Raw genomic sequence first — 72,089 nt, forward strand, 5'->3', positions numbered from 1 at the left:
TAAACTCTTTGTATTGTAACAAACTTGGTGGTTAATTTAAAGGCTAGTGTTTCCCCCAGCAAATGTTTTCAGTTTTAATATGTTGATAATTTGGCATTGTCTGTGTCTACAAAACACCAGCTTCTTAAAAATTTGATTGTGAGGATATAGTACCTCTTTCAGACAACAGATAAACGTTTACTTACTGGGTTCCTTACATGATATTTAAACCTTGGTATTGTAGAAGTAATTCTGTAATGGTCACAACGTCAGACAGTTTGGTGTCAACAAACAGATCAGCAAATAATCTTTCATTTGCATTCCCTGAAACAGGTTGGTTAAATGAGGTTTGTTTTATTTTTTTTGTTTTATTTTGTTTTTGTTTTTGACTTGACTAACATCATGTAAGCCAGATATGTTAAGCAAGAGATTGGTGGTATATGAATCACTACATCAACAGAACTTACCTGATGATACAAAAGCCCCCTGTCTCCAAATGAAAAAGATATATTAGTTAGTTAATGAATACACACTAATAACTGTAATGAGTGACAAGGACACCACCACAAGCAAATGAAGAATGTTGCAACAACAGTGGATATACTGTATTAGTGTAGCAGTGAAGGGAATAAAATTCAAACAACAATAACTAGTACCTATGCTATATAATGAAATAGTGTATGTTCTAAATTTTTATGTCTGTACCTGTCCTTAATAAGGTTTAATCATTTATTTTTCATTTATGCTTAATTTGGCTTCACTGTGTGTGTGTCCAGAGGCTGAGGTGCAGGAAACTGCAAAAAAAAGTTATTATTAATTAGTACGTTCTCAGTGGTGCTGTCAAGGAAACTCACATGATTCCTCCCCCCTCTAATTGTAGTCATCTGTCAGGAAGGCAAAAATAGACATATGATATTTGAAAGAGGAATTTTCACATTTTAAGGGCGTACGGGAGCCCAACTCCTCTGAACTTTCAGTGAATATAACACGAACAACTGCTCAAACATGCAGCTGCAACTCAGAGCAGCAGCACCGTGTTATTACAACCAGCCATACATTCCTGTGATTTGACAGATGAGAATATCTGAGGGTTGAGACAAGTAGTTTCGTTAGGTTTGTGCTGTGGTGGAATTTTTGTATAAATATTGACTATTTTAATAGATACAGACTGAAATTTAGGCAAACACTATTGTTTATATCATGGTGGTCTAGGGGTCAAAGGCTTTAGTTAGGCTTTTGTGGAGAGGCATGTAAACCTCTCTATGAACATACACAGAGAAGAGTGTTATGGGTGCACGGGACGCAATGCACACACCTTCAAAATCACAACAGTGTGTTGAGATGTTTCGAGTTTCATGATTTTGTGCTGACCTATGCATCGAGCAGGCTAATTGGTTAATCCAACTCTGGTTCGAGGAGAAAAAGTCCTTAGGCGTCTTTTCTTGTAGTTTGTACTGGTGGTTGCATTGATACATGTTTGCCTGGTGGCTCCAGCAGTGTGTATTTACATAAAGCATTAACAGTGTGGATCATTAGATTAGTGACACTGTATCCCTCAGATTCCCTGAACAGCTTTGTGTCATAACGCTACATGCAGATTTGCAAACAGGGATGCATGATGTAAGAGAGCCTATATCAATTATGAACCATTTATTCCTGCTACAACAATACTTCCCACAGTTGATTTGGTTCTTTCTGCTTCATGTATAATTCAAAAGAGCCACATCTAGTCTCTCATAGCACTGTATTTTCTCAGCTCGTTTGACATGCAGACATATTGTGTATTGTACTCTTGTGTCATTTCTGTCCCTGACACATATAAGTTATCCTTTTTGAATTTTGGAGAAACGTGTGTCCTGTCATCAGACCCAGTCCAACACATTACACTTCATCACATTTATACACGTTATACTTTTTAATCTAGCTGATTCAGTTAAGTGACAGTTAAGTAAAGATAGCAAAGATATTTGATTTGATGCTCAGATATCTCTGAGGAAGTTTAATATTTTATGTTTAATATTTTATTATCAATATTTCAGATGTCTCTGAGCAAGTTTAATATTTTATTATCAACAAAATACTGCTTCAAAGTTGACTTTACAAGTCAGATGTGGAGAAAAGAATTTGGTAACAGAGAATTCATATGTTTTAACAATCAATGAAGCAGCAGTTTTACATTTTCGTCAAAATGTTTTAAGTAATTGCAATAATACTTTAAATAATTATTTTGTGCTTGTTAAATTTTGCTACAAGCAGTGCTTTTGTAGGGTTAATGTCAGGGCAAAATAGGTCAAAATACTAATTGCCTTCCAAAATGACCCATATCAGAGTTTTCTGATCTGAAGTCTGTATTGGCAGGACAGAATGTGTTCAGTCACTTCAAAAACTGTAACAAAAATGATTCACGTGACTGTCTTTCTGATCTGGCACCTTTATGGTTCAGCTTTGGTTTAGACAACTAAACGACTACTTGGTAAAGGTCAGGGAAGGATTGTGGTCATGGTTAAAAGAAAGAAATCTTAACTATTGGTAGGAGACAGGATACAAACACAGGTCTACAATGGCAACCAGGATTTTTCCTCTTCCAATAGCGGAGCAATGGACGCATTGTAATTTAATAAAAGGAAAAAAAAAAGTTTATTTATCGGTACTACGGCAGCATAATGAAATGAATTTGCATTCAATTTATTTGTGAGTCATAAAATTTTATGCCTCGTGAGGTATTGGTCAATTTATTACTGCTGTATTTCTATTGCTACATTGTGGTCATGTTAGGAAAGGATCACATACAGTCAGTATGGAGAGAACAAATAATTACATTGAACAATAACTATTTCAAAGTACATTGTGAAAATGAGCCTTTGATTCAATTCCCTATAGCGCTAATGGATGACACAGCTATGGAGGCTATGTGCATAGACATAGTTGCTATGATGTAATCAGCTAAAGCATAAGTATATAAGGCCAAATGATGTGTGTTTTTTGGAGAGGACAGTGACTTGTTGACTGTAATGCAGAATGTAACTTTGCTTTGTCTTTATGAATGAAGATGATGGTAGTTATGATAATTATTACAGGTTGCATTTAAGGGAATTGTTAAGGGAAGTAGTCTGATTTGGAACAGATAACACACTCTGACAGTTTCTGTAGTCCTTGATATTGTATGAAAATGGAAGAAAGTTGGAGTGAGTGGCTATATAGGGTAAAAATTCCTCAGTTGTAATTCAGCTGTTGGTGTGTGTTCATACTGCTAGAGGTCAGAGGAGCTGCCAAAATGATTTTCACTGCAAGGTTGTAAGGTCAGCGTTAAAGTTTGGAGAATGGGGCTAAGCCAGACCTCAAACTGAATATCAATGCTTCACATCTCTTTCTCAGTGGTTCTCAGATTTACATCAAAAAATCACATCCATCCTGCTTTCTCCTCCCAAAGGCAAAGAGAGCGTAGCAGCCGGTATGTTCTTTCTTGATGAACACAATGAACACAAGCAGTCCACTGCAGCACAGAGAAGTCCTCCCTCACAGGTAGAGATTATGCAGCTAACACGTTGCCTACTGGCTCTGAACCAAAAATTATATGTGATTTTAGTGGGGATCTTAGATGTTTTTGCCAAATAATTACGTGTTGTGTACACTTGACTTCCCAGAAAACGCTGTTTCAACACTGTTTAGAAAAATTTTTAAGCTTTATGACAGCCATTGTTTTCTGTTCATTCAATAACAATACGTCAATATATTGATGTAAAAAAATACAGACTTAAAATGCTTGAAATGTATGCTTGACACGGTTATTGGCCTACTTTGGTGAATTAAAATTAGCACCTCAAACAAAATAAAAAAGAACTAAGACTTATCTGTGCATAATTTTTAGTGGTCACATGACCTGAATTAACCAAGGATTGATGGTTTTACTTCATAAAAAGGGGCTAATTGTTTCGAGTTTCTCTTTCACAATGGCGAAGACAAGAGAGCTGTCTGAGAGCAAAGAAAGGCACAAAAGGGCGAGACTAATGTTTTGCCAAAATGTTCATAGAAAAAGAAACAGTCTCTCTGCGATAATATTCTATGGACAGATGAAACCAAAGTAGATCTCCTTGAGAATGCATTGCTTCAGTTTTTGTATTTGTGATGACATGAAGCCCATAAGGAAAAGAACATCCTACCTACCATGGCATTTTAGAGTGAAATGTGTTACTCAGTTTCAGAAAACTAGGTTTGAAGCGAAGGTCTTGGGTCTTTCAGCAGGACAGCGACCAAAAGCACACATCCAACAGCACAGAAAGAGTGGTTAAAAAGGAAAAAACACACTGTTTTAAACTGGCCAGCAATGAGTCCTGACCTAAAATTCACTGTAAACCTTTGGAGAGCCAAACTCTACCACTGCAAATAGGACTCCTGCAAACTTAAAAGAGCTTGAATGTATAGCAATGCAAGAGTGACAGAAACTACCAGCAGACAGGTGCAAGAACCTTTTAGATTGCTACAAGAAACATTTAGAGCCTGTGATTGTTGGCAAAGGTTCTGCAACCAAATATTAGTCTGGAGTACATTTTGTGTTTGTATTATTTCACTATTATGCAAGTATGTTTTTTTTAATTTTCTTTTGTTCTCTAACCTTGGACATTTTAATAAAATATTTTGATCATACAAAATTGTCTAATTTGCATTTATTTCTGAAGATATTTTAAATTTATAATCACACAGGAATGTAGTCTTAATGGCGATACCCAATATATATATCTGTATTTTATATGAAGTGGACTACATGTTTAGTTGTCAAGTCAAAGTCACGTGAGATGTCACAGGCACTTTTATTCAAACAGACTGTGATGAAAACAAAATGCAAAGACAGGGTTCCCTTCCCTGTTTGAAAATATACAGCTGCAAAACATGTAAATGAAAAATCATATAAAACTGTGGCTCCTGAGGTACAACGGGTTGTCAAGAGGTTGTTGGTTTGATCCCCAGCTCCTCCCGCCTCCTCCAGTGGGCCATCAGTATGTATGAGTGCGTGTGTGAATGTGTTGTGTGAATCTGTGTGTGAATGGGTGAATGTGGCATGTAGTGTAAAGCGCTTTGAGTGGTCAATAAGAATAGAAAAGTACTATATAAGTGCAGTCCTTCTACCATTTACCACAAATACCCTGTATTGAATAAAAATAGGCCTACCCAGGGTTTCCCGCAGGTTGAGAATTTACTGTTGTGGTGGGTGGCGCGGCATGTGACTGATGTGCATGCAGAGACTGTAGTAGTAAAACCCCAAGAAATATACTCTATTTGCCAAGGTATATTAAGAATGTTAAGAAAATGTACTCTTTGCTCCAAGGAGCATAAAAGTATAAAAGTATAAAAATATACTCTGTGTGTTACAGTATAGACCAGAATGTATTGGACATTGATTTTAACTTTTAACATTGATTTTAATGATAATCAGTCTCAATCATTGGGCTTGCAATGGGTAATAGAAGTATTGTGATTAATCTGAGTTAAGAAAATAATTGCTATAATACATAGTTAGAAATATTAAAGTTTTTAAAAAAAATGTGGCCTAAAACACCTTGGAGATGGTGGTGTCTTTCGGTACCCAGACTTACCCAGGCAGGCCGGGAGAGTTGGGGATTTTCCAAAGAGACTGACATCATTATTTCCAGGTGGATATGGAGGATGTAACCAAATATGGAAAGCATGATGGAGGAGCAATTTGGGGTATAAAAGATGATGTCTAGCTATGCTTTCTTCAGCTAGTTTCTGGAGCTAACTTGGGTTTATCTCTTGTGAAAGAATAAACTCTATTGCATTGAACTCTTATCATCTCCAGTGAGCTTTTGTGAACTTTTTGAGACTCAAGTAACTCATCACCTTCACTGAAGTTAAGTGTTGGAAGATATGTCCAGAGATACACTCTGACCCTGATCTGGGCATCTTTTCCTCCAACAAAACTCATGCATTTTAGAGGGGGAGAGTTTAACTCTGGTGATTCTCTGTAGCTACAATTTAAAGATGCCCCCTAAACGCCTCACATGCATGCTATCGTTGGATGCTAGCTAGGAGGCTGCACAAAGAGAAGCCTCTAGTCCCCACTCAGTTACTGAGTTACGCAACTCAGACAGGTGAATGGCCAAAAAATTAGTTACTTTGAAAAGAGTTAAGGCATTCTAATGTAAGATTTACCTAAGCTGAAGCTAAGTGATTTTATCTAACTGGGCGGGTCTTACTCTACCTGGGCGAGCCACCCAAGTAGAGCCTATGTATTGGAATGGCTTTTATCTCTGAAAATACCTGCATTTGTTCTGGATGAGAAGTGAGAAATTTGCTGTTCCAGCTTTGCAGTTCTGGGAGAGGAGAGGGAGAAAATTTCAGAATCAGTTAACATACAAATGTCTTGGGCTGGGTCCACTTAGTTACTATAAATAATAACATTCAAGAATGTTGGTATGCTGATAAATAAAGAGCAATATCAATCATTAATAAAAGCTCTATATGAAAGTCAAATATTTAAACTTTCCAGCAACTGATTTAAAACCACACCTAAAGGGCTTTGGTGTCAAGTCTTCATATGAAACACCAATCCTTCATACATTTAGGATAGAGTATTAGGGCAAACATTTTTCAGTACTAGATGCCTTGTGTTGAGCTCACATGCCACCTTCTCCCAGAGTGAAACTGACATCCCCAGCTGCACATTTGTAAGTCTACCTGAACATAAATTTACATGTACCAAACCGCATTCAAGTCATTTAGCCTGCATAATATGGACAGTTGTGTTTCTTTACTTTTGCAGTGTGACAATCGAGGTTCTTGGAGATGATTTATAAACTTTGTTCCCTCATAACGAATTTGTAGAGAACGTTCTCGCTCAGGAAAATCATTGGTGATATTGTGAAAATGTGCACATAGGAAGCACGGCAGAGATGTGAGTCAGGGTATAATTTAGCTGCATCCAGTGAACATACTGTATACTGGACGTGTTTCAGCCACGTTTTCAGGCATCCATCTCATGTACAGAATGGCTGACGGAACAGATATGCGGATCACTTCCGCTGTCTACTCTGGACACATACTGACTCCCTCCTTATGTGCACAAATAAAACTCAAGGCACCCTTTTAAATTTATTTTGTTTTTTTAAGACTTGTGCACGTGACAACAATGATCGTGTATTGGACATTGAAAGAGACTGTGGCTGCTGCTGTGCTGCAGATGTGCTGCTTTCACAATAGAGCAGGTGTAGACATTCTGTAGTGCAGGTTCACTGGAAGGCTTGTCTAGTCATATATTTATATATGTTATTGATTTTGATGAGAAAAGTAAATATACTATATATACACTTTTTTTTCCCACAAATCTTCCATGTTTCCTCAATATAGACACGGACCATTAGTGGTCCACAAACCCTCACTTGAGTGTGTTAGGGCTACTTTTTAAAAATAATGAAATGAAATTTTTTTTTTTGACAAAACAAGATCATAAAATCATATATCCAAGAGGAACCATACATAGTAAGGCCTGCACTTTGTAGGGAAATTAGCTTAATTTTGTGTGACTGAAAGTAAGTTAAGGAAAACAAAGGCAATGACTTTATACGTAGAACATTTATTGCTACACCCTACCAACAAAGAACGATACAACAATAACACAACAAAATGCTAACTACATATACAATGAACCTACAGTGAATGAACAGATGAATATAGAACCGGACTTGACAGATAAGTTTTGTAACAGTTGAGCAAACCAAAATCTGACAGCAGCTGGTAAAACAGGGGTAATTTTAGAATCACTTATGGATAGAGAAGCCAGTTGTAATTTCTGAATTCACAGAGTTAGCATAAAAGAAGATATACTACTTGCGTGTCTGTGGAACAGCAGATTCACCGTGGTGATGTCCAGAGTGGTGAAGAAGGGGATGATGAAGCAACAGAGGTGTTAAGGTGAAGGTTCTATTGAAGCTGATATTAGTGGAGTCACGCAGAGACAGAATGGGACACCTAATGCACAGGTAACAATCTTAAGGGTGTAGCATGAAAAGATTCACACATAAAACTGTCTCTGTGTTCCATTCAGAGCTATCCTACAATTTATAGTGGGGTTTCAAGGTTCGAGCTTTGTCTTAATTTTGAACGAACAGCAGGGCTACCCACATAGCATGTAAGCTGTCACAAGTGTTTTTTTCCGCTTTTTTTAGTGCTGAGCAAGCATTATTTTCACTGTTCCCAGTCTTTTTGCATAGCTACGCTAAACATTTTGTGGACATATAGAGATGAAACTCATATGACATTGAATCATTCTGAGGAAACTCTAGAGACTATGTGAAAATCCCATGAGATCAGCAGTTTCAGAAATGCTCAAAGCAGCCTGTCTGGCACCAACAACCATGCCATGGTCAAAGTCACTGAAATCATACTTTTTCCCTATTTTGATATTTGATGTGAACATTAACTGAAGCTTCTGACCTGTATATGTATGATCTTATGCATTGTACTGCTGCCACATTATTGACTGATTGGATGATTGCATGAACAAACATTATTCATGCACATGTACAGGTGTTCGGAAAGTATTCAGACCCCTTCACTTTTTCACATTTTGTTACGTTGCAAGGGTGGACAGGCGTTTTCAGGCTTTTCCAGAAATGTTCTCTTGGTTCAAGTCAGGGCTTTGGGAGGGCCACTCAAGGACATTCACAGAGTTGTCTTTAAGCCCCTCCACTCCATTGTCCTGTTAGAGAGTGAACCTTTGGCCTAGTCTGAGGTTGTGACTGCTTTGGACCAGGCTTTCATTGAGGATATCTCTGTACTAAGCTCCATTCAGCTTTCTCTAAAGCTTGATCTGTGTCCCTCTCCCTGCCATTGAAAAACAACCCTGCAGCAGGATACTGCAACCACCATGCTTCATGTTTTTGATGGTATTAGGCAATTGATAAGCCTTGCCTGGTTTCTTCCAGACATGATACTTGAGAACAAACAGTTCAATTTTGGTTTCATCAGACCAGATAAATTTGTTTCTCACAGTCTGAAAAGCCCACTTGGGGTTAGTTATTTTGCTATGCTTGCAGTTCCTTTGACCTTATGGCTTGGTTTTTGCTCTGATATGCATTTTCAGCTGAGAGATCTTATATATTGAGTGGTGCGTGCCTTTCCAAATCATGTCTGAATTTACAACAGGTTAACTCCAATCAAGGTATAGAAACATTTCAAAGATGATCAAAAGAAAAGGGAGGCAATTCAGCTAAATTTCAAGTGTCATAGTATGAATAGTTATGTCAATGTGACATTTCAGTTTTTCCCTTTTAATATATTTTCCAAACATTTCTAATATTCTATTTTCTGAATGCACTGTATGGTCTCACTGTTTGTAGTGCCAGTATAAGAAAACAATGGGGATAAGTCAAAGTCATTCATGACCTTTTAGATCCTTCAGATACAGTAAAAATGGGCATAGTGCAATAGAGACCATGCCTTTTAGAACATACAGTAATGTGTCTAATGTCTGATACCCTTCACCTGAGTCAATCCTGCTGTTTCCTGCAGCTAACATCTCTTGGCGGGAGTTTAGTGTACATCAGAGTCAGTGGGGAGGAAAAAGGAAACCACAGCTGCCTGTTTGCAAATCCAAGCAGATGATCATCATTTATCCCTACTCAGTAGTTAGTACCATTAATCCCTCTTGCTTCTCATCAGACTTGCTTATTTCACTACATTTGTTTCTGTATGGGTAAATATTTTAAAGTAAATATAAAGTAAATATTTTACTGAAAGTGATAGCCAATGATAACAATGTAGTATAAAAAGATAACCCAAAATTTGGTTTGAGGAGGAGGGTAAGAGAGAATGGAATTTGAAGATTACTGACAATGTAGCGTGATTCTTCAATGTAGCTTCATAGATACCATATGCTGTAAAAAATCATGTGATTGCCCCAATGTCCTTTACATGCTGTAAAAAAAATAAATAAATCAGTTATATAAACTGTCACAGAAATCAAATGCGTTTAGAAAGTGTTTTTGCCAGATGACCATGCAACAGCTGGTAGGGCAGCCCAGTCTTCCTATTATGTTCATATTCAAATTTGGACAATATTTTACATCGCACGGTTACAGGCCTATGTCAACTTTGTGCCAGTACAGAAAACAGTTTGTAATTTATGCACTTTATGCAGACAAAAAGTAAGGATTTTATTGCTTGAAGACCAATGGACACTATGGACTAAGATGCTGCTCTCCAATAAAAAAAAACATCATTGCATAACTGAAGTTTGCCAAAGACCACCTCGGCACTCCATAATGCTACTGGGAAAATGTTTTGTGGACTGATGAAACTAAGGTTGAATTGTTTGGGAAGTACACACAGCAATATGTATTGTGTAAAAAGGGCATTTCATAACAACATGAAAACATCATCCCAACAGTGAAGTACAATGGAGGGAGTGTCATAATTTGGGTCTACTCTGCTGCTTTAGGGTCTGGACAGCTTGCCATCATCAAGGGGAAGATGAATTCCCAAGTTTACCAAGGCATCTTAAATCATAATGTCACGCTGGCTGTCTGTCAAGCGAAATATCTGCCCTTTGGATGGGCCCCGTGAGAGCTCAGAAGTGCCTGGACCACTTGTTTGAGGTTATTGGTGCCAGGGCAGATTTAACCAGTTTTCTATAAATCTAGGAGTTCACTAAGCACTGTGGAATGTTTAATGGGTGTGTTCAATAAAGGAATGAAATATTATAATTGTGTGTTATTAGCTTAAGCACATTGTGTTCGTCTATACCTGCAACTTAGATGACGTTTAGATAATTTTATGACCAATTAATGCAGAAAACCAGGTAATTCCAAAAGATTCGGATACTTTTTTTTGTCGCTGTATACAGTGTCTTCAGTATGCACAGTGCATTTCTGTGCAAAAATTTTGAAAAAAAATTACATATTTTGTTGATTTTTGAAGTGAAGAGAAGAAAATACAATCCCAGCAGCAAACAGACATTAAAAAAAATGTCTTAAAATATTTATACAATTTTTATTTCATAAATATAAAAAAGTAGAAAAAGAAAGTATTTTTAATGAATAGAACATTTTGCTAACTGTGAAGCATGGATCAAAAAATTCAGTCAAGAAAGTGAAACTGAAAAGAGGGTAGCTTCTACAATAGGTCAATGATCCAAAGCAGTTTTGACTTTTAGAGCAGCAGCAATTTTTTGTGGCCAATTTTCTGTCACAATCTCTGATGATTTTAGCTAGTTGGCTGGCTACCTTTGCAGGAAGGTGATGCCCTAGTTCTTAATCCTGCCTGTTAAGTGGAAAATAGCCACAGATGAGCTAAACACCAGACCTACTGGAATCACAGAATATCTGGAAATGTGGGTGGTGATTCAAAGGTCTGAAACCTGGCTGAGTTTGTGTGGTTTTTGTATATGATCCTTACTAGCAAGTTTTACTAGTGACTTTATATGTTTTGGCTGTGATTGTTTAGCTTAGCATAGCTCCAAGACTAGAGGTATACCTAGGCTAGCAAATTCGTCGTCTCAAAAATAGCCCTCCAACAGCTACAACGTTATAATATAATGAAGCTTGTTAACAAAGGGTGATTGTGGTAGATGGGTTAGGGAAACACAGGAGATAGCTGTTCTTTTCCCCTGTGAAACCATTACTTTTATGCATAACTGTTACACAGCCCTAATCGCGTGTTTATAATGGTAACCTTGACAACAGAGGTCCTTAAGGAAGTACTTCTTTGAACTGTAACCTAACCAGGATCTTTTCCTAAACTTAACTGATTAGTTTTTGTGAGTAGTTTTTGTGAATAATTTTAAGTCTGTTTTATAAGCAAAAATGACAAATATTCGCTGGTTACAGCCTCTCAGATGTGAGGATTCGATGCACTTCTTTGTTGTATATGATAAAAACTAAATATGTTTGGGTTTCAGACTATTGGGCAACAAAACAAGACATTACACTCGGCTGTTTGACAGGCATTTGAACTATTTTTTGACATGTATGGCCAAAACAATTAATCGAGAAAATCATTTTCTGTTAGTTGCAGCCCTTATCACATGTTAAAGGATAATGCAAATCTTAGTCAGAGCAGTATGCTCCCTTTGAGTTATGGACCTTTTCTCCTGACAGTCCATCACTCATTAGATAGGAGTAGGGATCAAGGTCACTCTGCATCCGGAACCAGGCTGTCTTGGGTGGAGTTCTGCTGGAATTGGTGCAGGAGCTTCGCCACCATGAATGTCACACTGCTCAGAATCTTTAAAGCAACTGTCTAATCAGGAAGATTCCTAAGTCACTGAACTGAACCCAGAGTTTCTCAGTGTCAGCCATAATAAGAGAATATGGAATTTTTAAAAGCTAAAGGGGAGAGTTTCAGTGCCTCCTTTGTTTGTTATCACTCATTTTAAATGTCACTATAACTGACCTCACAGCTATGCTGCTGAAATTAATGTGTATTTTTCTTCATTCTATCAAACAATATATTAACATGTCATAAAATAATGATTTTATCTGCAGCGCAACAGTGTGGTAATGACTGCTGGTTAAGGTAGTATTTTTGAGCTATGATCAAATTTCACACTACTTCCAACATCTGACAACAGAAACAGAAATATACATAAATTAGAACAACTATATTATGCTACATCAAAAACAGTATTTGTGATGACAAGGGAGCAGGAAGAGACTAAATGGAGATTTGAATGAGACTGTTTCCCTTCCTCTTCTCTCAGTCTCTCTTTCACTATTTGCAAACACAAAAAACGTTTTTGTCTGTATATGTGTTACAACAAATGAAATGCGTTATTAAAAATGTATTTAAAGTGAATGTCATGTCAGCCGGTTCGACAAAAATAGACTTGGTGTGTTAAGATAGTGGAGTGGGGATAAGAGCAGATCTAACACATCGCTCACGGACCCGCTGGACACACACACACTTGTGAGAATGGCAGCAGATCATCTCTAGCAGCTGTGTCGGAGCATATTAAGAATGGAGATGCAGGGTTTTGTCAGACTGCACAGCACATTATTAAGGATTGGCAGATGGAACAGAGATCCCAAACACGTTACTTTAACTTAAGGAACAGAATAATTTCAAAGTGATCATTATCACACTGATCATCTACCTATAGTAATAGGGAAAGAAAAAAAAAAACTGGTGGTCTTACACAGCACTAGAATGTCAACCCATCAAACTGGACCAATATTTCTTAAAGAGAGCATCTAATCCAATAAATATTTAATTACACTCCTCCACACTCCTCCATACTTTCAGGGCAACAGGTGCTCCAACCTACACAAATTACTGTCAGTGCTTTCCAAAATGCCCCAAAATTATTTTGCAGCCTTATGCCAGTGTGGTTCAAATTTATTTTTTATCAATCTATACTCAATACAGTGAATTCAGAAAACAGAATTTTTTGAAATTTTTGCAAGTTTGTTAAAAAGGAAACACTGAAATATCCCATTGACACAAGTATTCAGACCCTTTGCTATGACACTGGAAATGTAGCTCAGTAGCCTCCTATTTCTCTTGGTGATCTTTGATATGTTTCTACACCTTGATTGGAGTCCACCTGTGGTAAATTCAATTGATTGGACATGATTTGGAAAAACACACACCTGTCTATATAAGGTCCCACAGTTGAAAATGCATATCAGAGCAAAAACCAAGCCATGAGGTCGAAAGAACTACTTGCAGAACTCATAGACTAGACTGTGTCGAGGCACAGATCTGGGGAAGCCTACAAAAAATTGTGTTGCATTGAAGGTTCCCAAGAGCACAGTGGCCTCCATAATTCTTACATGGAAGAAGTTTAGAACAACCAGGACTCTTCCTAGAGCTGGCCACTTGGCCAAACTGAAACTGAAACTTTCAAAAGGATAACTATCATTGCAGCAGTCTACCAATCTGGGCTTTATGGCAGAGTGGCCAGACAGAAGTCTCTCCTCAGTGAACAAGTGAAGATTCCCTGGTCTGATGAAACCAAGATTGAACTGTTTGGCCTCAATTCTAAGTGTCATTTCTGAAAGAAACCATGCACTGCTCATCACCTGCCCAATAACATCCCAACAGTGAGGCATGGTGGTGGCGGCATCATACTGTGGGGGTGATTTTCAGCGGCAGGGTCAGGGAGACTGATCAGGGTTGAGGGGAAGGCTGAATGGAGCAAAGTACAGATATATCCCTAATGAGAACCTGGTCCAGGGTGCTCAGAACCTCAGACTGGGCTGTAGGTTAACCTTCCAACAGAACTTAAGCACACAGTCAAGACAACGCAGGAGTTGCTTAGGGACAACCCTGTGAATGTCCTTGGGTGGCCCAGCCAGATCCCTGACTTGAACCCAATCGGACATCTCTCTAGAGACCTGAAGATGGCTGTCCACGGTTCCCATCTAACCTAACAGAGCTTAAGAGGATCTGCAGAGAAGAATGGCAGAAAATAGTGAAATCCCGGTATGCGAAGCTTGTCATGTCATACCCAAAAAGACCTGAGGCTGTAATTGCTGCCAAAGGTGCTTTAACTAAGGACTAAGTAAAAAATTTGCAAAAATTTCTAAAATTCTGTCTTCATTTCGATATTATGGGTTACTGCGTATAGACTGATGAGGGGAAAAATGAATTGAAATGTGTTTAGCATAAGGCTGCAACATAACAAAATGTGAAAAAAGTGAAGGGATCTGAGTACTTTCTGTTTGCAGTGTATATATAACCATTACAGAAATTATTCATATAAGTGTCTTCTGATCTGCCACCTCTATGGTTAAGGTTTGGCTATTTGGTTAAGGCTAGGGAGTCACCATGGTCATGGTTAAAGAACTAGTGTTGACTGTTGTTAGTGGATGGGATCCAAACTGAGATCTTTGGTGTGAAAGTCTCACACTTTTAGCCAACCTCCAACCTATGACTTTTTATAACTATTTAACAACTTAATTCCACCTTTGATATTTAGAGATGGCAGCAATTATTCTCGAATTTGTAGCTGTAAACATACAAATATATAGTAAGTCCTTACAAGCAATGCTGTCATTTTTTCTGGTCAGGACAGTCTCATTTAATATGTTCTCAATAATCAACACTTGACTAATAGAATGCTAAATTTGTAACTACCAGTTTTCCTTGTACAGATTTTTAACTCCTGATGTTAACTCTGAAGCCCATGGGAGCCTATACTTTCCCAGATATCATGTTGTCTTTAGAGCGTTGTTACTCCTCAGTGCTTTTAAATAGAGACATGTTAATAAACTTTGAAAAAGATATGGATAATTTCACCTTTTGCCTGGCGCATTGCTTATTTCATTTGTATGGAATTCTGGATGTCTGTATTCGATACTCCTATTGGCTCCAATGGGTGCCGTCACAGCTAATCGGACTGTCAGATGCTTTACTGTGAGTTCTTTGTATAGAAACAGGAGTCAACCTGGATTATTCTGAGCTCAAAGCAAATAGGTGTTAGTCTAAATTTATTTCAGTGACTGAAAAAACATAGAAAGATAAGGTAAGTAAGATATATAGTGCAGCTGGGGCTTTGGAGCTTATTTTTCAAGAAGATGTTAAGGACAAGCTATCGAGACAGACCAACAGTATCTATAATGATAATATTGTGTGTGTTTTCCCTGTAAGCAATACTGAAAACGTTATAGCATGGTAAAGTAAATGTGTTGGAGGTAAACAGATTATTATTGTAGAATAATGTATGTTGGAAGTAAATGGTATGTGAAATAAACCCTACTGTAAACAAACTGTAAACTGTGGTTAGTTATTTCTATCAAGAGAAAGTGCAAGAAAAATACCCCATTCTAGAGCTGTTTTGAAGGAAATAAGTAATAATTCAAGTTATGTTTTTTATGGACTAATATCCCCTATTATACTGTACAGAAGTCTTTATTGAGTGACATATATATAATTTGCTGAGGTTGTGCTGATACTGGGATAGATTCTCGGTGTAAAACGTGATGATACTGTAAGAAAATTACAACTCTATAAGTCAAAACACAAAGGTATGCTTAAAAAAAAATGGAAATATCTTAATATGGGTCTGGGAAGGTTACGTTTTTACAAACTTGTCTTCTCAGAGCACTTGGACTGAGTTGGTAATTGTTGTAGGCATGTAAAGCCAGGAGACTGAATGTGGTAATGAGCTATAATTAAACTTGACTTGACTTGAATTCAAGGGCACATGTAAGTATCGTGTTCCAGTCAGTCATATGGAAATGCTTTTAGATGCCTTTGTGCCAAGAGGACTCTTGAATAGAACATAATGTAGCTGTAACATAATATTATTGAGCAGCAACTAGCAGATCTCCTAATGTTATTTATTTTCTTCAAGCCAAAGAAAAAAAAGAACAATGCTTTCATTCTGATTCATAACATTAGTCCCATAAATAAATACAATTCAATAATGAATTACTGCCACTGAAGCCATTATCTTTAGATCCCACGTACCCACTGTCATTTCTTTACTTAAGTATGTTATGTGCTCTGTCCTTAAACTAGATTCAGGCTCCTGAAATAAGAGCAGAAGTTGATTTTTGCAGATTTTAATAGGAGATCAAGTCAGTTTGAACATGTTTTGATTACTATATGTCATTGACATTATAACAAAAACAAAACACTTCAAACCTGTAACCTTTCACATGTTGTGGAGCTTCTGACTATATCACATGGTCTTCATCATCAGATACACTTTGCTCAGCTGTCATGGAATTGTAGATAATTAAATTAATCTCTTAAGTATTGTAGATTGTAAACTCTGAGAATGTTTATGACTTCTTGTCCATGTTAGCTTAAAAATTAAGCCTGACAATTCATTCTTGGCCTTCAAATGGAAAAAAAAAACAAATAAAAAAACAAAACAAAAAACAGGGATGTCAAGGCATGCTCCTTAGACCACTTATCAAGCAATCGAAATGTAAATTGTTCAGACTCTTTGCAAGCCATAAGGTTGCTCCTTCTCAAACATTTATAGTACCTGTAGAACCCCATTTAAAAATAAATAAGTAAATTAATTTAAGGATGGAAGCATCTAAATGTGCTTTTTAACCTTAAGTTCAACACTTAAAAGCCCTAGCATATACAATCCTAGTTGAAATTATGGGAACCCCTGAGTTTTTAGTATAGAATTTAGAATATCTTAAGAAATAAATGCCAATGAACCAATTTTGTATAATCAGAATATTTAACAAAATGTCCAAAGTTACTGAACAACAATAACGAAAAAAAATGCTTTCATAAAAATACAATACAAACATAAAATTTGAACTTGACAAAATTATTGGCTCCCTTTTGATGAATTAAAATTAGTTCCTCAAACAAAATTAAAAACAAATAAGAATCACCTTTGATTAATTTGCAGTGTTCACATGACCTGAATTGATTAAGGAATGGTGGTTTTACTACTTAAGAAGGGGCTGATTGTTTCCAGTTTCTTTTTCGCAATGGCCGAGACAAGAGAGCTTTCAGAAATCCCTGTTTCAACAGTTTGTAATGTTATCAAAGAAGTTTCACAGTCATAAAACTATTAAGATGCTTCCAGGACGTGGCGCTAAGAAGAAATTCAATGAGAGAAGTCTGTGAAGGTTGATGCGGATTGTGGAAAAAACACCACGCAAGACATCTAAAGAGCTTCAAGCTGATCTGGAGCAATCTGGAGTGGTTGTTTCAGCCCATACCATACATGCACACTAAACCAAGTAGGGACCCCTGGGTGAAGGCCATGGAGAAAGGCACAAAATTGTTTGCAAATACTTTCATAGATAAGCCACAGTCTTTCTGGTATAATATTCTATCAACAGATGAAACAAAGTAGAGCTTTTTGGGAATACAGTTACAGTTACACCAGTTTGTTCATAAGCGACGAAATGAAGCCCAAAAGGAAAAGAACACCCTACATACAGTAAAACAATGTGGAGGTTCTATCATTCTGTGGGGCTGCTTTGCTGCCTGTGGTACTGGGGGTATTGAATGTATCAAAGGACTTGATGAAATCAGAAGATTACCAAGGAATTTTAGAGAGAATGTGTTACCCAGTGTCAAAGACCAAGGTTTGAGGCAAAGGTCTTTGAGCAAGACAACGACCCACAGCACACATCCAGTGGCACAAAAGAATGGTTGAAAAGGAAAAGACAGACTTTTTTAAAGTGGCCAGTAATGAGTCCTGACCTAAATTCCACTGAAAAACTCTGCCAGACTCCTGCAAACAAGAATTTGAACGTAAAGCAGCGGAAAAGTGGCAGAAACTTCCAGAAGACAGGTGCAAGAAGCTTCTAGATGGCTACAAGGAACGTTTTGAGGTTGTCATTGTTGGCAAAGGTTCTGCAAATATTAGTGAAGAATTCCAATAATTATGCCTGGTGTACATTTTGTTTGTATTATTTCACGTTATATCTAGTTTTGTTTCTTTATTTTCTTCTGTTCTGTAACGTTGGACATTTCATTAAATGTTTTGATTATACAAAATTGGTTAATTTGCATTTATTTCCGAAGATATTCTAAAGTCTGTACTTAAAATTCAGGGGTGCCAATTTCAACCAGGACTGTAAACCCCACGAACATGGCCAGTGGTTATTAGTCAGATATACTTGTCTACATAATAATCAGATTAAACATAAAAATGCTTACAATCTTAGTTAATCTCAGCCGTGTTCCATACATTCACCCCATTAACTGAAAAATGTATATTATAATCTCCTGATTTGGTTGTTTTTAAAAGTTACACATTCCCTTCAATTTACTTACTTTTTTAACTTTTGGCTATCTTTAAACCATTCTGGATTCTGAAGGGTCATACTTTTGTTTTTTTTGTACTTTTTACATGATTGTATTTTTTTTAGACTGACCAAGTCTTAGTAAGTCCTCTAATTTTATCAACTTTGAATATGCTGGCTCTTTCTATCATGCTGTTTACATAATTCTTATAATTGAATAAATATTCTCTTTATGTTTGTTAATGTTTATTGAATGTGTCTTTGAGTATTCAAAGTTTGAGTATAAATAATGGAATTATATGAAAATATATATGTATTTGTTCTTTCTGTAATTTGACAGGGAGAAGTAGGCCTAACAGTCTTGTTCTTGGCCTTACCCTGAAAAGATCTCAGTAGGGCAAATTTGCTTGGCTCTGTACAGTGTTTCTGAGACTTGTATGATGGTGTCTCCCCTGAGATGAACTCAATTGAAGACTGACTGTGGACAAAAGAAAAAACAAAAAATTTGAAGACTGAGCTGATGTTATATGTGCTTCAGACTATATTTTCTACCTCGCTCTTCTTATTGCCTCTCTCTATCTTGAGAGAGAGTCTTCTTTTTTCCCTGGGTGTCCTCCTTCCGTCACTCTAATCAGCCCTTTTAATTACTCTCTCTCACAACCAACCAATGCCTCCCTATCACCCCTGGGAGTCTCTGCCTGGAAAAGGAGGGTAATGGAAAAGGAATGCAGGGGCTGATGGCAGGCAAGGAGCTCATCAGGGAAGCTATCCTGAGACTGGGTGGTCTGGTAATATCAGGCCTTTGCCAGTGCATCAGCAGCACTGCCAGTTCACCTCCCTGCCTGCTGGGCAGCTGTTGTCACGATAAATGGGGTTTTCCTGTCCCAATCCAATTCAGCACTGTCCTCAAACAGCATTACACAGAGCCAGGAAAAATAGGCTAAATAGGCACTCAAAATGTCTGGTTTCATATTCAATAAGATGTGAAGTTTAGTCAGTTATTTACTGTACAAAATGATTTAACTTTTTAAAGTCTTGTTTTTCCTCTTAAATTTATTATTTAGATTTCCATCTTGGTTAATTTGAGTGATACTTTGGTTACTTAAGGTATCAGCAAGTACATTGTAATTGTGATTGTCAAAGATAAAGGAAGAGCAGCTAGTGAATCTGTTGCAAAGAGTGGTTATCTACGGTAACTCAGATAACCACTCTTTACAACTGTGATGAGCAGAAAATTATTTCAGAGGGAACAAAATGTGACAAATTGAGGAGAATGGGCTACAACAGCATGTTGGGTTCCACTCAAGTCAGCCAAGAACAGAAACCTAAGGATGAAGTGGGCAGAGGCTCACCAAAACCGGACAGTGGAAGACTGGAAAAACATCTGATGAATTTTGATTTCTGCTGAGGCACACAGATGGTTTCAACAACATGAAACCGTGGACCCAACCTGCCTTGAGTCATCAGTCCAGGCTGCTGATGGTGGTGTAGGGAAAAGTTTTCTTGGCACACTTTGGGCTCCTTAATACATGATTTTAATGCCACAGTCTTTACCGTCATAATTTACTGTCTGCTTGCACAGACAATAATAGAGGAGGAACAATAACTATATATTTGGTCAAAATTGAGTTACGACTTCTAGAATGTCAGGGTGGCTAGACGTCTTGTCTATTCCTGAGTTGGCCACCCAGGCTGACATCCTGTCTATTCCTGCGTTGAGGGTCCCGGTTGACATCCTTTCTATTCCTGTGTTGGAGGTCCCTGCCGATGTCTCGCCTGTTCCTGAGCCCATTCCTGAATCGGCCAATGCCAAGCCTGTTCCTGGTTCCCAGTTGGAGGTCCGGCCAACCTTGCGCTCGCAGGGAAATATTGTTGACTCCCTTCTACAGAAAGGGGCTAAGATTTGTTCAACAGTCGCTAGATTTGTCACTAGGTGTTCTTATGAAAAAAAAACTCGCTAAAGGGGCTGAAAGGTCGATAAATCTAGCAAGTCACTAAGTTGGCAACACTGCCTGTAAACGTTCCCCTGATGACATATTGGAAACTGAGGGTGAAGGCACGGTGTACATCATATATATATATATATATATATATATATATATATATATATATATATATATATAGCCCTGGAGACTGCCAAGCAAAGGCTCACAGCTCTGGCTACCCGCCTGAAGAGATACACAGGAGAAGCAGAAGCCAGGAGAATAAACAGGATGTTCTCCACCGAACCATCCAAAGTGTACTCTCAGTGGCAAGGTAATAACATGAGAACATATCCTCCCAGGGCTGAGACTGTACAATACTGGAAGAGCATATGGGAGAAGGATGCATCAAATAACACCAATGCTCAGTGGCTAATGGATCTAAGAGCAGACCACAGCAATCTCCCAGAACAAGATCCAGTAACCATTACAATGGCAGGCATCCAAGAACGAGTGTCACGTATGAAGAGCTGGACAGCAACAGGCCCGGACATGATCCACAACTACTGGCTAAAGAAACTGACTGCACTCCATGAACGCCTGGCACAAATGAACCAGCTGCTGTTGGTTGGGACGCAGCCAGAGTGGTTAACCCAAGGGCGGACAGTCCCGATCATGAATGACCCCCAGAAGGGCACAATCCCATCCAACTACCAGCCAATAACCTGCCTCTGTACAACATGGAAGCTCCTGTCAGGCATCATAGCAGCTAAGATGAATTGGCACATGGCCCAATACATGAGCAGGGCACAGAAAGGAATTGGTAGTAATACCAGGGGTGCTAAGCACCAGCTACTGGTTGATAGAGCAGTCAACCAAGATTGCAAGTCGAGGCAGACCAACTTGTGCACCGTCTGGATAGACTACAAGAAGGCCTATGACTCAATGCCACACACATGGATAATGGGATTCTTAGAAATTTACAACATCAACAGGACACTAAGACCCTTCATCAAGAACTCAATGGGGCTGTAGAAAACAACTCTGGTGGCCAACTCAAAGCCAATTGCACAAGTTACCATCAAGAGCGGCATATACCAAGGTGATGCACTATCCCCGCTGCTGTTTCTGCACAGGCCTGAACCCCCTCAGCCAGATCATCTCAAAGAGTGGCTACGGGTACCGGTTCCGAAGCGGAACAACCATCAGTCACCTCCTCTACACATCAAGCTGTATGCCAGAAATGATTGAGACATCGACTTACTGATCCACTTCACCAGGATCTACAGCAACAACATCGGAATGTCATTCGGACTAGATAAGTGTGGTCGGATGGTATCGAAGAGAGGGAAGATGATCAGAACGGAGGGGGTTTAACTACCAGAGGGCAGCATTGCAGATGTTCAGGACAGCTACAAATACCTTGGGATCCCGCAGGTAAATGGGAACCTTGAGTAGGCTGCAAAGAAGTCAGCCACAGCCAAATAACTACACAGAGTAAGGCAGGTCCTGAAAAGTCAGCTGAATGGGAAGCAAGATATCAGATATACCCCGTTGGTATAATAAGCTGGCCAAAGAAGGAGATAGAGGCCACTGATATCAAGACAAGAAAGCTCCTCACAATGCATGGAGGGTTTCACCCCAAGGCCAGTACCCTGAGACTGTACACTAAGCGGAACGAGGCAGGCCGAGGACTGGTGAGCATCAGAGCCACTGTCCAGGAGAAACCAACCAACATCCAGGAATACATCAGGAAGATGGCCCCCAAAGATGAACTGCTAAGTGAATACCTCAGGCAGCAGAAACGTGATGATGCAGAGGAGGAGGAGGAATCATTATGGAGGGACAAGCCCCTACACGGCATGTACCACCAATAGATAGAAGAAGTGGCTGCTATCAATAAATCCTACCAGTGGCTGGAAAACGCTGGACTGAAGGACAGCACAGAAGCACTAATCATGGCAGCACAAGAACAGTACAAGATCAATAGAGGGGGGGGTCTAAAACACCAGACAGGACCCCAGGTGCAGGCTTTGCAAAGATGCCCCTGAGACAGTTCAGCACATAGTAGCAGGGTGTAAGATGCAGGCAGGAACAGCGTACATGGAACGCCATAACCAAGTGGCAGTACAGGAACATTTGCACTGAGTATGGGTTGGAGGTCCCAAGGTCACAATGTAAGACACCTCCTAAGGTTGCTGAGAATGACCAAGCCAAGATCCTGTGGGACTTCCGGATCCAGAATGACAAACTGGTGATGGCTAACCAACCGGACATCGTGTTGATCGACAAACAACAGAAGAAGGCAGTAGTGATAGACGTAGTGATCCCAAGCGAAAGCGACATCAAGAAGAAGGAACAAATACCAAGGGCTGAAAGAGGAGCTAGAAAAGATGTGGGGAGTAAAGGCAACAGTGGTGCCATTGGTAATTGGAGCACTGGGGGCCGTGAGCCACAAACTGCGAGAATGGCTCCCGCAGATTCCAGGTACAACATCTGAGGTCTCTGTCCAGATGAGCGCAGTCCTAAGAACAGCTAAGATACTGCGCAGACCCCCAAACTCCCAGGCCTCTGGTAGAGGACCCGAGCTTGAGGAAGACACACCACCACCACCCATGGGAGGGGGCTGAGAGGGAGATTTTTTTTTTTGGTATATTTATGTATATATGTGTGTATATGTATATATGACAAAAAACAAGAGATCCTCAAGGTCTACTTATTAGCTTATTTTCCTTAGCTTCCAGCTGCATCTCATTCAGCTGGATATCATCAGTGGATGGAATTTGTTCACTTGTCATGAATATGTTAGTAAGATGACCTTGACTTAAGAATTTTTTCTGGTCAAATTTTAGGTTCCCTGTGTTGTCAGGGAGGCCAATCTTTCCAGTCACACTTGAGCTCCTCCCCATAGTCTTTTTAAATGTAGTAATAAAATACATGGTATTTTAAACATAGTCATGCCCTAACTGTTGCTTGTTTAACTGATATTTCTGCAAAAATAAATACATTACTCAAGGCACCTGAAAAATATTTCCTTCGAACAGTATGAGCCTTGTAAAGAATCTTTTGAGATACCAAGTCATTAAAAAAAACAAAACACTCTTGCCTTTCTTCACACTCTGATCTTTTCACATGCTCAGCCTAATCTTGAGGGTAATGATATAGCTCTTGTTGAATTTTTGTTGTTGAATCATCTTCTTAGGAGTGCTGTTTTCGTATGCAGTCCTAGTGGACTACTCCCTGCTCCCCTCTTCCCTGCCTCCCCCCTTCACCCACTGCACAGCAGTATCCAGTCAACAGCTGTTTGATTAGAGCTGGCCTCCTCAGTGTCTTTGTGCTGCTATCCAACTTCCAACTTTGTGTTGGCTGGTAATGCGACACATCTGTCAGTTAGTTTTTGTTTTTTTTTCACAGTTACATCAGGGCCACTAACCCTCAGGATCTGAGAGCTGCTTTCTCTTTATTATTTCATTCATGTTGCTGTTTAGCCGAAAGGCAGAACAAGGCTCTTCAAAACCAGCCCAGTATATCCCACTATTTTGTCAGCACTTAATTGCATTGGTACATTTAGAGTGTTTCATGCAAGAAGCTGAAGAGATGTAATTACTGTTCATTTGAGGAGCTGCAAGATGATAACTGCTGTTAATGTATTAATTTACTTCAGAGGAAACGAACCAACATTAGCAATTTTACCACAACTTATTTCAGGCATCAGTATGACCATTAAAATTGCCAGCATCATCAAGACCAAACTGTCATCATCTTCATCATCATCTTCATCATCGTCTTTATCATCATCATCGTCACCACCGTTTCCATTTAAATGCAACTTAGCTGCTGGAGACACTGCAATGCTTTAGATTACTATCTAATATATACAATAATATAACATTCTGCATAATGAGAAATTTTAAATAGGTACATTTTGCTCTCCATATTTCTGTGTCTTTTTTGAAGTTTGAGTAGAGTACTTGTAATGGAGTAATTTTACACTTTGGTATTATTACGTTTAATGAAGTAAAGGATCTGAATACTTCTTTAACTACCAGTAATCTCATTAGGCCAAACCTGTACACTGTGCTGTCTGTCAGCTGTTTTACTTTAGACTGGGTAACTTTTTTATTGTACAGTTTTTGCTCTTTGAAACATTTGGGTAAAAGACTTGATTAAATGAGCCCTTAGTTATTGCAATTGATTGAATGTTAGAACAACTGAAAAAGTAAATTATAGTGTACACTGGAAGCAGCCAGAGCTACATTTAAAGATTTTCGTTTAAAAGCTACAGGATAATATATGGTTTAATAACATTTCTTATTTTGATTGCTCCACATACCAGGAAGGTAGGGGCATTCTATGAGATGCTAATGAAATTATGACCATGTAAATAACACAGATGACCTCCATGGCCTACACAATAACAAATCCATGTGGATAAGTTTGCTGTGGCAAAACATTCACTATAGCCTACTGGTAATAGTGGAAATGTACAGCTATAAACTGTATGTTTGACGCAGATGCAACCCAAACTACTCATTGTTTCACTGTGTGCATTTGAGGCAGAGAGAGGAATGCCTTTACTGTATATAGCAATGCTAACCAGCTGTGTAAAGTTTTATGTCCAACACTGCCGCTCTGTAGCATTAAATGTGTGTCAACAAACATTGTTTCATTGTGAAATCTCAAATAATTTGGAAAATGCAGAACTGCCATACCACCATCTTTTTGAACAGCCCAGTTTGTTTTGTGTCCCGTTCTGCCTGAAAAGTGTGCTGCATTACTTGTAATATTTATGGCAAACACCTTACCAATTGTACAGACTATTCCTGTAATAGTCTTTGCATTGTTCCACACAACACTGATGTCAGCAAGTTGCCAATCTCTTAACCTCCACTGGCTAACTAATGGCTTATGGTTTTTGAACGCAGAAATTCAGTTTTTGAATACTTTTCTAGGAGTTGATGGCAAGAACAGTTACAAAGTTACAAATTTACAGCTTTGACTTGCAGTGGACTTTAAGTACGAGGACTACAGTAGATCAGATTTCAAAGATTAGTTTCTCCTCTCTGGTTGAAGGTTTGAGACGCTTCAATGTTTAGTTTGTCATAATAATAACAAAAAAACCTGTACAAGGCTAATGTTTATAATACAACTGCCCACTAAGGTGTTCACATGGAATTCCAATTGAAGCCTTCCATTGTAGAAGAGAAAGCTTTTGTGTCAGAAACCACTCCTCTGAAGTCTAAAGAGCATTCTATAGACATTCAGCACATGCCTTGATTTTTAAAGCCATTGTTTGGTAATGGTTGTATTATCTGTTTCAATTGTTAATTCAGAGCATTAATGAAATGGAAAAGTTTTACATCTGCCGTTCGGGAATTGTTATCCTATCACGCAATCCAGAAACCTTGACAAATGCATGGCAGGTAATTTCTGCACTCAGAGTGCCATCATGTTAAATGGATCTCTAAAGACTGGGCTTTTACCAGCTGCTTGTCATCACAAAGACTTTTCCACCACTTCAAGGCCCTGGATATAAAAAGGGAAAAAAAACATTGAAATTTTCCAAGTCATTATGTAAAATGGGGATACATCTTAAAGGTGTTAAAGTGTACTTATTGAAATCACCATTTTTAAAGTTAAAAGGAAAATTGCTCTCCTTGAGCTGGAGTTAAATTGCTGGGTAAAGCATTCATGGCAGCTGCACTTAATTCCAAATATGAAGCTTCTTCCAGCAACAACAGAAATCCATGTATTCTTTATCATGGCTGCAGAAAGCCCAACAGACTGACACCTGCTGCACTCTCACACACATGCTTTGGGTTTTTTTTAAATCCCGGTTCAAGATTCACAAGAGAAAGTTTTTTTCTGCTGTAATGATAAATGTGTTCACATTGTTGTTCATTTGTTCAGAAATCCCAAAGTTCAACCTCTTTGATGCAGAGGCATGCACATTTCTAGGGTGGCTGGGAGGAAGAGGGTGGTTTCAACCCTGTCTCTTAAAAATTACTTGGATGAAACAGAGTCAAGACGGGTAGTATTTTGACAGTTACACATGTTTGTTCTTAAGGCACTGAGTTTCAATACATTTAAATTAAAATAAAACTAGAAGATTTCTGGAGAAATTTTGATTGTGCCTGCTGCTTGGTACATATCGATGATTAGATGTCAGACACTGGGTATTTGCTCAAGTGGATGGCAGACAGATGCTTGATGTGACGGTACCTGAAGAACTGTGGATGATGGTATTTGTGGCAATCACAGTCCAACTACCACCTCAGGCAGTGGTATGGATGGTGTTATGACCAGTACAGGTACTGATGGCAGTAGCTGTATCATAGACACAAACACACACACACACACACACTCTGTCATGTTTGAATCACTACAGAGGACATTATATAGACTTTCATTCATGTCGTGGAGACTAATCTTAACCCTGACCATTGTCACAGCAGGTATCAAGGCCTTGTTAATATCATCAGTAACGTGTGTGGATCTGTCTTAAAGCTGCTGTTTCATATGTCCTGCTAGGAGAGGACAACATGGCTGACAGTAAAAAATGGCTGAGAGTTAATCAGACTAATTAGCAAATCAGAGTCATCTTAGTCAACTTCTGCCCACCAATTGCTGAGTCACTGGTTGCTCTGGTGACCCCACCAGAGCAACCAGGGGGAGGGGGGGGGGGATACACTGTTTCCCCAGGAAGATGGCCTCATAGCTCAAAAAGTACAAATCCTGTCGAAAATATTTTTTCACTACAAGTCATTCAAGGCTTCAGTAAAGAACCTGATGTATTATACAGTATGTGTACCTACTGTTTACATTATAGGAGCTGTCACAGTTTTAAACTGCAATCCTCTGTTTTTGACAAGAACTTCAGAGCTCAGTTTAACATGGCATTCTATGGGAGTTTTGGTCAGCACTCTCTGCGCTTGGAGGTGATTTCTTCAAAAACTGTAAGTGATGTCACATTGAGAGTGACACTGGGTAAAAGAAAACAAATTTTCTCGACATTTTGATATACCAAATGTCCATGAATGTTGGAAATTGTGTGAATTAAAAGAGATTTGAAAGAGGGTTTTGGGGAAAATTTTCAGGGATGGAAGTTAGAGGGTGGATGATATCATGTTCTCAAGCTCTGAACATTCTGCCCCATACACACTCATTATAAAATTGAAAAAAACTATATTATTTAAAAATAAAAATAAAAACATTTTAAAAAGCATAAAACTAAAACTGCGTTTTGGTAAAAACTGTAATAGCTATCAAAATACAGATTTAACCCAAAAAGTATGAAGTCTTGTGACCTGTTTAGAGATTCAACCATGTTAAAATATGATGAAACAATGTGGCCTAAAAGAGAAGCGGATTTGATCATTTTCATGGTGACTTCCCCTTCATTTTCTATGGGTAATTTTTAACAGTTTTTTTCAGTCGACTAAGAAAAGTCATAGCGCACCATTCCCTTTCAAACCACACGTTTTGATGTATGTTCACACGGCAAGCACACAATAATGGATATCTCTAATCTTTAACTACAGCAGGTTTACTTAAATAAAGAAAGAACTGTGTGGGATGTATAGCCCAACTTTTAGAGGATCAAAAGTAATTGGACAAATACACATGAAGTAAAACAAAATCATCGTATTTAATATTTTGTGAAAAATCCTTTGCAGTCAATGACTGCCTGAAGTCTCTGACTTCTGTTAGCAAAGACCATTTGTGATCGGATCTCACCTCCTCGATGTATATACAAATAAACACTTACATAACTTTCCATTTGCAAAGACCAAATGCGTTGATGTTTTTAACTGGTGGGAGGCAGCAATGCACTTCCCATGCATAGTCTTACGAATATAAAAGAAGAACAACAAATCAAAAACAATACAGAGAGGGTCTATTCCTTGGGTTTTCCAGGCAAAACAAATCACCTAAGAGTGATTATGAGTGAGAGTGAAATACAGCTGTTTACTATATTTGATAAACACCAATGGGAAACGGTGTTTATAAACTGAAGCTCATAAAAATGTAACTGTTACGGGCATGAACATGCATTCATATGCGCATGCACGAAATTAAACTTGGGCTTTCCAGCAGCAACCTCTGTTGGGACCATACCAGACAATATACGGGCGTGATGGCACTCCTCATAGGCTCACATAATTTTGAAACTACAAAGATTACCTAGTTTCTCAGTCAAGGTTTAGTTACAACTCTGAATTAATTCAGGATATGAATCACTGGATGATTATTTATTAAATATTGAATTTTAAATTTTGATTACCTGGGCATACTGGGCAATATGGATGCACATCTCTCAGTAAATATTCAACATCAAGTATTCAGCCAAGCCATAGTATAAATAGTATATTTCTATTTGAAAATGTATGAAAGGAAACCTGGTGGAGCCAGTCTGAATGGGCTTGATGCAGCTGATAAAATTAATAATAGTATTGTTATCTATAATATACAGTTGCTATGCTTAAGTAAAGTTAAATAGAGGAGATGCTGGGTCATCGGCCAGTACTAATTACCAGGTAGCACAGCCAAAGCTCAGTGTTATGTTTTATTATTTTCGACATTTTATATTTTTTTCAATTTCTTATATGTTAATATTAATTTATCTTACGATTCTATAGAAAATATTCTACTCAGTAAATATTTTTTGTTTATACCTCATTCTTTTACGTATAGGTCTACTTATTCTTAGACCTCCAGATGTAGGAAACTGTTTTAAAGGAGGAAGGACAGTAGGGGGAGCACTGGGGTGTCAGGTGTGACTGTGTGGCAAAGGCAAATAATCTACATGGCTCACAGGTCAGCTTTAGCTTAGGGTCCCAGGGACTTCAGGACCAGCTATGAACTGAATTGAAGCACATGCTATGAAACTCGATAGGTATTTGTAAGGATGGAGCCCCTCAACCCCGACCTCACTCAATGCACTCTCTTGAGCTTTGTTACCTCCTGGCCTATCTGGATTGTTGTATTGATACAGTGGTCCATAGATGTTAAAGCAAACTAAGACAGTTTAGTTTTGTAATCTCAAATTCAATGTATAGTACATGTAAGTTAAATGTGTTTTGCTGATGTTTTACAGCTCAAAGCTAGCACAAAATCTTCACCCTGACTATCATGACGATAGGCCCCCTGGATAGATTGACATTCGAAATCAGTCTCCTGGGTGAAAGTCCTAGATTTGAACCATCTATCTACCACAACCTACTCATTAAATGGACTGTCTCATCAGATTTCCTAATGCCTACCTGCCCGAAAGCCTTTACAGATTGAAAAACACTCTAGCCAAAAGAAAGACATGGCAGTAATGTTACATAAAGTAATTTGATAACACAAAATATTTTGTTTAGAATACATGGAGAAATTGAAAATCCCATAGAACAAAACATAATTGCTTATTGCTATTAGTTCTATTTAGACCGGGACAGGCTGAAGTTCACCAAACTTCAGCCTCTTGTGGCCAAAATGAGTATTACAAAAACAAACACCTGACGAAAAACTCAAGAATTTATTTGCCTCTCAGTTCTTGTTTTCACAGATGAAAATGAAAAGTTACAAAATGATCCAGGCACAAAAAAGTTTCTTCACCTCTCGCTCAGGGCTTGTTTTCACAGATGAAAAAAAAATAAAAAATAAAAAATAAAATTAAGTTGCTTCTCAGAGCTTCTGCAAGTATGGGTTTAACCCCTAAAAAAAAAAGAAAAAAAAAGACAAATCAAACTTAGCCTCAGTGGTGCAAAGTGCATTGACATTTTCTTAAGTCTCTGGAAACAGCTAACGTTAGGAAAAAAATATATATAAACAGACATTTTGAGGATTTTTATCTGCTTACATGAGACCGTACACAGCCAAACTCACCTTCAATGTTCCTTCAGGTGAGCATAATTTTATAATTAAGATGGAGTAATATTGGCTGCACACTGCTTCGAGCACTCCCCAATTTACTTAAATATTATATAGTGTTGTAACGCTAGGCACCCTATTCTGACAGCCATGGCGAAGGTTATCCTGACAAAAAAAGTAAATTGAAAAAAACACTTGCCTCTCAGGCCTTGTTTTCAAAAAATTATCCTGGCAAAAAAAAAAAAAAATCACTTGTCTCTCAGGGCTTCCATACATACTACAAATAATTCTAAAAATTTTGAAAAACAAGACTTAGAGTCTACAGCCAGCTAGCATCCCATTGATCCTGTACTTAGTTACAGCTGTGCTTTGAGTTAAGTGCTAACATCAGCATGCTTACATCCTTACAATGAAAATTGGCTAATATAATGTTTACCGTGGTCAGAATTATTCATTCTACAGGTATTTTGACACAAACCAAAATATTGAAAAAAGCAGAATTGTGATGATGGAGGAAGATGCAGAGTTGGGAGACCACCAAAAGAATTCATTAAAAAAAATTAATAATTTGAGGAACGTGAATGGCTTTTGTGCTTTGTGCTTGTCCATCTATAGTAGATGGATGTTAAAATATCTCACTGGATAAGTAAAAGATGTACTCAAGTGGTGGTTCTAGTTAAAAAGTCAGGGGATTTATTAAGAAAGTCTTCCTACTTTCCTAAGGAAGTCCTTAGGATTCATCCTCGCAATCTCTCCAATAGTTAAGATATTTCAACCTAAACCAAAGTGTTAAAAAAACCAACCAACAGAATGACGGACATTACCATTCCCAAGAGCCACGCAGCTGGCTTGACTTAAAATGTCAGTAGCGAACTGACATTTCTCATGTAGTTTCTCATGAACCTTCATTTCTGTAGTTTTATTTAAAATGTTGTGGCACAATCAGCCAAAAGACTAACTTGAGTATATCTGTATGTATAACCACATAACTTAACAAGCTGTGCTGCCTAGAGACAAGCTATTTGTTAAATTCCATTCACGTCATGCATGCTGCTTATGCTGGCTGATGCCAATTTATGCAAGACATTCTCATCTTTTAGTTTCTTTTCACCAATACTTTAAACCTTACATGGTAAGAGAAAGTTACACAGCATAAACCTAAACAAACTAGAATGTGAGCTACAAAAGCTAAATGACGATATGAGAAATGAATATCAATTGTCTTTTAATTCAAGTATATCCTAGAAACAGAATTGTAGAAATTTTGTGTTCTCCATTACTTTCTTCCAGTAATATTTAGCTACCAAGAAACAACAAGAAGCACACAAATATTGGCATGTCATAGTGGGCAATGGGATATAATCATTCAATGAATGATGTTGTATGAAGGTAGGGTGGATAGTGTATGAAAGGTCTTCCAGTAAAGCTAATTAGGAAAATGGAATATAGCACTCAAAGGAGAGATGCAATTTTTGCTTTCTGCACTGGATCTGATGAGACATTAGGTCCCAGTTCAACATGTGATTTCATTTGCCTTATGCATATTTAATGGTGATATGACTTTGAGATCCTGCTTGGTTACATGTGATACATTATTCAGCAGTGCTCTGTGGTGGCTCTATGGGACCCAGGAGCCAATTAGATCTATCAGAACTAAAACTAAAAGGCTTGTAACACAAGAGAATTTGGCTGTGAAATGCCTCCCAAAGACAACATCATATCTTAAGTAGTCAAGTTTAATTCTTCATACAATGTCATTAAAAACTCCTTCGACAATTACTTCAGCATCATGTACACCATTGTTTGCTGCAGAAAACTTGTGATGAATTCATGTACATTCTATAGTTATGTCACTTCAGCTTTGCATATAAGATCTTCAGTGTAATATGAATGTGTAATATTCTAATTATCCCATTTGATAGAGTGTTTTAACCCATTTATGCTCTGGTGCCTAAATTAACATGATTGCATCACTTGAAAAATTAAAGATGCAACCTCATGGCTGAGCTTTACTTGCAACATGAAAGTATTCAGTTTCACCCAGACACTAAGAGAGGTATTAGTTATTCAGATAAACAAAAAGCTACTTAAAATTTCCCTGCATGTCTAAGTCCATTATATTTGGTGAATAACACAGTTTGATTAAATTTCTGATTTTTGCCTTGACTAACCCTGCTTTAATTATGACAGCAGCCTGACATAAGAATTAGAATGGCATTTTTATGTATTTTGCCAGGTGATCAGAATTGAAAATATAGTCCCAGTCTTCTTGCATGTGTATTCATACGCTTCTGAAGTAAAGAAATATTTAAAAGCACAAGAAAACATGAACTTGTTTATTATTATTAAATATTATTAATATAATCACCGCCTCAAAGTGGTGCAGGGGTTTATGTGTCTCAGTGGTCTTTGGAGCTGTGTTGTCAGTGGCATCACCCCCTGGTAGAGTCTCCCAAGGCAAAATGGTCTCAGGGGAGAGGCCAGAGTAAAAGCAATTCATGATGACCACATGAAGGGCAAATTTCTGAGCTGTGTCACTTCACCCAGATCAGGGAAACTGGGGAACCCTCCTGGAGCCAGACCTTGGAAGGGAACTCGCCGATGAGTGTCTGATGACTGTGCCTTGGCCCATGAGGCCAAAACCCGAAGAAATTACATGGAGCCACCATCCCGTGGGCCCACCAGCTGCAGGGGCAGACATCAGGTTGGGGGGCATTGTGAGTTGGTTTGCAGCCCGGGTTGGGGGACTGAGTGTGCAAATCCCTGGTGTTGCAGACTAGCTCTAGGGATATGGAATGTGACCTTTCCGGGGGTGGAAGGAGTCAGAGTTGGTGTGGGAGGTGGAGCAGTACCAAATAGAACCAAATTCCTGGAGAGGAACTGGACTCTATTCTTTTCCAGTGTTGCCCAGGATGAGAGTTGCTGGGCAGGTGTGGGGACACTCCTGAGCCCTCGGCTGAGCACCACTGTGTAGGAGTTCTTACTGGACAGTGAGATGGTCGCCACTGCAAGTTGCTAAGAGGAAGGCTCTGACAGTTAGTGCTTTATGCACCGTGCAGCAGTACGGAATATCAGTTCTTTTTGGTGTGTGTGGGTGGGGTCTTGGAAAGGACACCACCTGGAGACTTTAGATAGTTCTTCTGGGGGACTTCAACGCTCATGTGGGCAATGATGGAGAAAGCTAGAGGGGGATGACCCGCAGTGAGGAAAGCCGTCAAGCTGAAGGAGGCGGCTTTTCGGGCCTGCGAGGCCTAAGGGCCTTCTGAAGCAGCAGACAGGTACTGGAAGGAAAGAAGGGCTGCAGTTGAGCGGTTTGGGAACGCAACAACCCGGGCTGTGGGAGGAGTTCAGGGAGGCCATGGAGACGGACTTTCAGTTGGCTTCAAGGAAGTTATGGCAAACCATCCTGCATCTCAGGAAAGCAGTGCTTGGCCCAGGCTGTTTTCAGTGGGGGAAGAGAACAGTTGCCTCGAATTGCTGATATTGTTGGGGGGTGGAAGGAGCACTTTGAGGGACTCCTGAACCCGAACCCTGACCATTGTTGAGCTGTCTTGGCTGACACCTCTTCAGTGTTGCATGGAGGCTGGGGACAGTGCCTGTGGAGTAGCAGAGCAGGGTGGTGGTTCCCATTTTTAAAAAGGGGAACCAGAGGGAGAAGACCTACAACAGGGTCCCTTGGGGGATCTTGTGGGGGGGTACTGCGGGAATATGGGGCTTCGGTGCCGTTGCTACAAGCCCTTTGGTCCCTATATAACCAGAGTGAGAGTTGTGTCCGTATTCTTGGCCGGAAGTAAAACATGTGCTGGCCTCCGCCAGGGTTGTCCCTTGTCACCAATCCTGTTTGTGATCTTCATGGACAGGATTTCAAGGCGCAGCCGGAGGGAGGAGAATGTCCACTTTGGGTTGCTCAGAATTGAATCTCTGCTATTTGCAGATGATGTGGTTCTGTTTGCTTCATTAGACCATGATCGTCAGCATATTAGGCTTTTGTTCACAAGTGCGGGTAGGATGGAGAGGGAAATTGACAGACAGATCAGTGCAGCATCAGCAGTAAAGTGGGCATTGTACTAAATCCTTGTAGTGAAGTGAACTGAGCCAAGCAGGCAAAGCTTTTGATTTACCAGTCGATCTACATTCTGACCCTCACTTATGGTCATGAGCTGTGGGTATTGACTGACAGGATGAGATCATGGATACAAGTGGCTGAAATGAGTTTCCTCCACAGGATATCTGGGCTCAGCCTCACAGATAGGGTAAGGAGTGCTGACTGTCACAGGGAGTGTGGAGTACAGCCATTGCTCCTTCACGCTAAAAGGAGCCAGTTGAGGTGGTTCAGGCATCTGATTAGGATGCCTCCTGGGCACGTTCCATTGGAGGTCTTCCGGGCATGTCCAACCTGTAGAAAATCCTGGGGTAGACCAAAACAGGCTGGAAATTCCTCGGGATCCCCCAGGGGGAGCTGAAAAAACATTGCTGGGGAAACGGATGGGCTGCCTTGTTTAACCTGCTGTCATCGTGACCCGACTTCAGATAAGTGGCAGAAAGTGGATGGATGGATTATTAAAATGAAGTTATCTGGAAGTTATTTTCCTTTATATCATCTTGTCCACTTCGGTAGCCCAGAACTGGGGCCTACATAATAATAAAATAAAAAAATTAATTTCCTTCACTTCACTTCACTTCCTTCACAGATATGGATAAAAACACCCTGGATTAAAGCTGAGAGTCAGCACTGTAACCTCACAGTCATCGTTTCATTTCAAATCCAGTGTGCAATTACATTAACACTTTGAATGTTTAGATGTTTTAACTGTTGCCTGATAACCTTGAAATCCTGTTTTTTTTTTTTCTTTAATTTAAAAGATTCTGTAATTGCATTTAATAAAATTTTATAAAAAAAACAAATTAAACTGAAAACACTATTTTTGCAAGTTTCATGCCAAAGAATGAATAAATAAGCAAACATCTTTTGTCTATCTGTCTGTTCTTAAAAATATGGAATGTATCAAACCATTAAAAGACCATATTGTTGCACCTCTACAGCATGTTTATTCAGTTTACTTTATTTAACAAGGCCATGTATCTTTGTGAAAAGCCTGCAGTATCCATACAGTACACCTCTCTATCTGGATGTCCTTCAGAGTGTGTTTTCCTCCCTCTGTCTCCTGTCCTCTCTCTCTCTCTCTTTAACACTGTCTGCTGATTTGGCTGATCAACAGACAAAAGCAGTCTCTCTTGTCCAGGCCTTAAGTCATACTGCTGTGTTTTTCTTTCATGTTTGGCCATGCTGTTTACCACTTTGATGTCAGACACTTTTTTTTAGAAGTTAACACTTTACACTTCACCTGCAGAACTGTCCAGATGGATGGCAGGGAGCATGTGTGTGTTCGCATGCCATCTGCTCATTATCTGCATGGACACCCCCAACTTAAATGGAGTTGAAGTCTGCTATTGGCCCTCTGAGGACTGAGTCATTCAAGATACACAGGTATGAAAATACACATGAATGGCTAGCTTTTGGGGCCTCAACAAAAACAGTTAGGGCAGGTTCATTTTCATCTGGTTATGCAAAATCCATCTCAAAACAACTTCAACAGAAAATGTCTATGATATCTTTTATTCACAGTGGACAAGTGTTACCTGGGGACCTAGTGAGATTTAAGAATTTACACCCACATCTGCTTCCCGCATTGCAATTGCATGATATAAACAGCATCTGTTTTTCGCTTACATTTGTGGACCAAATCCAAAAGATTATCTCCAGATACAATAGGAATGTAATGGAATTTTATGCTGAGCATTTACACATGTTCTTAATCTAATACAGGTTTTACATTTCAGCAGGCTCAATGCAAACTTCCTGTGGATTATATACATCTGTCTATACCAAGAGATATTGTTAGGATTTGTCAGTAAATATGAGGGAAAAAACAATTTTCTCTACCCAGTGAAAATGTCATTGTGCTCACAGAAATCAAGATCTATGGGACGAAAGGTGTATTCAGATTTAACCTAAAACTTTTCACACTGCGTTATTTGTGCAAATATAACCACTGAAGTATTCTGTCAGTCCATGTTTATTCACCGTAAACAGCCCATGTACCAGCTCTGATCTCTGATCTCAGTATGCACCAGTAACTGAACTGTGTCATCACTTCATGCCAGCCTTCTCAAATCACTTGTATTTATGTCTTGGCATTGACTTTATACAATATGAAATTTGCTTTGCTTTCAGTCTGAACAAGGGTCAAGACCATGTTCTCTGGCATTAACACTGTGTAAAAAAACACAGCCCTGCTATTCATTTCACAGAGACCACACTCAGTGCACTGAAAAAACACAGAGTCTTCCATAAAGAAAAACAGGGCTCAACTTTTGCTGCAATTCAGTGCAATGTCAACACAATATTGTGGTCAAATACATAGACCCCAATGTACATGTAGGTGTGTTTTTGCCAATTAATTAGTACATTTATAACATTAATAACTGGATTATTGTAAATAATTAGATTAAGGTCATAGTGTTAGTAAAGCTTTAAACATGGTATGCCGAAATCTGATGTCACCTATACTTGAATTTAGGTGACTTGATAGTTAACTTTATATTTGCAACCAGAAATCACTTCCTCCTTGGCGGAGGTCTACACTCTACTGAGTGCATTTTCTAGTAACAGAAATAATTATTGACATAAATGTAAATGCCATGATTACCATTACCAATTGCCTTGTCAAACTCCAATGGTGAAAACAATTTGCTTGTCACAAAATAAATCAAACTCATTTGATTTATATTTCAAAGCATACGCATGATGTAATTGTGTTATCTATCACATTCACTAACCTGTCACTCTTTGAATTCTTTGAACAGGTCAGCATGTCTGAGATGCTTTGCCAAGTTGGATGTGTTAACTCTATGGTTTAAAACATATTTTACAACCAAGCTTTGTGGTGTCTGTGGGCTTACCCTGACTGTCAGCTATGTAAGCAAAATAATGCCATATTTTTCTTTGTGTGTCTGCTTTGTCGACATGCTGTGGACAGTCAGCAAGAGAACTTATATTTGCAGCCATGCCTCTAGTTTTTTGGCTTTCACGATAAGTGAAAGCAGAGCGCAGGGAGTACAGAGAGTGGAGGCAGAGCACTGCACACACAAACACTGTCGCACATCAACAAAACTCAGGAAATACAGCTCTTATTAAAACACTGTCATTCATTAATCGTATCTCAAGTATTGGTACCAATAAAATGGGGTATAGTACCGTTTTTAAGGGCAGGGTATTGTGATACCTTTCTAGTATTGGTATACCGTGCAACACTACTGCCCAGTACTTATAGAGAAGAAGACTCTTGTGGGTAAAAACAAATATATGGTGATAACAAGTAACATTTAAGGAACAATATTATTGCTGTATTTCTCAAATATTGATTTTTTACAAGCAGAAAAATTATGATGCATAATGTGACTTATGTAATTCAGCTACAAATCATATTGTACTAATACTTTATTGATGTGAAAACTGTGATGGCACCTCTGTTTGTTTCACTCTGCTGTTGTGCTTTCTGTCTCCAGGGCTGCAGACCAATAAAACTTAGTCATTGGCATAGGACACACCTGGGCCCGGTGTGCCCCATGCATATAAGCCAGAGCAGCAGCCAGTCCTGGCCAGATCTCCTCACCCTACACAGTTCTGCATTGTGGTTTTTATTTCTTTTTCTTTGTTTTTACAGCACACCATCCATGCAGCACATTTTCACTCAGCAACTCCCTACACTACTGATTTTAGAGATTCCCCCCATCTATTTCTTTGTGTTTGTTTTGATAATATCATTATAAATTAAAAATTAATATTATTACTTTGTTATTTAGTATACTGGTGCCTGAACCAGCTGTGACAAAATATTTTGTCTATAGTAACATTGTCTCAGTAGATCAGTTCATATCTGTTATATTTATGTAATTATGTTTCCCTTTTGAACTGGATAGTTTGGTTTCATCCATGACCTTTCCACAACCTTAATAACGTGTTTATTATTGTTACCATGACGATGCACGTCTAGTACATCTTCTGCTGGTATGCTCCTTACGGGTTGTATCTGAGTGTAGGGGACAAACGACCTATATGGTCGTTTAGGTTTGAGGACGTGTTGCCATTTTTTCTTGACAAATGAATTAAATGACTAATTGCTTATCAAATAGTTGCTGATTAAATTTTTTGACCAACTAATCGATTAATCAACTAATTGTTATAGCTCTATACAACATTTGTATTTTCTTTTTTGTAAAGATATTAATTCTGATAATGCTTACAAAACAAAAATCAGAGCTAAATCATACAAAATAAAGAAAATCCTCACAATCTGATGTACTTTATTTTGGGTCATATGTTAAAAGTATTTGTTTTATAGTAATCAAATACATCTCATGTTAAAGCTTTCACAGAATACACTGTTCTATTTATTACACTTGTAGTACATACAGTATTTCCTCAAATAAAAACCAGTAGTCAATTAAAAGCCAGGTCTCTGAAAATGGCTGGGGGCATGGCTGACACAAACATAAAGTCCGGCCCGCAACTACAGCCCTGGCCCTGGTCACTATTTGAGGAAATACAGTATTACTTTTAATTCAGCAGTTAAACGCATGCTGTTAACCAGAGTGAACATATCAAAAACTTCAAAATATTTTTTTCATGCATAATGAAGAATAAAAACACTGAAAAGCCCAAGTCAAGAAAAAAAAATTTGACCGGGGCTCTCACAATTCATGTATGAAAGGAATATGGTATGGTTTGGTTTTGGCAAACATTATTAGCTAAACTTGGGCAGAGGCATAAACCTGTAACCTTAGTACTAAAGTCCTACCATTTACCACCTCGACCTTTGTATTTTGATCTTTGTCACATGTGAAATAAACCCACCATACTAAAAAAAAAAAGGTATTGTTTTATTAATGGTGAGAATCATTCTTTTCGAGATTGGGTTGGGTCAGCCACTGCTGGTCAGGGTCATAGGGAACGTGAAGACATTGAACAGCAGCTGACAGAGGACAGATGGTTGGATATTAGAGTGGATGGAGTCCAGGCCTTTTTTGGTTAAGGCCTGGACAATGAATCCAGCTGCAAATACTTTACATCAAGCCACTTACTTTATTATGTCAGACATCTCTCAGTACTTTTTTGGTTTTGATGTTAAAGCACCATACCAAATCATGTGTACATTACAAACCTACTGTTGGGTCTCTCATTTTGAGTACTTCTTGCTTTCCATTTAGACTTTGGTGTCACTTTGCTCCTGTATAATATGAAAACCACCAATCATCATCAGGATGAGATACTGTATAGATATAGATACTGTACATCGTCATTGAGTGTGTTTGATGTCATTGTAAGTGGAGATTGGTTTGAATGCTCTGGACCACATTATATCATTATGCAATACATATGTAACTTTCTCTACTACATTTATTTTAAATAGTACAGTAGTGATTATCATCATTGGAGATAATATTACTGTTTTAATGCTGAGTTTGGCATTAGGGCAATGGACCATTATGAAAAGTAAAAGTCAAAACAGCAATTATATTTGTCTGTTTTCAAAGATTTTTTTTCAAAAACCAAAAAAGAATATTGCCAGTGGTGGAAAGTAACAAAGTGCATTCACACAAGATTTGTACTATTTTCTTCTACTTGTACTTAAGTATTTCCATTTTATGCTACTTTGTACTTCTACTCTACTACATTTATCCGACGGTTGTAATTTTGATCAGCATATAAAATATAATGTTTTGTTATAGATTAAATAACAGTGTATAAAGCAGTTACAATTAGCTCCATCATTACCAGCTCCTACATTAAATCAGCGTAATACCAGTCCTGCAATAAATCCTGCCTTCATGAAGGTTATACGTAGTTTTTGTAAAAACTGTTTTAGAGAGGTGTTGATTGACCTTTCTGGTAATTTCTGAGGCATTAATGTAAATGAAGGTTGACTAAATATTACTTAATCTTAAGTATATTTATTAGTATATTGATTGAGTGTACATAAATGGTTGCATTTGTACTTTTCCTTAAATAATCAAATGAATGCCTCTTCCACTACTAAATACTGCACTACGCAATATAAGTACAATTACTTTAAATTAACCTGAAATTATTTGGCTACTCTGCATTATCTATCCTGAATCTCGATCATCCAGGGGTTCTTGGCATTTTCTGGAAAGGTTTCTACTATTCACATTTACATTACATTTATGGTTTGGATAAAAACATCTGCATCTGCTTTTATCCAAAGTGACTTACAAGTGATCCAACTTAGGGTTAAGTGTCTTGCCCAAGGACACTTCAGCACGCAGACAGGAGGAGCCACTGTCTGTCTCACGTTTGGATACAAGTGCAGCACCAAATTATTTGATTCCCCTTCCGAAGCATTCTGCTGGATCCTAGTCAACAACTACAAACTTCCATATCCATCTTCAGGACGACTTCCTCACCGTCATGCCATCATCCTCACCTCCATCATACAGTCTCTCTACCCTCAAGCCTGCCTCCCCTCAGCTAGGTGTTTCCCTTTCAACAGAGGAACGGTAGGACCCAGTACATCGCTTGAATTTCTTGGCATCTCCCTAGATTCACTCAACTTTCAGGCCTCCCTCCCAACTGAAAAAAACATATCTCTCTTATTTCAAACTGCCTCCTTGTCCTCCAATGTACCAAGTGCCAGCTTCTCTCCCTGCTTGGACATCTCAATTTTGCCTTCTGCATCATCCCTCAAGGTCGATCCTTCATCTCCCAAATACTGTCCCTGTCTGCCACCTTCCTATCCCTTCTCGATTACATCGTGTTGGACGGCACCTGTAAGACCCGAAGACATCCAAATGTAAACTGTTGCAGGACTCTCCATCACATTCTTAGGCTACCAAAGTGGTAGATGGTTCGCCTCTGATTTGCCACCAGAACTGTCCTCACTTCCTCCTTTCTTTGCCCTCTACAAACTGTACCCCAGAGTACCCTTCTTTGGGGGAATTAGAGGTCCAAAAAACTGCACTGCTCTTGATATCATAAAGTTTGTTCAGAATCTCTAGAAATCGTGAAGCTGACCTTAATTTCAGCCCAATAGCAATTCATCATCCGCGCTGCCCATGTTCCGGGCTACAAACAAAGGCTGACTCCATCTCTCGTGTCTCATTTCAGAAAATTCAAATCCTTGGCAGCGGACTTACAGCCCATCATGCTTCTCCACAAGGCCCACTTTTCACCACCATTTGGTTAGAGTCGCTAAGTTCTTCTGGTTGCGCCACCACCTCCACCAAGCTCTGTCAAAGTCAGGGATTTCACCTGCTCTATACTCCAGTCACTCCTTCTGCATAAGAGATCTGCAACCAAATATTAGAGAAGGGTGCAAATAGTTGTCTGTGGGGTACATTTTGTGTTTGCGTTATTTCACTATTATGCAATTTTTTTTTTTTTTTCTTTTCTTCAGTAACCTTTTATAGGGTTCCCTAAATTTCAACCAGGACTGTACTGTATCATATCCTTGAGGATATATTATCTAGCCCCGCAAGTTGCTTTTAAATTATATCCTAGCACCCTGAGTGAGCCCCAGTAGCAGATTTTTATTTAGTGAACCATCATATCTTGATTAAACAACTGTGCCACATGATCAAAAGGAAAGATTAATAAATAGATATTCTTAATTATTTCCAAGCCCTATATGCTTTCCAAACAACAACTTTGTAGCTGAAGTACAGAAGCTACCGTCATGGCTTACAGGGACATGAGTAAGGATTTCAAAAGCTGGGCTGATTACCCCCAGTTTGCCCTAGAGGACCAGGGGGAGTTCTGAACTGCATGTATGATCAGAACAAGTATGATTTTCACCTCCTGTCATGCTTTCAGTAAAGATCTACTATGATTATTTCAACCTTGGTTCTTGTAAAACCTGATGTAAACACTAACTGTATTAAAGGAATGGTTAGTTATCAGGTCTGTGTAGAACTGTAGGTGTGTGTGAACAGGACAGATCTACCAAGGTAACTCCACATCAAGATAGTTTGTTGAATGAAAAACCATTATTTTTATGGAGCGGTGACACTTTCTTTGCACACAATATAGAGAGCAGCAGAGCCTGCTTGAACTGTTGGACACGATCATATTCTAATGACTATTTACCTGCAGTGTAAACCGCAGAGCTTTTGCTGTGCTCTTCAAATCAGGGTAATTTACATGAGATGTGTTTTTACTTGTGATTGAAGGAATTTGTCCTTAAACTGGCTTACATTTGCAGAGTTCTATCTTAGGTATGACACCTTTTCATAGATGCCCAGAGAATGTTGTTTCCAAAAACATTTCACGTTAACCAGCAGTCATTCCCAAGCTGCTGCACTGCAATAATAAAATCTTCTTTTTAGAATTGCAATGTTGTCTGATAAAGTTAATATAAATTCAGATTAATGACAACAGCTCTGCTGTGTATTTGGCAATATTGGCATTTAAAATGAACAACCACAGAGAAACTTAGAGTTGACTGGCACTAGCCCCCGACCCTCATTGTTGGCTGGCTCAGGTCTCATTTTACAAAAGCTCAGATTTTTCCCATATTGACTGAAACACAAGGCAGGCATTTTCAGATTTACAGACTCCGGAGACTATTTTGAAAATGTTTTTGGTGGGAAAATGTGTCGCTTTAGTCTGGACTTACAGCTGAAACAGAGGGAAAAGATGCATCCACAGCCAAATACCTTAATCCAAAATCCTTGATCATATACTGTATACTGTATACTGTAGAGCAAATGTTAACACTTAGGTCTGGGACTGGGAATGTTTATTCTGTGGTGCACTTTTTAGTCTTGCTCCTCTGCTCACCTCCTCAGTGTTTTCATCCTAATAGTTCTTTGCTATCTGACGTTTTTTTATCCAGAGCCTCTCTAACTGCTTTTAAAGGTCACAGCTCTAAGATTGAACTGACCTAAAAACAAAGCAGAATTACTAAGATTCCCTGCTCACTTCATCATATCAGTTTATTTATTAAAATGCTGATTAATATCAAGCATGACGCCATTAAGACCCATAATGTAAGTGTAATTTGTTATCTCAAGGTAGTAATGTTGTGAAGTTGATATGATGAGCTGGACTAGTAAATATTATCGGCAGTGGTAGTAGTACAAGTAGTAGTGGTACTGGTCTCTAGTGTGTACTAACCTTTCCAGATATAAAGATATTTGATCAGTAGTTGGAATCTGTTAGGCAGTAAGATTTTGGATTGCAGAGTTTTGCCATTTTCCTAAATTTTCCTTCTGTCAAGTATGAAGATATTTACCACCCACTTTACTGACTACTCAGAAAATAGAAGCACGCAATTACTTTTACACACAGGACTGGATATGCTGAAACTCAGTGCAAAGCAACAATCTTCTCTTTAATACGTGGATTTATGTGTGGGTGATTCTTCTTTTTCTTTTCAGTAAACAAAAAAAAAAATGATTTGCCCCTATCAAGTGACAAATGTACTGCTATACTCACTTGATATTTTGCAGTGCATTAGCCTGTAGATTTAACATGAGGTTACAGCATAGGCAGCAAACATTGATTGAGGGAAGATATGTCTGTAGGCTCTATAGGTCACTAAAAGGAAGCATTGTTTCCCTTCATACACATTCTGCTATATTAGGGATGTCCAAAGACACAGTACTATAGCATTAAGTATAAAATAAAATCTATCTTATGCTAATACAAAATCTCAAATTGGAACCTGTACAGATATCAATAAGATACTGTCCAGTCATGATGCTTATAGATGTCGTCAATCATGGGATTTTTAAACCATTCTCCTTATTTTAAAAAACTGTATTTCCCATAATTCACCCCTGCAGCCCCATGTTTTAAGTGTAATTGTGATGTGAGACAAGCATAAAAAGAAATTTCTAACTTTAAATGTAAACATCTATGTTTTAAGGGCCAAGTAATGAATTCTCATACTTGTGTCAGAGTGGCAGCAAGAAGTCATATGAAGACAATGACAATGACACAGTATGCACAATGCTAGCACCCTGAGACTAAAGCAGGTAAATGGAATTCAGCCATCATTCACACATCTACACTTGTGCTTCTCCTAATCTCACATGTCAACATGCCTTCTCTGGAAAAGGCTCATTACCCCAAATAAAGCTGTATAAATTTAGTTTATTAAGGTAGAAAAATTGTGCTATCTCAATATCTCTTTTGATATCTCTTTTTATCAGTCCAAAAAAATCAATTTTTCCCGTGTTTTTAGGAATAAAATGTTATATAAATCAGGCAATGAATGATACATTGAAGTTCAAAAGTCTGAGACCAGATCACCTGATGAAATCACACTAAATAGATACTTCCAAATGTTTTTGGGAGATGCTTTTTAGTGTGATTTCATCTGTAATTTATATAACATTTTATTCCTAAAAACATGGGAAAAATTGATTTTTTTATGGCTATTGAAAGTATTTTCTGATTTATGGACTGATAAAAAGAGATATCGAAAATTCCCTCTGTAAAAACGTATGGCTCTTAAATGTCAACAAAATGAAACAAGAATTTTGAACCTGGCTTTATCTTATCTTATATTTTCTCTTCTCTCTTCCTGTCGCTTTCTGCAGGTATTTCTGCTCCTTCTGCAAGAGAGTCTGGATCTGTGATTGCAAGCCACCTGCTGCCCCCATGATCCTGCTGTAAATGTTATGATTATCAATTATTATTATATTTAGTTTCAGTAGTATTATCATTCACCCTACTATTATAATTATTAGTTTTATTATTAGTCTCATTATTGTTACACAACTTTATGTTATACGTCTACTGTGCTATGCACCCCCCTCTCTCAACCCAGCCGGTCCGGGCAGATGGTCGCCCACCATGAGCCAGGTTCTGTTCAAGGTTTCTACCTGTTCAAAGGGAGTTTTTCTTTGCCACTGTCGCCAAGTGCTTGCTTATGAGGGAATGTTGGGTCTCTGTAAATATAACTATAAAGAGTATGGTCTAGCCCAGGTCTCTATGAAAAGTGCCTCTGTTGACCTCTGTTATGATTTGGTGCTATATAAATAAAATTGAATTGAATTTTTTTTAAGTGATATACACTTCAGATAAGAAATGAGGATAGAATACAACATGCTGCATACAGACATTAAAACAAGTATAAGTACATAGGACAGTACAAGTAAGTTATATCACTGATCATAAAAAACCAGTAAACCTGTTTTCAATATGCTGTAAAACAAACGATAGTGTGAAATGTGTCTTCTTGAACACCTTCTGCTTCTGAACATTACATTTTCATCAGATCTACCCATGAAATAATCTTTTTGGGAACATCTATTTAGTGTACAGGTGCCATTTTCTCTTGAGATAGCATTTTTATGTCCAACTTTTTAACAAACTACATTTATACACATTTAAATTAAATTTTATACATTGAAATAATACGCGTAAAAAATAAACATAAAATTTCAGAAAACTTGTAATACAAAAAAATAATTGTCTAATGTAAGTAATCAACTGGGAAAATTTCATGGGGATGTCCATTAGTTAAAATTTTTACCCTATTCACCTGTATTGCCTTGCCTTAAAACAATAACAAATTACGTTACATATTAATTTAATATCAATTGTCTATAAATGTATATATACAGTACGTTTACATTCATAAGTGACATTGATGCTTCAGAGATATGGGCTGCTCTGCCAAAATTGCTGTAGATCTGTGTGTTCGGATAGCAAAGGGTTGCTGAGTATGAGCTGTGAGTGAGACATGTGGCTCACATGTCCCGTGGAAATTGGTACACTGGCTAGAGGCAACATTTCTTTTATGGTAGCCACAATGGAGCCGGAATGCAACATAAATACATCTAGTGGACAATAGTCCTGTGATGGTTGCCAACTAAGCACTAGAGTGAAGAAAGTAAGGAAGTGTCTGTCCCTCAAATTCAAAAAGTGTTTATCTCCTACCTTGTCCCTAATTTTTCATCTAGTGGCTGTCCCCAGAGTTCAACTGTTTTCAAATGAGCTTTCTTTTGAAAATACATCTTACATAACACATTACATGTTTACAGTGTTCTGCCTTGAGCATATGAAGACAGCTGATCATTCGACGAGTGAGTGAATCTGAGATTACAATCCAATAAATTGATAACTAATCAGCTTTATATATCACTGCCATGTGCTTTGGGACTGTATGTTTTTATAGTGTGTCATATGGAAACTATGCTGCGCTGGTCAAACTACTCAACATTATGGTTCTTTGCTGGCAAGAAGACAGAGGGCAGATATGGAGGTGCAGTGCCTGAGACTATGGACTAGTTAAGCAGCCACCTGAAGGCCCTAAATCACTAATATCTGCTTTAACAAGACACATTACACACATCGAAAATCTTCCTTTTCTCTTTCTACGTCTTTCACTGTCCATCTTGTTTCTTAGTCACTCACCAAACACATACATACAGTCCTCCTGTGTTCCTCGAAAACCTGTAATACCTGGGATTCTTTAATATGGCATTGCCTCCCTGTTTTTTTAATCTGTCACACTGTCATTAAACAGAAGGGAAGAACCATCTTCTGCTTCTTCTTCTGTCATTTCGCTTTGTATCTCTCATTTTTATCACCGTGTCTTTTGTTCTTTCTTTTACCACATGCTCTTCGAGCAGTTTGTCCTTTGTCTATAACGCGCTATCTTTGTTTTCTTTATTTTGCAAGCCAAGTTGACTAGGAGAGCTGAAGTGCTTTAGAATATACAGTAGTTATATATATATATATATATATATATATATATAAATATATATAATTTTTTTTTTTTTTTTACCATGGCTTCGCTTGAAGATTTTTGAAGGTTTTTGTGTCGTCCAGCTGATGCAAATTCCTTCCAAAGTTATCTTGCAAAAGTTAAGAACAGTAAGTAGAGAGTTATTTCACCATCAACCCAGAAGAGATCCAAGCAGGTTGTACATCTGCCCCGGTTGCCTACACGAGTATATCCAACCTGTGTCTCAATGGGGAGAGATCTGCTGGCAGACTCCCCGCGCTGAACAGCTGAGCAGAGCCCCATAGCTTGGCAACCACACATCACCTCAGGGAAGACACAGAAAGTCCATCGGGAAAAGGTTTCAAGCTTCTACATCAACTATTGTGGGTTCCGACCAGGAAAGTCCCCAAAAACAGCCAACACAGCCCAAAGTGGGCAAAGACGATCTGTTAATGACTGGGTTGATGTTGAAATAGAGCCTTTAATCCTTAAATTTCATTGTAGATATTCCAGTATTAGTTGCTAGTAAAGCCATACAGTAGGTAATCATATCCTCTCTTTAACCATTTCCCAATTCATCGCATAGTTATTGTTCGTTTTTATTTCTTCGACTGTTACTGTGTAATTATCAGTCATTTCATTTATCCTGTGTTAGTAGATGCTAGGTTAATAAATATTACCATTTACACCAAGTCACTGTCCTGCATATTCCTTTGAAGTAAAGATGGAGATCAATTAATCAAGGAGTCATGGCTTCTGATATCAGGCTGATTAAACAGATTCATTGTATCAATTTGCTTATTAATTTTCATTATACTGCATTTAATTTTACTAATATACTCACTATTAATTCCATTTGCTTCTACTTTGTTGTTCATTTGTTTGGTGTTAAGATGATATCAATGAGACTTATCCCTAGAGAGATGGTTCACTTTAAAAGTTTTTCAATGGTTCAAAGCTCATAATCCCTCTCTTTTCTGGTAGGTTTGATGAGTTACCAGAACTCATCAGCCCTTTTCACAGCCTCTTTTCAGACTCAGAAAAAAAAACAAAGCAGAAAAACCTGCCTTTGGATTTGTGATGCTATGTATTCACTGTTTTCACTTTGTATACGTATAAACACTTTACACCTTCCAGACAACAATATGATTTCCTTGAGAAGTCGATTTTTGGGTTGTTGAGCTCTTGTTCATGTTGCTCACTGTCATTGGCACAGTTGTTTCAGAGTGATGAGAACCGTGATGTGGTTTGTTGAGGGTGTATACAGTACGTAGTATTATTTGCCACACCATTCAATATGCCCCTTCAGCCAGCCCTTTTGGACTTGCACTGCTGTGCCTGGAAGAAGCAAAATAACAGGTGCATCTGGAGATGCCCACACAGTCCATGTGTCCAAGATCTACCATTTTGTGCTTGTTGTTGTACTTGTGTGATTAAAACAGTGCCCTATAACTCTGATGTATTGATAGCATTAGTGCTCTGGAAATGTACATAATAGTGAATTTACCATGTGAGCAATTCTAGTAGTATGCCATTTTTAATATATTGTAATCTGAAATGTACATGAGAATTTGCAGTAAGATAATTATTGCCCAACCTTAATTTCACTTTATTTTGAAGCAGTGATGAATTTTCCATAGCACTGTAGGGGAATTACATCTGACTCTATGACATCAGTATGACATATAGTCAAATGACGAGGTTGATATAATCTATATATGATTGTTGCGTATGTCCTTTTCATATCCTTTGCTTTCAGTGTTCTTCTTTGGCTTTCTGCTTTCCCTTATCTACTGCATTTTCAAATACAGATCTGCACCACGAGTCAACACACACACACACACACACATACACACACACACACACACACACACACACACACACACACACACACACACACACACATACACACACACACACACAAACACACACAAACACACACACAGGCCCTCATATCAACATAATATCATGTATATGGATGTGAAATTGACCCTGAGTCTCTTATTGATCCTTACCTCGCTATCTCTCTCTACAAGGGCTGTTAGGTATTGTTGAGTTGACAGCGGTACAATCTGTCAAACAGATTACTGCACTGGTTCTGTCACTTCATGTGTTCCAGCCTTATGTTGTGGACTGTGCATTTTCTCTTTATATATTGAGCAAGGCAGGTTATATAATTACTAGTGAGTGACCAAGGTTTCTCTAAAACCATCCAAACAACTAAGATGAGTGGATGGCTTAGTAATGTGTTTTACTGCTAACATCTGCCTGTAAACTCCTGGATATTATTATTGCCACTGTGCAGATGACTCTCAGTACACTAAGAGATGATTTCACTCTCTATGGGCATACGACATTTATAGGGATGGGAATTGATAAGATTTTATTGATAACAATTCCATTATCAATTCTGCATATCAGTCAGATTCTTTATCGATTCCCTTAAAGATTCCTTATCAATTTTCTGTGTGGAAAAAGTAGGCCTATACAGGTTTTCAGTGTCAGTGCAACTGTTTTATTATCTCTGAGTCTGTCATCATCTAAAATGGATGAAATGAGAACATTTGACCAGGATTCATTTTTACTTAGGTTTTCTTAGTAAACGAAAAATCTGATAAGCCTGTCTGCACGGCACTAATGTTATTGAGTATAACAGAGGATATATACCCTATGTAATGGATGTACTGCTGGGTTGGGTAGCAGTGGCACTCGTGTGTAGAGTATCAAATACATGGCATTCCTGGAATTTAAGACCAAGTTGCATAGAATGTTATTTCAGCATATTGCTGGTGTTTCCACCCTTGAAATTACCATTTTATAGCCATTACAACTAGCACTGTCGTCATCTTCATTCATGAAATGAACACCCAGTGCTCCAACTACAATCCTCCCTCCTTTAAAACAGTTTGCTCCACTGTTGATCCACCTTCAGTTTAAGTAGACCTATACGAAACAGAATGAGATATAAAGAAAGAATATATTAAAATGAATATTCTCTATATAATCTTAAGATAAGTGAATAGTAACATTAGCATGATTAAGAAATTGTATAAAATATAAAATTCAGAAAATAATAAAATATAACATTGAGCATTGGCTCTGCTGCCTGGTAATTAGTCCAGTCCTCATAATATTATACAATTAGCTTTAGCTATATAATGTAAAAATTAGCCTATAGGATATGGCTGCAGCTTTTTCATTAGTTTTATCAGCTGCATCAGGCCCATTCAAACTCGCTCCCCCAGATATCCTTTTTACACTTTCAAATATACTGTAAAATAGTATTTATGGCTTTGCTGAATACTTGATGTCTATTATTTACTGAGTGATGTGCATCCGTACTGCCCAATTTGCCCAGCTAATCAACATTTGAAATCCATTGCTTTCTGTATGGCATTAGTCCAGATTTGTAACTGAATTTTGATTGAGAGATTAGATAATAATTTGTTATTATCTTGTTTTAAAATTATGTGAGGCTATGAGGAGTGCCATCACACCCATATATTAACTGGATATTTTATTAAAATATTTTGATTATACAAAATTGGTTCATTTGCATTTATTTCTGAAGACATTTTAAATTACATATATATGTACCATTCAGCCAAAACATTAAAACTGGCAACTGGTTTTAATGTCGTGGATGATCGGTGTGAATCAGCATCAAAATGAACATTTAATGTGGATAAAACAAGAATTTCGATAAATCCATCTGCGCTGATCCATAAATGAAAATGATTTAATGTCCTGTCCACAGCTACTTTGCTATGAAAATCCTCTCCTTCAGTTCATTGAAACCCTACAGCCATTTATGTATGCACAGCTTTTTTGTACATAGCACTGCTGCACATACATGAATCAAAATAGCTGGTGCGCCTGGAGACACGAACACAGTATGTGCGCTCAAGACCCACCACTTTGCACTAGTCATTTAGCTTGCACAATTAGAATAGGGCCCTAAGACTTAACTGCCAAAATCTTTACAAGTGGCTCATCAATGAGTGTGTATGCAAAACAGTATTTTAAAGTCTCTATAAGGCCACAGTGATGAAAAGGCATTAAAAAGTAAACTATTATTCTGACTCATTCGACTCATGTTTGTTTAGTGTGCATCCAATATAGCTCATACTGTTTAAGTAACACATCTTGTTGATCACCTGAAGATTCCAGTTGAGTCATTCAGTAGTACAGCCTTACAAAAAGATGTGCTTAAAATGTAAAACTTGTCCTGAGGATTGTCATACAATAAAGGCCATACAATAAAGGCCATAAGATCATTCTTATGGCCTTTCAGCCTCATAGCAATTTGCTTTTTAGAATATCAGAATTTCATCCTCTTGGGAGTATGCATATCTATGGCAAAAATCTAGGAATTCTGGCTTTTATGATGCTACTTTATTACTATATACTGTATAATAAATACTAATACAGTATGTGCTGTATGCTAAATGGCATAGTATGGTGCTCTTAATACGCAAGAAATAATTGTCTTTTACTTTTTCTTAACAGGAAATGATAGTGTGTCATGTATTGTATGTAGGCTGATCCACATTAGATCTGATTTTGGAATTCTGCTACCATGTAAACTTCATAGAGAGCAACTTTTAAAGTGCATTTCCTTTATGCACTTTGTGCACTGTACACCACACACTATTGTGGGACAATAGTGTACATCATCATCCTCAAAAATCAAGTATGTTGTGGGTCTGCATTTTGTCACTTGTGTTAGTGTAAACACAATAAAGACTAAAAACTTGCTCAGAATTAGTATGTAACATGGAATTGGGACATAACATTATTTTCCAAGATACCCAGTGAGCTGCTAGCTATTAACCTCTACCATCCTCATTTCTCTCTTTGCATTGTCTACAGAGTTCATAATCTGATGTTACACAATCCCAGGTTTTCTGTGTGGTAGTTTGATTAAACAAATCGATTTAGGAATTTTGCATCATGTTAACACAAAACTGAAATAATCAGTCTGAAAACTCAATATGATCCTCAAGAAATAAAGCAGATCCCACATTGAGGCTTTTATCATGTCAGTTAATATTATACTTTAGTTGTGTATAAACCCATATTCCCAAACCAAAGTACAATGGAATGACAACAAACATGGGAGCCCTGGGCATCTGTGGAATAGCCATACTTAATTTTATAGAAATCTGTCCAGGAGTTGTTGATTTTTGTCAGATGGACTGATAGGCCAACAATGGTGTCCTTTGATACCTCCTCTGTGGCAACCACAATCTCATTTTAGATACATGTAAGAAGTGTTAATGCGGGAATGCCTATCAAAATGACCAGTGAAAGTGGACTGTCACAACATCCTCTTTTTCTGCATGTTTATTCTTTGAAACTAACTACCCAGCAGGCCCCCAACCTCGTTAGAAATTGATTTGGTTGAATGTAGGCTGTGACGCAGGTGACCAAAATTCAATGTCAGGACGTCTAATGCCAACATCAACTTGACATAGAATACTGACAACAGCTGATGTCGATAATTTGTTGGTTTTAACTTGTGTTGTTTAGTAACCAAAATCATAAACGTAGAATACCAACATTTAGTCGTGAGGTATGGTGACAAAAACCCAATGTCTGCTAAACGTCACAATGTGACATCCACACGTGATGTTCTAACATAATTAGATGTTGATACTTTGTTGGTTTTAAGTCATGGTGTTAAGTAACCAGAATCCAGTTTCTTCCAAAAATCTCATGCCAATGCCATTCTGACTTAGAATACTAACATTTAGTCGTGTGATATGGTGGTCTTCAACCCAACAACATGACAATGTTAACATCCAGACAACATGACATTCCAACACTATTAGATGTTAGCATTTTGTTGGCTGTACTGCAAGTCATGGTAGCCAAAACCCAATACCAGCTAAACGTTAGATTGCTAACGTCCCTCTAAAGTGGGATACAGACAACATTAGATGTTGGTATTGTGTGGGATTTCAGTTGTGGTGTTGGGTAACCAAAATCCAATGTCTGTCAAAACATCTCATTCCAACTTCATACTGATGTAAAGTAGTAAGCATCAAACGTCCAGTAAACATGGCTTTTTGTTGTATTTAAAGTGATAGTTTGGATTATTAGCCATACAGTGGTATTTGCTGCTCCATGCAAGCGCAATAGATCCTATCAAGTTTGACCCAGTGCGTTCCCTGTCTCAAGAACAAGCACTTTACCAGGAGTGTGCTCATCCAAAATGAATGAAGTGGATATAGACCAGCAAGCAATGTGATTCTGAGCAGCAACCCAAAACTGAAAAAATGTTTTGAAGGATGCACATCAACACACATTGGTTTGGGATTCGTTATTAACCTACGTATCTTATACTTATTACTTGACTACTTTACTTTTCCAACCCTATTGTTTGGTAACCCTATTGTTTCTTCATCACTATGACACAGCTCCCTCAGTGCTGTGTGTTGTTAATGCATCTGGTAGGTGAAGCCATAGTGTTACCAAAACAAAGTAGCTCCACCAATTAACAAGTAAGAGGATTGGAAAAGATCAGCTTCAAAAATGAATCCCAAACCATCATGTTTTGTTTTGCATTCTTCAAATCATTTTTTCAGCTTTGGGTTGCTGCTCAAAATTGTATTGTTTGCATGTCTGTCCACTTCATTCATTTTGGAGCAGCACATTCCCAGTTAAGCACTCGTTCTCACAATAGGGAAAGACTTGACAGGACATATTTTGATTATCTACAGCATGAAACAGCAAATACCTCTGTGTGGGTAAGAACCTGATCTACCACTTTAAGTTCTCCCTTTGGGTAACCAAAATCTCTCAAAAGTCACAATGCTACCACAGCAGTTTAGCATATAGAGTAGAAACAACATAGAATAATTATTGTACCAGTTTATTATACAGCATCAAGGGCCCGGTATTAAAATGCCATCCCTTAATCACCAATAATTTTCCTTTATTTTTTCCTTCAGGATGTACCAATAACTTTCCTGCTTCTGGTGTATATCATTGATTTTACTCACTATCTTTACTACTATTAATAAATAGTATATAAATAAAAACAATAATATCAGTAAATATGTATTAAAAAGCTATTGCACAAATAATACTAATGTTCACAAAGTTGTAGATTTTGAAATTACTTGTATGTTGAAGGTCCAACCTCAAAGTAATTTGAAACCAATTTCTAACCAATCACAGTTGTGTTACCAGTTGTGTTAATTTGCATTTATTTCTGAAGATATTCTAAATTCTGTACTTAAAATTAAGGGGTGCCAATAATTTCAACCACGACTGTATATGAACACTTTCTCTGCCCAAAAGTAGCTGTATCAATCTTTCTGGACTCTTGTGAGAGGAAGAATGCTGCTTACATGACTATGATAAACAACTTTTAAGCTACTTTGTAGACAAATGTAAGCATATATACACAGGAAATTTGTAGTGTATAATGTTCATAATTTTAAACATCTGTCTGATGACTCTAGATATTTAGCAGTGTTCTCTCAATGACATCTACAATGATATCTGCATTTCCTTCTGAGAATTATTGTCAAATTATTTAGAAATTAGTGAAAAACGCCAAGAATCATTCAAGTTGCAAAGAGACTTTTTCAACATGAGAGGGAAGAAAGAAACTGAGAGATGATGGCAAACAAATATTGGCATTCTGTATCAGTAAAGAAGAGAAAAGTATATTTTGCACAATGAAGAATTTCCTTATTAAAAGAAAAACGTGATGATGGCTTCTTATGTGACATCATATAACAAAAAAGGCTGGAAAATTTTTTTACTGCCCCTGTGACTCCCAAGTAAATTAATGTGTTTGTCAGAAACTTGAGAGCCTGGAAGCATCACAGGCTTCTTGAAGTTGAAGAAATAAACTGGAAAGTGGCTTGTCTACCCTATCAAAAAGGATATGTGCTTCTGCATTTATTACACAGCATGGAGCAAAAAGACTAAAAAAGGGTAATTACTAATTAGTCTGTAGTAATAATATTAAAATGTACATTGATGTTTATATATGGAACCAAATTAACCACTTGGGTAAGGTTTTTAGGGCCACAGTCAAAAATTTAGGGGCACAGGGGGACTAATTTAAGCATAGTATTCAACCTTTCCTCTGTCATTTTATGCTGTGGTACATTGGATGAAAATTTTAGTTTTCCCCCTCATTCCTTGTTGGGTCTATGTTATGGCAGGGTGGAGGGTACACATATAAAATGAAAATGATTTGATAAAAATGAAGTAGTATTTGATACAAATGAATATTTTTGCCTCATTGGAGAGCAGAAGCCAATACAGTGGGTACATCACTGGATGGTCAATGTTAATGACACCACGACCTTGACTCCAGTGCCACAATAGACTTAGTGGGGCATCTGCATCAGAAATAATGTGCATGTTAGTTCATACACACCAGTGAAATTGTGATGTTATGTTTTTTCTGTATTTTGTAACCTAATGTTACATCCTGTTGTTGGTATTGTTTCTTTGCCAGTGTTTCTACTGTGCTCACACAAACTGAGTGCTAGTTTTATATATCTCTGGTATTTAAATGTATAAATTTACTTTTTTGATTTTTATTTAATGGCAGCTGTCTTGATATTATGATGTACCACAGATGGGCTTGTTCATGGGAAACTGTCATGGCAATATTTTTTTTCCTTAGCGACAGGGGGTGTAGAATCTTTTTAATGAATTTGATGCATATATAGCAACTGTCACAGACCAGTTAATGTCTTTTGAAATATGTTGATTTGGAGTTACCATTGTATTTATTTCTATTTATTTATTTTAAATTCATTTTTTAAATTTATGTCAGTATGTTTTGTTTTAGGATGACTTGGGTTAGGGCAGTGGGTCAAGAGAAGAAAAGGCAAGAAGAGTGGATGGTGACAGACAGCTGGGTAGACACAGAAAACATGTTAGTGTTCTGTCCAAATTTTGCAGATGCAATAAGATATTTGAATGAATGCCACAAACCATCTGATGGTTGGAGAAAGTTTCCTCTTCTGAAAGAGAAGATGAGATCTGGTAGGTACAGTTACATGTTATATCTGTTATGTGCACTTTGTCTTAAAATAATTAACCTGCCATTTTGCTTTGCCAATGTTTCCTGTTATTTATGATTCTTAAATAACTTCAAAGAATGTGACCATTGTGACTGCACGAGTAGTACAGAAGCTGAAATGGGTGCACTGGAAGCAAAAAGAAGACGAAAAGCCAACAAATTTGAAGAATATTTGACAGGTATTCTTTTTACTTTACAGTTGTCAATACTTCACTGAGTTATACACATGCATTCATTTATTGATCAAACAATTCTTATCTCTTTCAAATGTAATTATTCATGCATGTCTTGCAGATGTATTGCAATGGAACACTACTGTTAATGGATTTTCATGAGCTCCTCTCTTCTTGCTCTGTTGACAATGCAACAATACTCTAAGCAACATATCTTAAAATCCATTCAGCTTATTTTCATGAATTTGTAGTAGTGCAATATGTCACCAAGAGCAAGCCATGTCAATTTTGGTGTCACTATGACAAGTCCACAATAAGGCACCAATGTTAGTTTGATATTTTAAAGACTATTGATTAGATTGCTATTTGCAGAGTAAAGTTTTGGTCACCATAAAAGGAACCCTGTTGTCACAGTCCATTACAGCATTTAATTAAAATATTAATGTGAAACTTTCTATCTAAAATACTGCTCCCACAAAGACGAATATCAATGGCCTTCCATTTCCACTCATTTGGGGGGAAGCAGATTTCAAGAGCACAGAGTTGGCTATTCCCTTCCTCCCCACCTCAGACTACCCTTAGACCGAAAAAGGGTTCTTCAGGTCTTTGTAAAGTCTTAATTCAATTTTATAAATATTCAGCCATAAAGTGATAGTTTGGGTTGATACCCATATAGTGGTATATGCTACTCCATACAAATGTAATAAATCCACCAAGTTTGACTCGTCAGCTCCTTCCCTTTGATGAGAATGAACACTTCACTGGGAGTGTGTTCTCTGAAATGAATGAAGTGGTTCTGGACCAGCAAACAACACAATTTGCGGCTGAAAAAATGTTTAATGATTAAAAAATTTTCAACAACACAGGTTTGGGGTTTATTGGTCAATTCCAGCCCACAACTTGCTAACTGGTGAAACAACTTTGTTTCTGTGTCACTACACAGTAGCTCCCCTCAGTGCTGTGTTTGTTTATGCACCTAGTAGGTGAAGTGATACTGAAACAAAGTAGTTCCACCAGTTAAGAAGAGGACTGGAAAAGAGCTCAATAATGAATCCCAAACTAACGTGTGGTGTTGTGCATTCTTCAAAACATTTTTTCATCTTCGGGTTCTCGCTGCAAATTGTCATTGTTTGCAGATTTTTCATTGTTTGTAAGATTTACCAACTTTTCTCCATTTATAAAATTCCAAAATTAGTTCTTTCTTAGGCTGCTCAGACTGAGGAAGCAGTTTGAAAACGTAATTTTCCATCAGATTTCCCACCAGATTTGACACTGGACCAGTTGTTTTAAAAGTGAGAGGTGGGCCTCCTCAGGGGCTTGCCAGATAGTTTCAAGAGAGGAGGAGTTATGTCAAAGAACAATATTAGACAATCCTACCTCACTTACTGGCTGTCTATGGAATCAAATAGCAGCTACACGATCCCATAGACATTCTGGAATTGAACTAAGCAAAGGGGACTTGACTTTTTCTGAGCTTTGTGCAAGTTAAGGTCAGTAGTCTGAGACGGAAAACCCCCTGATGTGGAATAAAAACAATAACATCTTTGCATTTGGGTTGGTTTGCAATATGTCAGACTCTAAAGCAAAGTGTAACAAATGCGAATTTTGGTCCATGCGTTATGTTAGTGGTAATGGAATTCCTTGAGGAGGTCTGCACCATGAAGAAAAGTTCTGGGGATGCAGAAAGGGGCAAGGACTCAAAGGTTTCTGCACAAGCCTCTACAGTTAAGGCGCTAAACCTCCTTGACCAATCCGTTGACTCCCTGTAGGAAAAGCAGAAACTGGTAAGATCACACTTGTAGTTATACCAACATAATGCAATTTGTCTCTAATGTGCAGTGTTTCAATCCCAATGAGACTTGCAGCAGGCATGGGGATATACTGTACACTGTTAACCTTTTTTTTTCTTTGTTAAACTGAAATATTGTTCGTCTAATTTCAGATTAATAGCTTGTTGACGGTCCACTTGAAGTACATTGTGAAGAGGGTCATGGAGAAGTAAGTTTTTATATCTCAGTGTCAATGAGATGTCAGTCACAGTTATTGAGGAAGTATCAATAGAACAGGAATTGAGTAGAATTGACACTGTATAGGTAATTGCTACATAATCATGGCCATGAAAAAAGAAATTAAATAAATACTAAAGGATCTTTGAAAGGAATCATGTCCTTTCACACCTGTCACTTGATGCAGTGCTTGTTTTGCTGCAAAGGTTTAAGGTTTGTGCTTCAACTCTTGGTAGGAGCAATGGTTTGAATTGTGTGTTGTGCATTGTTAAGAGAGTTGGATAATAATAAATGGGAATACGAGTCACTGAATGGGAGCCCAACTGTATGTGAGTCGAACACCAGCTAAAAACTGGCTAGTTTTTTTTTTAGTTTTTTTTTTACCTTGCTAGCATCTTCAAATGCAATGCTGAATTGTTAAGGTAAAATGGACCATAACATGACATGAAATGTGTAACTTTTTTTAGCAGTAGCTCACAGTGGGTGTGGTTAGCCTTGTTAAAAACACCACTTAATATTACTAGTAAACTGGCTAAAGTTTGGTGTGATAAACTGAGCAAATTCGACTAACATTGAATCGCACATTTAGATATATAAAGTTCAGTCTAGATTTGTGGGTAGGCAAAATTGTAGGCTACTATTCGTGGTATTGGTGTTTTTGTAGCAATGGTTAATGTAATTCACAAGACCAAAAGGATTCAGGTAATAAATTAATAACAATGATACATTTTATTTACATGGCATTTGCCATGCATATAGCACAAAGGGATTTCCAAACGGCACAAAATAAAATACAATGACGGAATAATATAAAAAAATAAGAATATAATAAAAATACAATTCCAATATAAAAATAGAGCATTAAAATAAGATTTTTTAGTCCTTTTTCCCTCTTTTTTGTGTACATGCTCTCAAAAGCAGGCAAGCTTGTTTTCACAAAGCCCTGTCTCTTCACTGTTGTCACAGGTAAAAACCATGTACCACCTCAGTTTTGTCTAGTGTCTATTTTGGTGGTTTAGTGACAACCAGTAACCACGTGGTGTTGTAGCCCAGTGGCCATCTGTGAACAACTAGGCCACTACCCCCGAAGATATGTCCGATTTTCAGTGCACTTTTTAAAATTGTTTTCCAGTGTAAACATGCTGGATAGATGTCTTTCACATTCTTTGACCTCTTGAAAACAATGTTTCTCTCCCAGCATGTAGCCAGCTGCTCGCTGTTTTTGAACAGGATCCAAAACTGAAATCATCTGAGGGGTCACAGCATTTACATGCAAGAATGTGTAAAATGTGCATGGCCCCTAATAATGTCTGCAACTTAATATTTTTGCTATTTACTGTAGCTTATCCTATATTACCCCATAGATTTACAGGTTCAAATATTTCTTACAGAGTGTCCAAAGGACTGCAGAGTAAATGGAGGCAAACACTGCTTGAGCTGTCGGGGAGGGTGGGTGGCAGGAAAAAAAAAAAAAAAAAAAAAAAACTTTCTTAGAAGGCCCTTCTGACCCAGTTCCAAAAGGCTGGTCAAAGATCCGTTTTTGAAATTAATTTCGTTTTCATTCTTTTTATTTATTTATTTCCTTTTTAAACAAGATAGGCAGGTTCCTGTTACAATAAAAAGTTATTTAGATAACCCATTACATGTATTTGGGCATTTTATTGGATAAATTGCATTAAGGACATTACATTAATTTGTGTATTACGGTTTCAGTAAGATTTTAAGGTCTATCCAACAGCAGAGCCCATCTTTCTGACATTACTGTGCTGAATAATACTAAGGCAGATGTGTTTGATTTCTAATTCTCATTAGTGTCTGCAATCATCGCTTCATTTAGAATTAATTCAAATATTTAGATATTTTTACAGTGTTTTTTCCAGACACCTGCATTCTGTTTCAGAGTCAAAGCTGAGTCTATTGCCTATGCAGGGACCTTGATAGTACAATATAGCAAATTGTGTAAATCAAGTTCCACTTAAAGTGGCAGAGAAGCACATTACGCTATAAATTACATTATTATACATTATAAATGGGTTCAATGCCACAATCCAGTGTGTGGCTTTGCAGTAATTTCCAGACATGTAACTTCTGAAACCACCAGCCCTATGCATGCACTCCACACTTCTCCCATTACTTCCTGGCAGGAAGTGGTTCTGTTGGTCCATCATCTTGGTTAATGGTGGATGAGTGGCTTTCAGGCCACTTGTATAATGACCTGTAATGCATAAAAACTCACCTACTCGGTCATCTTCCTCCTCTCTGAATCCTAATGTTAATCTGAGAGTCCCTTCCAAATGTATCATTCGATCTAATGTGTCTAACAGAAAAAATCTAGAGAAGGAGGTGAAATGGATGGCATAGTGGTGCAGAACAACACAACAACACATACAGGATGACAACAGAAGGAATCAAACAGACATGAATGGAAATCAGTATTTCCTCTGGGACTGAAGGGTTCTGTCCTATTTTCCATCCTGGCAGTCTTGTTGCCCTAATGTGAACATTCATTTGAGGGTCTGTAAAAACTCAATTTCTTTTTCTGTATTCTGCAAAAGTGCAGCTGTGACCCCATGATGTGCCCTTGGGTGAAGCCTGCATAATTAGACTAATTTATACTTAAGTGAAAGAGCAGTGGTTGACCAAGTGTTGGTGAACAGAACCTTGTAATTAATGGTTATGTGTTTTTTTTTTTAATTTATTTTTTTTAGTTTAACAGCAGTGTGTGTTGTTACCATAGCAAGTAATGTAGTTTATAAAGGATGGTAGCACATAGAAAATGCTAGATATTCTTCAGGTGGAGGGCCTCATTAATAGAACAAAGAAGATACAGGACGACAGACTGCTGATAAATAATTGACTATAAAAATTATTGGGGTGGAGCAACCCTGTCTCCTAAAAATGATGCTTGTATGCAACCAAACTGCAAAAGTAAATATATTTTGTATGAAACTTACCAGGATTGCGTTTTCTATAGACATAATGAGGATACATTGCATTCAAAAAGCATTCAGACCCCTTCACTCATTTCACATTTTGTTATGTTCAGGTTTATGCCAAAAGTGTTTAAATTCTTTTTTCCCTAATCAATTTACGCCTTATACCCCACAAAGTGAAAACAGAATTTTAGAAATTTGATTCTGTGGCATAAATACACTATACAGTGCTGGTCAGTAACTCAGGCTCTGTATGTAGCATGGAGATGAGACTTGCTTTACACTTAACGTCCAGCCAAAATATTTAATTAATGTGATTGATTGCACAATGTATGGTAGGCATCTGTTATCAAAAGGGAAGATAAAGAGAGGGGTGGAAGACTAGTTTTGTGTGTGTAATTATAGTTTTTCTCAGGTTGCCTTTTCTGATGGTAGTAATAGTCCAACATTAATCAAAAGATCAGTCCTGTTGTTCTGGAATTAACTCGGTTTCACTCCTCGGATTTTTTGCTTTTTTAATCTCAGTTGCCTTGTGTCCATTTAACCCATGAAATGGTCATAGATCTCTGAATTGCTAATAGCAAGGTTTTCTGGAGAAAGATCCTTGTCCCTGGTCTCCGTCCATGGGATATTTGAATTATGGGATGGCAGGAAGGGCAAGCCTTTTGGTTCATAACCTCCTAATGTCCATACCATGTACTCTAATAGCTTAGGGACTGAAGCCAGCCCATGTCCACTACAGATGAATAAAGTTCAGACACCCTCGGGATCTGTCAACTGTCCTCTTCACCTCATATGTAGTGAAGAGGGCAGTTGACAGAAGTTTTTGCTCTTTTTACATTCCAGTGAAAGATAAAGGGGGTTGCCAAATGGCACCTAACTTAGCTTTGTGGACTCCACTAAGGGGACAAGTTGGGTTAAATAAACTTTCTAAAAAGACCACCGGACCTTCCAAGTCACCCTTTCACCTTCCTCTATAAAAGTGCCAAAAGTAACAGAGGCCAGAGACATCCAAGGCTGATGTTTTCATCTGATAATTAAATTAACAACAGGACACAAACTCTTAGACTTTTTGGAGTCAATATAGCTGTGAATTTGAAGACAGGACAAGATAACAATGCTCAATGAACTGAAACAGAGACTTCATTAAACAAACTAAATTATCAGAAGTTAGAAGAAAATGATTAGCAGTTATCCTCTCACTTTTCTTTCACTTCCCAATGACACACACCACCACACATTCCTCTCCCCGACTCTTTATGTAAGGTCCGATAAGGCCTTAATAAACTGGTCATAAATTGGCATAGGCATACCAAAATAACATGCTAAAGCTTTTCTCCTTGTTTAAAGTACTTATTTGAAATTAGCATTAATCTGTTATTTAATTATCTAACAATCCTGTTAACCTTACTCAGCAAGTGTCTTTGTGAGAATTGGTACAAGTTTGGTTTTTCTTTGATGTAAGATGGCAGAGTTAGAAAATTTAAAGTTGCAGGTAAACATTCACCATGTAACCACATTGCCACTCACTAACCATGGCTAGGTATGCCTTCACAACCATTGTGTGACCTCTTATGAAACCATTAAAAAATGTGCATGTCTGATTATTGAGTTGGAATATATAGTAATTATACTAGTCTGTAGGACTGTACTTTACAGTGTTGTTACTCAAATGAATTATTGGTAAACTACTAAACGTCTATTAATTGTATTAGGTGTCATTTTGATAGCTAACTAGTTGACAAATTCTGAATACTTCCTGGATGTACTACACTGTAATTATTATTAGGAGAATATGCTTCTCTTCATATTCTGTGTAATACAAACTTAAATATATTCCTGTTTATGATCATTGCTGATTGGCTATTCTCTTGCTATACACTGTGTAGTTATTCCTCTGCCTCCATTAATGGTAATGGTACATGTAATAAATGTCTGCCCCCCAACCACCTAAATTAATTAACTCAAAAATAAAGAAGAGGAGTTGTACACAGAAACTTGATAAAAAAAATGAAGACCACCACTGCAGAGGTACAACAAAATAGGAGAATTAAATGTGGACTCTTAAACATTAGATCACTCCAGTCCAAAGATGTATTTATAAATGATCTAATATCAGATCATCATATTGATTTATTTAGTCTCACTGAAACCTGGCTGTGTCATGACGCCTAAATGAATCCACTCCCCCCAGTCATATTAATACTCACATTCCTGGAGGCACTGGCCGCGGAGATGGAGATTCAGCCACTTTTAACTCAACCCTAATAATCAACCCTAAACCCAAACTCAATTATAACTCAAAGCCTGCTTCTTAGTCTAACACATCCATCATGGAAAACTTTAAAGCCTATTCTATTTGTTAGTCTACCACACTCCTGGCCCATACTCCGTATTTTTATCTGAATTCTCAGTTTTTAAATCAAGTTTATTCTTTAGTACAGATAAAGTAATTATAGTAGGTGATTTCAATATTCATGTGGATGTGGATAAGGATAGCCTTAGCACTTCATTTATCTCATTATTAGACTCAATTGGCCTCGGTCAGGGTACAAATAAAGCCACTCACTGTTTTAACTACACCTTCGACTTTGTTCTGACTTATGGCATTGAAATTGAACATTTAATAGTCTTTCCACAGAATCCTATTGTATCGGACTACTGTTTGGTAACTTTTGAATTCTTATTACTGGACTACACACTATTAGGCAGAAATGTCTTTTCTAGGTGTCGATCTGATAGTGCTGTAGCTAAATTTAAGGAGGGGATTCCATCAGCACTGAATTCCCTGCCATGTTTCAATATAATAGAAGACCCCTATGCTAACTTTAGTTCCTCCCAAATTGATCATCTTGTTGATAGTGCGGCGAGTTCAATGAGAGACACTCGACTCTATAGCGCCTCTAAAAAAGAAGATAATAGAACAAAGGAGGCTGGCTCCATGGTTTAACTCTCAAACCCACATATTACAGCAACTTATATGAAAACTAGAAAGGATATGGTGTTCTACCAAACTGGAAGAATCCCACTTAGCCTGGCATGATAGTCTTAAAACATATAGGAAGGCCCCCTGTAATGCCAAAGCAGCCTATTACTCATCTTTAATACAGGAAAATAAAAACACCCCTAGGTTTCTTTTCAGTTCTGTAGCCAGGCTGACAGAGTCATAGCTCCATTGATCCATGTATTCCAATACAACTCTCAGTAGTGACGAATTCATGAGCTTCTTTAACGATACAATTCTAACTATTAGAGACAAAATTCACCACCTCCTGCCCTCAACCAGCACTGATTTATCTTCAAACACAGGAACCTTAGAAACAGTTGTAAAACCTGATATATACTTAGACAGTTTCTCTCCCATTGACTTTCTCCAACTAACTTGAACAATGTCTTCGGCTAAACCATCAATGTCTCGTAGACCTCATTCCAACTAGGCTGCTTAGGGAAGCTTTACCCATAGTTAGCACCTCTTTGCTCGATATAATTGATATGTCTTTATTAACAAGCTATATAATGCAGTCCCTTAAAACAGCTGTAATTAAACCTCTTCTTAAAAAGCATACTCTTGATCCAGATGCTTGAGCCAACTATACACCCATATTTAACCTTCCCTTTCTCTCTAAGATCCTTGAGAAAGCTGTCGCCAACCAATTGTGTGACATTTTACATAAGTTTGAGGATTTTCAGTCAAAATTTAGTGTGCATTATAGCACAGAGACAGCACTGGTGAAAGTAACAAATTACCCAATTGCATCGGACAAAGGACTTGTCTCTGTACTTGTCTTCTTAGATTTTAGTGTTCTGTTTGATGCCATTGACCGTCATATCCTATTACAGGGACTGGAACATTTAATTGGCTTTAAAGGAACAGGCTCTATGATGGTTTGGTCCTATTTATCAATTTCAGTTTGTGCACGTTAATGATAAGTCCTCCATATACTCAAAAGTTAGTCATGGAGTTCCAAAACGTTCTGTGCTTGGACCAGTTCCATTCACCTTATATATGCTCCCTTTAGGCAATGTTAGGAAACACTCCATAAACTTAAATTGTTATGCAGATGATACCCAAATGTACTTGAATGCCCAATGAAACCAATCAGTTAGCTAAACTTTAAGCGTGCCCTAAGGACATAAAAACCTGGATGACCCGCAACTTTCTGCTGTTAAACTCAGACAAAACTGAAGTTATTATGTTTGGCAACCAACACCTCAGAAACTATCTAATGATATACTTACTCTAGATGGCATTACCCTGGCCTCCAGCACCACTGTTAGGAATCTGAATTCTCCTTGATCAAGATGTCCTTTAACTCTCATCTAAAACAAACTTCAAGGAGTTTTTTCACCTATGTAACATTGCAAAAATCAGGCATATCCTGTTTCAAAAAGTGCAGAAAAACTATTCCAGACTTTTGTTACTTCTAGGCTGGATTACTGACACTCCTTAATATCAGGCTATCCCAACAAATATGGGATCCGAAATGCTGCAGCGCGAGTAGTGATAGGAACTAGTAAAAGAGATCACATTTCTCCTGTGTTAGCTTCTCTGCATTGGCTCCCTGTAAAATTCAGAATGGAATTTAAAATCCTCCTCCTCCACTAGAAAGTCCTTAATTTGTCAGGCACCATCATATCTTATAGAGGTCTTAGTACCCTATTACTCCACTAGAAAACTGCACTCCCAGAACAGAGGCTTGCCTGTGGTTCTGAGAGTCTCCAAAAGTAAAAAGGGAGGCAGAGCCTTCAGTTATCAGGGTCCTCTACTGTGGAACCATCTTCCATTGGGTCCGGGAGGCAGACACCTTCTCCACATTTAAGAGTAGGCTTAAAACCTTCCTTTTTGATAAAGCTTACAGTTAGGGCTGGTTCAGGGTCTGCTTGAACCACCCCCTAGTTAAGCTGCTGTAGGCCTAGACTGCTGGGGGACTTCCAATGATGTACCAAGCCCCCCTCTCCATCTGTACGCATTCATGTCGCATCAATGCTCTTTACTAACTTGACTTCTCTCTCCCGTTGTTTTGTGCTTTCTCCTCTCTCTCCGCAGGTATTTCTGCCCCGGTGCTGCAGAGTCTGGATCTGTGACTGTAAACTACCTACTGCTACCTATTACCCCATGATCCTTCTCAGCATCCATTGCTTCAATTATGATCATCATTACTATTATTTCTATTTGTATTATTCACCCTGGTATTGTAATTATTAGTTTTATTATTAGTTTCATTGTTATACATCTTTATGTTGCTTAACTACTTCTGATTATAAGACTGATTAATCTAAGCAATTTGATTCATTTGGATAAATCTTGATAGAAAGTGGTCTCCTGTTCAATGAGTGCAATTAAATTCTTTATAGTAACAGTTTGGCTTGTTTCTACTACATGGGAATCCAAAGACAAAGCTAATACAATAGTATATTTAGTGCTTACACATTAATGATACCACTGACATCTCTGATTTTTTTTTATTATCACAATTACAGGATGTTTCTCATTTCTATGAGAATAGAAATTGTGATTTTTTCCTATCATGAAAATCTTAATACATAATTCTCCATTTTTTGACGAGTTCACAACGATGAGATTGTGATTCATTCAAAGTCTGTCTCATGATTTTTTCAAATAGCTTTCCCCATATTTATGAGACTCAGTCATAAATATGACAAAAGCTAATCTTCCTTTTAGTAGACACCAGGCCTTTTTGAAACCCAAATCTTAAAGTAGTTGCAGTTCTAAAGACCAAGTTTGGACCTCTCCAAGAGGTCGTGAGGTAAATCTCAGGAGTTGCATGATGACTAAAGGGGGAGAGGAGAAAAACTAATTTTTTTTTTTTAAGACCTTGCTTTAATATTTTTGCTGGAAAAGAAATTTCTAGTCACATTTCAAGTTTATCTAAGGTCCCTAACCATAGGTAATCTCTACAAAGCTTACAGGCAGGTTTTTCCTGGCACTAGGCACATTAGAAAGCCCTTGTGATGTTGTGTCTGCCATCAGAAGACAATCTCCAGAGGAAGAAAATGCTCAAGTTTTGTAAGGCCTCATTTTGATGACAATCAATAGAATCAATCACAAAATGCATCTTACTGTATAAAAACATTTTATGCAGTCAAGATTTGACATTGACAATGCATTAACAGGTAATCCTGTATGCAACAGCTGCTGCTGCCTCAGACTAATAATAAAACATCATATAAATAAACTTAATACAATTATATTCATGAATTGTACTTAAGGCACATACTACAAATGCAGACAGGGTGCCAGTAGACAAGTATAAGAATAAAGCTGGGATCTCAGGGGAACAGCAGAAGGGCAGAACAGGAACAGAGCAGGGGACCTCGGGCAGATGGTAGAATGGCGGAGTTAGGGACAAAGGCAGAACCGTTCTGGAGGGCATCAGTGAAGGCAAGGATGAAGGCAAGATCTCACTGAAAGCCAAGGGTGAAGGTGAGGTCTTCCTGGAGGCAGAGCAAGAGAAGGTCAGTGGAAGCTGGTCCCCTAAGGAAGAAAAGCTGGAGGACGATCAGACAGACAGAGCCTCTCAAGGATGACTTGGAAGCCAGCTATGTATGCGAGGCTCTGGAGACAGGTACCATAGGTGAGACTTCTCTGGAGGCTGGCGAAGAGACTGGAGGTCTGAGATAAACAGCACCAGAAGATTATGCTGTAGGTTGAGGCAAGGTGCAGGGCAGGAGGCAGGCAGCTGCAGGTTTGATCTGAGAACATGAAGCAGTCAACTGGAGATCTGGCTGAGTTTTGGCTGAGTTTTGTTTGCTAAATAGAGGCGCTACAAAATGCACATTTTGGTAAAAACTTGTTGCTAACTTAGGAACAAAGTACATGAGGACAGCACTGCAAAACAAGACGTACAAGACAATGAAAGTACTAAAACAAAAACTCTAAACAGAACAAAAAACAGCCCAACAACTGAACACGAGGGTCCAGCTGTTTTTATCTCCACAGGAGGATGCTGGACGAATCGTGGGTGGTGCAATTTGTCCATCCGTTGGGCTCTTCTTTCTTTCTTTCAACAGACAAAGAGTATGATTTCTCTATAATTTCAATTGTTTAATTTGGAGTCTAGGCGTGAAAGTAGCACGTACATCTACCACCATGGCCCATAAAAACATCAAGTAAACAATATATGAACTAATGGTGTTATTAGTGATGGAAAGGGAACCGTGTAATTGGAGATTCCACTTGATTACATTATTCTCAAACCTTTAACACAATCCAAGTAGCTAACTGACTAAACACAAAAGGTTAACAATTTCTATTATTATCAATAAATGAGTAGATCAGTAATAATAATATAATAAGAAAACATTGTCTGATGCCTATTCGATGATATGGAAGATGCTTAGTTAGACATACTCACTAGGTGGCAGCATGGTTACATGGTAGAAATTGGGTTAGCTCTGGCACCGCACATTTCAGCTGTCATAATGCCTACAAACTTGAGAGTTGCATCAAAAAATTTGAACAATAATATTAACCAAGTTACAAAACAGTTGGACATTCAGTTTCCATTATTTTAGATATGTGTTCCAAGGATGAAGATGTTTGTTTTCAGTCATGATTGGCATATGGTGTAATTTATTGCAGGGGTCTGTGATCTACCATTTGGAACCCCTAAGGAGGTGAAGAGGGAAAGGGGGGAAGATTATAGTGTCCATGCAGTGGGTTCATGTTATGAACAAGGGGTTTCACACCTCGGTGGCAATTACAGTACTTTTGTGTTACCTTCTTTGTTGAGAAGCGAAAGTCAGATATTGATCAAATATCTGTCCTATTGTCATATGATGAACTAAATTCCACTCCATGAGGGTCTCACTTGTTAAATCCTATTTGCCACGTGTCCTTTTGAATTATGTTTCAGTCATACATCTCTCTGACATGGCATATAGCTGGTCTTTTTTCTGGATAATACTCCGTTGTTTCTGTTTCCTGTCCGAAGGATGATTTGAGGGCACGAAGGGCAAGCCCTATTTGGGCCATAAACTCTGAATGTCCGATTTAATGATGTCTCTGGCTTATGACTGCTACATAATAAATAATACAGAGGAACTGACTGAAACTGCTAACGATATCATGGCTTCTCTTTGATAGGACAGACTACCCAATCACCTCGGTGGAATCTTGAGTAGCGAACTGCATAACATACCTCATCACTGGTTTGAGCAACCTCTCCTCTGCCATTATGGTTGAAATACAGGGCTGCCAAGAGAAGCCTTTATAAAAAGCAGATTAAGTATCTCACAGGTTTTACAGATGTGAATACGTACAAAACATAGAATATTTTTAAAACCAAATTTTTCTTTTACTATGTAGTACAGAGGGAAGGTTGCCACCCTGTGACTAAAAACTGCCATTAGCCATTGACTGGGAGGAATATTCAAATCCAGTAAATACTTAGTTTCAGGTTTATCAGGTACACCTAGCTAAAACTAATGCAGCCTAATACAAAAGCCTTGCAATAAATCCTACATGCATGAAGGTTCTAATCTTTTTTGTTCAAACTGTTTTAGAGAGGTGTTTATTTAACTTTGTGGTCATTTTTGAGTCTGCAGTTTGGGGTTCTGTTAAAGTGTACTGTGTAATACCCAGAGATGTTTCTGTGTTGTCCGCCCCTTTTACAGTTACATGAAAAAGTTTGGGCACCCCTGGTCAAAATTTATGTTACTGTGAACAACTAAACGAGTAAAAGATGAACTGATTTCCAAAAGGCATTCAGTTAATGATGTAACATTTCTTTATTGTCTTCAACAAGATTACTTTTTTATTTCCATATTTTACAGTTTCAAATAATTTGGGCGCCCCTGCATGGTAAGTACTTAGTAACACCCCCTTTGGAAAGTATCGCAGCTTGTAAATGCTTTTTGTAGCCAGCGTCCCTCATTTCTTGTTTTGGGGATTTCTACCCATTCCTCCTTGCAAAAGACCTATAGTTCTGTGACATTCTTGGGCCGTCTTGCATGCACTTCTGTTTTGAAGTTTATCTCCTCTTTTCAATGATGTTCAGGTCAGGGAACTGTGGGGGCCATGGCAAAACCTTCAGCCTGTGCCTCCTGAGGTGGCCCATTAAGGATTTTGAGGTGTGTTTAGGATCATTATCTCGTAGAAGCCATCCTCTTTTCATTCACAGCTTTTTTACAGAGGGTGATGTTTGCTTTCAGAATCTGCTTAACAGTTGGAGAGGTGTTCTATTCATGAAATTCTGCATTCTTTTTTCACCAAACATACCTTTGCTCATTACGGCTAAAATGTCTGTTTTAACTTCATCAATCCACAGGACTTGTTTCCTAAATTCATCAGGCCTGTTTAAATGTTCTGTTGCAAACTTCCGATGCTGAAATTTGTGGTGAGGATGCAGGAAAAGTTTTCTTTTGATGACTCTTCCATGAAGGTCATACAGTATTTTTGCAGGTGTCACTGCACAGTAGAACAGTACTCCACCACTCCAGAGTCTGCAGGGTTTTCCTATCAGTCAAACTGGGGTTTTGATTTGCCTTACTAGCAATCCTACGAGCAGTTCTCTCTGAAAATTTTCTCAGTCTTCCAGATCTCAACTTGTCATCCACCATTCCTGTTAACTACTGTTTCTTAATTACATTATGAACTGAGGAAACGGTTACCTCTTGGCTCAAATCTCTTGGAATCCCCAAACTTTTTTTATGGTGCTCCTTTCCTTTTTTATAATCTTGAAAAAGATCTTTATGTTTATGTCTTTTGGAGATCAGTTCATCTCCTACTCACTTAACTATTCACGGTAAAGGAAATTTGGCCAGAGATTCCCAAACTTTTCATGCCATTATATGTCAATGAGGTTTGGGCACCTGTTTTTGACTTTGTTTGAGCTGTGGTCATTCTTTCACAATCACATAATATTTATTGGATATACATCTTAAAGAAGGAGGAACCAGTGTGCTTTGGTGTAAAGTGAAATGCTTGTAATGAGAAGGTCTGATGCTGTGGTAACAACTGCTGAAAATCCTTCACTAATGCTGGTCTAGACGCTACAGTCTCCACTTTAACTGCTGCTGTTGATTCTGCAGGAACACATTATGTTCTAATATTACTAGAACTGGCTACATATGCATTTTTAATACACTGATAAGGCACGACTGTATACTTGTAAGTTTTGTGTGTTTTGTCTCATTTATACTATAACAACACAAGTAAATTCTTAGCACACTGTAGGTTATATATTGATGATCAATTTACCACCAGAATATTTATAACTGACTGCCCTGGAACCAGAATAAACCTGGCACCAACCAGCATGCTGAAATGTAGCTAGTTACAGCCGTTCCTTGTTCAGTGGTTCTCCCTCAGAAATACATGCAGATTGCGAGAGGAGGAGAGAGAAGAGAGACAAGAAAGCACTAAACTACAGGACAGAGAAGAAGCCAAGTTAGTAACATACGTTAATGGGATATGAATATGTACAGCTTGAACAATGGTTCAAGGCAAGCCTGAGCCAGCCTAACTATGAGCTCTATCAAAAAGGAAAGTTTTAAGCCTGTTCTTAAATGTAGGGAGGTTGTCTGCACCCTGGACCCCAACTGGAAGATGGTTCCACAGTAGAGGAGCCTCTACTCCTCTCTGCCTCCCATTCTACTTTTGGAGACTATAGGAACCAAAGGTTCTGGGAGTGCAGTGCTCTAGTTGGGTAATAAGGTACTATGAGGTCTTTAAGATATGAAAGTGCTTGAC

Source organism: Xiphias gladius, chromosome 21 (assembly GCF_016859285.1).
Source record: "Xiphias gladius isolate SHS-SW01 ecotype Sanya breed wild chromosome 21, ASM1685928v1, whole genome shotgun sequence".
Classification (NCBI taxonomy): Eukaryota; Metazoa; Chordata; class Actinopteri; order Istiophoriformes; family Xiphiidae; genus Xiphias; species Xiphias gladius.